This window comes from Serinus canaria, chromosome 15 (genome assembly GCF_022539315.1).
Source record: "Serinus canaria isolate serCan28SL12 chromosome 15, serCan2020, whole genome shotgun sequence".
Lineage (NCBI taxonomy): Eukaryota > Metazoa > Chordata > Aves > Passeriformes > Fringillidae > Serinus > Serinus canaria.
In genome coordinates, this window is record NC_066329.1 from 6,113,802 (window position 1) to 6,185,125 (window position 71,324).

Genomic DNA, 71,324 nt, shown 5'->3' on the forward strand with positions numbered 1-71,324 from the left:
GAGAAACAGAAAAGGTACGGCATTGTTGCAAGCAGCGTTCAAACCGCGACAAGCCTTCAGCTGAGATTTCACCTCCCCTGCAAAGTTTATTTACATTTACACGGGAAGCAGCGAACAAGAAAACGTAATTACATGTAAAAACAACACGCTAAAAAGAGTTTGCAAAACTGTGCACTGAAATCGGGGAGTGTCACAAATGAACTCGCCCTTATCGCAGTGCCCGAGCTCTGGGGACCGGCCGGGCGCTGACACCGGCCCGGGGCCGGCTCCATTTCCCGCCCCTCACCTGACGCCTCTAATGGCGCCGCGCGGCCACGTGACCCGCCGCGCGCCCCACGTGACCCACGGCCGCCGCGCCCCCTCCCCAGCGGCTGCGGTTACCGCAGTCCCCGGCCCCGCCTCCGGCCCCGCCCCCTGCCGCGTGCGGCCCCGCCCCGCGCCGCTCCCTGCGCGCGCGCCCTTGCCCCCCCCTCGTTTCCCCCCCTTCCACCTCCCGGGCCGGGCGGTGCGCGCGCGCGCGGCCGGCGGCGCCTCCTCAGAGCGGCCGCGGCGGGTTCGGCGCTGACGGGGCCGACGGGCCGAGACCGGCGGAGCGGCCGAAGCGGGCGGCGCCTCTTCCTCCCTCCTCCTCCTCCTCTCTCCTCCCTCCCGCATCCTCCTCCTCGCCCCCCTCCTCGCCCGCCTCCGCCCCCCCGCACGCAGGCACCGCGGTTCCCGGCACGGACAACATGGCGGCGGTGTCGGGGGCAGGGGCTGCGGGCGGCTCCGCCAGCGCCGGCGGCCCGGAGATGGTGCGGGGACAAGTGTTCGACGTGGGGCCGCGCTACACCAACCTCTCCTACATCGGCGAGGGGGCCTACGGCATGGTGTGGTGAGTGCGGCCGCCGGGGCAGCGCCCTTGCCCCGGACAACTCCCTCCTCCCTTCCCTCCCTCCTTCCCGCCGCCCTGCCCGGCCGCGGGCCCGGCCCGCCCTTGCCCTCGGGGAGGGGGAGCAGCTCTGTCTCGCCCTCCTCAGCTCTGCCTCCCCCTCTGTGTTCCCGAGGTTGTCTCTCCGGCATCACCTTCTTTCCTCTCCCTCCCTGCACCCCCATCCCTCCGTCGGTGGGTGCAGCTGAGCGTCTCGTTTCGTTTCGCTCCTGCGTTTATTTTCTTTAAATCTTGTGCCTCTGGAGTTGGTCGCTCTCGTTATTTCCTCCGTCTACGTAGTGTAATTGCAGACGTTCAGGAAGGGGGGGAAGGTGGTAAATCCCGCTGGCAGCCTCGCGTCCCTTCCAGTGCCCTGAGAGGGCTCACCTGGCTGCAGCAGCCCGAGGTCGTGGGGGATAAAAAAGGTGAATTTGAGCACCGGAGTTGCTGCCGCTGCCTGACTTTGCTCAGGACGTGCTGGCTGTGCTGCAGAGCTGGCCGGGTTAGTGCCTGCGTTAACGTGTGCAGGTGAAAGTTCTCTTCAGCTGTCCTAGCTCTAAATTCTATTGCATTATAAAGACTTAGTCTGAGTCTCGCTGAAAAGCTATCGTGTATGTTTGCTGTGGGTAACATCGGTCTTCTAGAGCGCCGTGAACGAACTACAAAAACCGTGAACTAACTGGATTAAGAGTGTGAGATGGATTTTTTTAGCAATCTCAGTGGGCTGGGGTGATGCTATGTGATCTGTGTATCTAATGACTGGGTTATTAACCTGCCATGCTCAGTGGCCTTAAGATTTCATATTTTGTCTTCCATTAGTTAAAAAAATCCTGTAGTCCTGAAATGACTTAAGGGATGCAGATGAAAAAGTCTTTTTTGTTGCAGTTTTATCAACTTTCTTGCAACACTGCCTCTGTTTCTTCAGTATGGTTTTTGACCAGAAGTACTAAAAGCGACTTACAGGCTGTGACTTCATGAAAGCTTTATCAGCATTAATTTCTCTCTCTAATGAGGAATCTTTTGTAAAGCAGTGCATTTCTCAGTGAGGACACCTCACAGCCTTCAGCTGTGCGCTACAGATTTTTATAGCTGTAGGTTTTTGCACATAGTCACTGAATTGTGCTGGCCTGTCAGGATGAAGTCATTGTGTGTTTCAGGGAGGGAGCTTTCATCTAGGCCTGAGTTTAGCTGAGAGATGAGCCTCTCTCTTAGAGTTTTGTGTTGTGGCCTTCACTTTTTTTTTTGCTGTGGGAAGAACCTTCAAAATGTGAATCAGAAATCCAGTTTACAGTGTAAAAATATCTTGTTATTGTTTCAGTGTTAGAAATCGCAGCAATATATCTAGTCCAAAACTTGTTGATGTAGCTTCTGGTACAGGCTGTACTTTATTACGGTTATTTTATCATCTGAACCAGGGTAAGGAAATGAGTGCAGATAATCTCAGTAGTGGCTGCACAGGTTTGCACTCACAGTCAGGTTTATGAAGGTCCTGGGGAATAGCATTGCCGAGGTGTGTGCTGGGGACAGTCCAGTTCCCTTCCACGGGTGTTAAACTGTGTGTTTCACGAGCAAAGGGAAAAGCTAAAATGTTTCACCACAGATCAGGGACTGCAAGAAGTAGCACGATGGCAGTTGATGCCCTTTTTTGGCATCTCTGTGCCAGTGAGCAGATACAGGGGAAACGGGGCCGCTTTTGCCCCTCCAATTCATGTGTGGTAAACTTCTACACTGAAGCTGTTTCCACTCCAAATCCAAAAGGTTGGGTTTTATTTGAAAACTTCTTTTGATACTTTGTGTCTGCTGTGAATGTTGTACAAAATCACTATCAAAATTTCCAAATCTCCAATTCAGTTGAAATATGCACTTGGCTCCTGTGTTTTCTGCTATAAAATTATTAACATTAAATGCCACATTATGTATTTTGTGCTCTTGATTATTGCTCTTGTGCCTTGGGTGTGAAATGACAGGGAACAAAGTCTCAGTTTATAGCATGTACATGATCAGGAAAGCGTTGGATGCACTTGCAGCACTGTCACAGCAGCTGTGCCGTGTGCTGGTGACTCGATGAAATGCGATTGCCTATCAATCCCAGCCGTGCAGGCTGTGCACTTCACTGCTCTGTGCTTCGTGTGTTGCTCTGGTTGCTAATGCAGTGAGGATCTGCAGAAGCTTCTCTCTCAGGGGGTGGGGTAGAGGGCAAGCTGTGAGCGTGCAGATGGAGATGTTTCCTGCAACTGCAAAATCCATTTGAATTTGTACACTTTAATAAAGGAAAGCAAAGCAGGCCTGGACGGTTTTGTTTTAGACCCACAGCTAATGTGGAGCTCTTCGGAGATGATGGTTATTTACAAGTGTACTGTGCCATAAGGCTTGTGAAATGGCAAACGAGTGTCATTTGGCTCTTAAAATCCCTCACTCTTTCTTGTTTTTATCCTAATTCTTATGTTTCTCCATTATTGGAGTAGGGATTTGAAAACAATAAAATGCTTTTGATTATATGTGTAAAAGGGCAAATGAAGTATTCTTAGGATAGTGCTGTTATGGTCAGTCTTCCATTTTGATTTTGCAACAGCGAGAATAATGTTTGAGAAATATTGATCACAACATAAAATACCAGTACAGGAAATAGAGGAAGATGTTGGCTGAAGAGACTCTATGTGAATGTTCTCTCATCTGGATTTGAAAACCCTTAAACGCATTTAACTATTTTCCCTAGTGCAGTCATTTTTTTACATAATCAGATTTTGAGTAAAAATAAACTCAGCAGAGCAGTGTATTTACTGCTGTGTTGTGGTTGCACTTTCTCAGCTTCTTAAGCAGAAAAGGCAGGTTATCAGGCCAAAACCCATCCTAATGTCCTCCAGTTCAACTCTGCCAGAATCGTTCAGCCTGTGATACAGGCTTTTGCTTTTTGTTGCAGAGGGTGAAGTGGTAGGAGGTGGATCCCTCTCAGAGCCCCTTTCTAACCCGTTTTTCTTTTGGTCATTCTGCATGTGAAACTAAGGGCTGAGCACAGAGCAAAGTTTGAGCCAAAATCCTCAGCACTTCCTAGGACTGCAGGACATTCTTTGAGCAATTACTTAGTCATACAGTCATGTTTGTTACTCTGACTTAATTTATCCAAATCTATGTAAATGTTGTGTTGTCTTCTTCCTCTCTGCTTTCACTTAAGAATTGTTAGTTCTTTTGAGGGGCATTGGGGTAAAGTTCTTTGAGTGACTTTCCCTTTCATTCAGTGATAGGATGTTATCAACATCAGAGTCAGATGGAACACACTTTTAGACCAGGTCTGAGAGTTTCAGAAACAACAAATTGGGAAAAGTTGTTGGGGTTGTTTCTTTCTCTCCTTATGTGGGCTTGGTTTTATTATTAGTAGTAGTATTGTTTTAAAGTAGCCTGTTAACAAGCTATACTTCAAACACACTGGAACAGCAATAAAAAGATGATAGAGTTGAGCTTTACATTTCCAGCGTGACTTGTTCTTCCTCCAGTTGGTCAGTGGTAATTTGGCAGGGATGATAATTTGATAGTAAAAAACAAATAATCATTTTGGAAAGAAATGGTGAATTGAATGTGATAGGGATGTTCTGATTTTTATCCTAGCTTTTGGAAGCTTTTTTTTGTCATCAAGCTTACATGAATGTGAAATAATATCAGTGCTGCAAATAACTGCTTATAAATCAGCAGTTGAATGCAGATGAGTGCAGTTGGAAGAAAATAATCTGCAAGCTCAAATTTTGGATTTCTTGCTCTGAATTTGCTGTGTTACAAAGAGAGCTTTGTGTTACTGATGTGCTATGAAAGAGTGACATTAGAAGTTTAGGTAGTCAATAGTTAAATGTTAAAGTAATACTGAAAAGAATACTTAAAACATTTGAAGTAGATTCTTTAAAGTTACACTTGTCTCTACTGTTTCATGGAAGTGCCCTACTTTTAGAGCATCAATAATTTAAAATTAGGAGAAACATATTAATAAAGAAACTAAAAACAGAAATAAATCAGAAATAGAACGATCTGCAAGGCATAGATATTGATGTTAAAACATGAAAATTGAATGGAATTGATGGTTGCATAATAGTTTCTTTTGAGTTACATAAAAAGGTGGATTTTGCATCCTCTGTGGGGGTCAACATGGTGGCTGGGATGGGTTGCTCAGTGGCAGTGATCAGAAGGAGCCGTTCATGTTTGTTCTGTTAACTCTTGCCTTGATCCAGAGAGACAGAGAGCCCTTCAGTGATGGAGCCAGTGCCGGGACCCGTGCCCCTGTTTGTCTGTGCTTTTAGGGAGCACAGGTTGGGTCTGGGTGTCCATACCTGGTAATTAACATGTTCTGTCTGTGTGATAAAGACAGCAGGGAGCTGATACAACTTCGCCAACCCGCCCCAGTGCAAGGATCAGAGGAGGGAATTAGGGAGTGTAATTGGCGGCTAGTTATCAGCTTCTTCCCTCTGGGGAGAAGGCAGATGTAAGCACTTCCCTTCAGTCACTCAAGCTTCTAGCACTTACCTAACCTGGCGTGGGAACCCAAAGGAGAAATTAGAGCTGCTTTTCCTGCTCTCCCCGGTGATGGACTGGTGGCCCCCACAAGCTGAGCAGCAGGGATGGGCAGCAGCCACTGGCTCCGTGTCAGAGCTGTCTTCCAGGTTTATGGAAGATAAGAGGTAGCAACTTTAGCTGTCAGCCCAGAGCAATGTGATACTGGCTTAGCTGAAGAGTGCAGCTCATGGACACTTGCATTTTATGAATAAATACACATTTTTCTAGCACAGCATTATCCATCCCATGGGAACAGAGATAACTTAGGGGTTTTCTTAGAAGCGTGCTTTATTAAGGAAATAAGGCATGTGTATATGGCTGCATCTGTCCATCTCCCATACCCGCACATATGATTCTAGTACCTGTTGCCTGCCTTCCATCAAATCTGACCGATGGTAAAAGTCCTAAAGATGGAAAGTTATTCTGCAGGTTTCACAAAAATAGGTATTTTGCTCAAGTGAAGAGAATCCTGTATGCTGCTCCACTGGGGAAGAGATTGTATTGGGTCACATGTGAGAAATCAGACTCCCCAAGGAGATGTGACATGCCCCAGTTCCACAGATAGATTTATAGCTACTCCTGAGACTAGAAATATGTATTTGTAGGAGACCAGGCTCTGTTAGTTCAGTGGCTTCTTGTTCAGGGGTGGGGATCTGCAGCCCAGAGAAGAGTTGGTGCTTTACCAATTGAGTAGGTGTAGAGCTCAGCTTGTGTTGAAAACTAGTACTTCGCCAATATAGAAGGTTTTTTTAATGCCTTCTCTGTTGATGCTTTGTCAGTTTTCAGCTGTGATCTAGAAATGAAAATAACTGATTGATTTGGTATTTAATGAAAATATTTTATGACATCTTGTTATGGAATATTTCCCAGCATAATGTAGGTTGAAAGGGACTTTCTGAGGTCATGTAGTCCAACCTCCTACTCAAAGCAGGGCTGATGTCAAAATTAGACCAAGTTGCTCAACATGTCCACTGAGTATTTCCAAAATCTCCAGGGATGGAGATTCTACAACATCTATGGGCAACTTCTGGTTTTAGTGTTAAACCAATTGTTCAGTGATAGTTTTCCCCTTAAAAACATGAGAGTTTGCCTTGCTGCAACTTGGGACCATCCCCTCTTGTCCTTTGTACTCTTTGAGAAGAATCTGGATCACTTTTCTCAGTGATTCTCCTTTATGTAACTTAAAAGAGCAGTTGGATGTTTTCCACCACTACCCCTTTTCCCCTCCTGGCCTATACAAACCCAGTTTCTTCAATTTTTTTTTCTTTCATGTCACATCTTTCAGCTCCCTATGCATCCTAATGGTTTTCTGCTGGATTTGGTCCAGTACTGGAAGGGAGGAAAACTGGATGCAGAATTCCAGATGTGCCCTCACAGCAGGCATCATTTCCCTTGACCTGCTGGCTGTGCGCATGACACAGCTCAGTCCTTGCTCAGCCTTCATCACTGGGAGCTGGCACTGCTCATGGATGTAGTTGGATGTAGTTCTGATAATTTTGAGAAGTCTTTCACTTAAAGTGAATTATTTTAGGAACTTAATAAATAATATCTGATAAAAAAATCCCAAACCCAGAAACATTTTTATTAAGTGATTTCAATTGTATTTGACTTTGATTTCCAGATGACTCAAATGAAGTGTATGGAGCTATAAATGTATTCAAAAATATAGCTTCTATGTTATTGTGTTGTAAGGGAAATAAAAATAATAGTGTAATAATATGAAATTCAGCAGTATTGTTCATTTCAGGTGATTTATCTGTGTGAAATCTGTGTTCTGTTAACTGGCAGGATGGTTATTAAAGATGCTGGTTCGCTTGTGGATGATTTTCCTTTTCAGAAGAGAGCTTGTTTTCCTTTGCTTTAGTACAACGTTTGGATATGTTTGAGCTATTCTCAAACTCATCTTTTTGCAAGGTGCACAAAAAACCAAATGCAGTTCATTGTCAGCTTTGAGCGGGCAGATTGGTAAGATAATTACAGCTTGTAATAAATGTCACTGATTCAGATGGTGTTATTTGATGGTAAGTCCTTTGGCAGGGTTTCCTGTGCTCCATCGGGGTGCAGGAGTTGGTTTCTGTTTCACCAGCATTCCTGTCTCCACCCGTTTCCGCTGGGGAGAGCCAGTGCAGGGACAGCCTCGGCTCCTCCTCAGCCCCTTCTGCCCCAGCTGCCTCCATGCTGCCTGGGCTTGTGCTGTGCCCCTCCAGCCCAGTGACCTCTTACTGGTGGATTCAGTGCTGGTTTGTGTGTGTATATGTCTTGTAGAAAGGCTGTAGTAGAAATATTTCTGTTAGATTTGGGCAGAATCTTCATGACAGTTCGGTTTTAGCAGAGTTGTGCACATGCTTTTACTGTCCATCTGTTTGTAGTACCCAAAATCACAACCTAAGTTCCCCAAGAGGAAATCTCTTCTCTTGGAAGCCCTTCTTTTGTATTTTAAGAGAATTTTCATAAAATACTGAAATACTCTGTGGTGATTAGGATGCAAATGAGAGTTTTTGTTACATGGTGGAAAGCAATTCGTCTGTGTTGTGGGTATGTTTTAAGTACAAGCAACTTGCAATTAGGCTACAGTTTATAATGTGCAATTACTTCATTTTGCAGTTTTTCTTAACGTTAGCAGCTGCCACTGCAGTACATTACTTCTTGCTTCTTCAGAAGGAAGGCTGATTGCTTCACCAAATATTGCTGATGTGTCCTGAGTAAAATTTCAGGTCATTTGAGCACTCCAAATCAATACTCCCCAAAATGCTTCAGTTTGAAATTTGCCCAATTTTATTGGGATTTGGATGTTGCAAAATATCCCAAATGACATTCAGGTTGACTTTTATATTGGATTTTTTTTTTTAGTGTTTCATAATTCTGAAATAGCTTCCTTTCAGCTACTGGAGCCAACATGTCTTAATGCTGATACCTCCTCTGAACAAACCACCAAGCTGTGAATGTGCTGAGGGTTTACTGTTGGCATGTCTTTTTAGAAACATGGAAAAAACATTCAGAAAATGCCTTGTAATCTTACACAAAGGGAAGTAACTCCTGGTAGCGGTGAGATGCATGCTCAGTGCTAGTGGTTTGGTTGTTTTGGTTTGCAAGTGAAATACTGAACCAACCATGGCAGAGTGGGCAGTAGCTATGACCTTGTTTTCATCAGTGCTTTGGGATAGTTTTCATTTTGCACTGATGTTTTTACATCAGGTTTAGAAAAATCTCTGCTTTTGAGTGTGCATGGATGATTTTGTTCTGTTTTCTGTTGGAACGAAATACTGTGAACTATCTCTTCTGAAGATTTATGTGGTGTGGAATCAATTAAATAAGCTGATTTTAGGAGGAGTATCTGGGATATAAGTCAAATTAGAACCTTAGCAGACAAAAGGCTAAAGCACACTGGAGGATTTGTTAATCCTATCAGCACTCACAGCTCTCTGGTATTGCTCTCCCTTCTCTCTAGGAAAAGGGAAGTGTTTCCTGCACACACTTTTGATTCCCGCTTTCCTGCCTGGGGATGTGGTGGTTGTTTTCCAGGCTCTGGAGTAACAGTAATGATGTTGCAGACCTGTCCTTTGCTGTCCTGGTGGGTTTTTGTTGCCCCTTGAGGAGCCTTAAGCACAGGGGGAGGAGTTGGGCACCTCATCGACTGTGTGGAGGCTGAGCTCTCCTGGGAGGCCCAGATCCCTGAGCTGAGCCTTGCAAGCTGACCTGTGCTGATCTTGGGCTGTGCTGCTGCTGCAGGGGCAGCTTTTCCCTCCATGCCTCTGCTCTGTCACTCCTTACTCCTCTCTTGTGCTGGGCCTGCACAGCTGGAGCATTTGCTGTGTTGGAAAGCTGCTTTAGCTGAAGAGTGACTTCATAAAAAAAAAAAATTGAAAGGTGAGAAGTTGAAATGACGGACACAAAGCCCCATGAGTGCTGGTGCTGACCCTGAAAGGGAATAAGACTATGCAGGTAAAGGCTTCTTTACTGGTCCTGCTTCAACTTGGAGCTGCTTTAGTTCTCTGAACTGACACAAAGAAAGGCACTGCTCCAACCAAAAAAGTGAGAAAGGGCAGGGATGTGAGGCATAAAAGGGAGAGTGAACCCAGCCCCTCCTTGGAATTCACTGAGACCTTAGGTTGTCTCATGTTGCCAAGCTCTTACAATTTTAGCCCAAAATTCATTCCCACAGGAATTTATATACAGAGGAGAAAGATAGTGATATTTAATATTGTGATATTTTATCAAAAGCAATTGGTGCCTTTGGAACGAATTTATTTCACAGATGCCAAGGGGCCTTTAAATGTAGTGAAGTTTGTTAAATTTGGCATCAATGCTATCAAAGGAAATACTGGCAGTGGAGAACCAGTAAACCTCTAAAATAGGGAAGGGAAGTGGGATGGGAAGAAGTAGATAAAGTGAGATGTAAGAGTTTTCTATTTTCTGAAGACTAACTTGAAGTGGCAAAAAACAGAGTAGGCATATGTGGTGGTTTGAAGTCAGTGTTCTACAGCTAAAGGTGTAGAAAGAAAAATATAGATTAGAAGAGATTGAGAGAATTGATTTTTTTTCCAAACAACTAAGATTATTCAAAGCACTATAAAATTAAATAACATCTTTAGCGAAATGATACAGAACCTTGAGTGAAATAGCCAGTGTTAAGGTGTAGTTCTAGAACTGCTGCTCTTCATAGTTCTGTTTAGTAGGTGCTAACAAAAAACAAGTCATCTGGTCTGCCACACCCAGGATTATGAATTGACTGAGCTTCTGGCAAAAGTAATTAATTTAACAGACTCCATTTTGCATGACTGGCTATTCAGTTTCAAAATACTAGGAGTGATCTAAGGAATTATACTATTAAGTAATTATTATGTGCGTAGTAAGTAGCTTAAAATTGAATTTTTTGTAAGGATCCATCAAATATTACTTTTCAAATTCTGAAAAATAAAATTGTGCCTTTTGTAACCTATTAGAGCCTAGAATGGTTTGAGTTGGAAGGGACCTTAAAGATGAAGTAGAGGCAGCCCCCTGCAGGGACACTTTCCACTGGACCAGGTTGCTCCAAGCCCTCTCCAGCCTGGTCTGGAACGCCTCCAGGGATGGGGCATCCCCAGCTGCTCTGGGAAGCCTGTGCCTGTGTCTCACCAGTATTAATTAGATTTATTTGAGCAGATACAGTGAATTAAAAAGAAAGCAAATCTTAGGAAGTTATGAAAGTGCCTTAAGAATTTGTGGTGTGAAGGGCAGAAACCTGTAGTAGATCAGATCTGAGTAAAATCACTTCAGAGTAATTATTCACCTTTGTCATGGGAGGAAGGAGTTGGCGTAATTGTAGCAGGAAGCTTTACTATCAGGATGGATTTGGATTGTTAAAAGGAAGATGACTGAAGCAGTAGGTGGTAGAGGTGAAGGCAGTGCTGTTCCAGTTTGACCCAGTAAGCCTCAGAGGTTAACTAAAAGCACAGTGGAGTCTGCAGCTCCAGTTCAGCTTCAATGGGCACCTTGCAATGGACTTGAGGTACAATAAAGGACACTGAGAAATTATATTTCTTTTCTCCCTTGTTGGTTTTTTACTTGTTTGTTGGTTTTTGAAGAATATAATAGTGAGGTAACTCCATTTTCATGGATTGCTGACTTTCCTACATGGCAGGGGTTAGTCTGTAAAACTAAATGTTTAATGGAGGAAAGTAGAAGTGTATTAAGATGCCCCTGTTTCTGTAGTTTATTTCCTGAATTCTCAGGTGACAAACCTGAGAAATGCTTTGTTATTGAGAACCTCTTCTAGAGACAGCTGAGAAATCAAAATGAAACTGTGACATGGGTTGTCTTTTTATAAATAGGTTTCTTGAAACACAGCAAATGTATCCCAATATAAGTAGGCACTTGTTCCTTCTAAAACCAGGTGCTGATTTTGTAAATTAGTCTTAATAAAAAAGTCTAATGAATAATACACTTGTCTTCAAAATATTATGAATAAATGGAGGAAAGTAACAAATATTTCTAGTAAACGTAGGTGTTTACAGTTGGCTGCAAAAAATACATTCAACAGTGTAAAAATGACACATTACTCAGTGTCCTCGAATAATCTTTGACTATTTTTATCCTTTTTCCAGTCTTTTCTCTGTATTAAAAAGTCATACACTGTAGCTGCTCTCTGTGGTTTAATAATGTAGAAGAAGAAAGTAATTCTGAAGAATCTGGAAGGGTTAACATCTGATTATTAAAAAAACAGCTCCAAACAAAAGACCAAAACCCTCTGCAAATCTGCATTTCTGCAAACCATCTTCGTCATCCCCAAAAGTTGTAGCGAACAGTCTGTTAGAGTGGTTGTTACTGTTTCATAATATTGCATTATTTTATTTACAGGAGTCTTAAAAATAAGTTTAAGCTATTTGCATTGTAACTTGATAAATGTCAGCATGTTGTGGAAATGTCCGTGATTGAGCTAAATGTAGACTGAATGAAAAGAATAAAGATCTCCTAGATCAGCTTGCTTGCTGGGAATTATTTTTGCCTTTCCTATTCTGTGAGTAAGCCGAATTACCCAATATTTCACAAAGATTCTTATCTCTGGATATGCCCTTGGAATCATGTTTCCACAGCAACACAAAGCTACTGATTAAAAAAATCCCTTTTAAACTTTAAATCAATCTTTTATTTAGAGTTGTAATTAGGATGTTTGCCGGTGGCATTGTGTATTTCGTGTGTGTTTGCTGAGAGCAGCCTGTAAGACAGCCACGAGGTGAATAATCCTCGAAATGTTGGAAGAACATCCCGTGGTGGGGGAAGCCTGCAGGCAGCGTGGCAGAGGAGCAGGCAGTTGTTTTTCAGCGTGAAGGACCAGCCCCGTGTGGGATGCAGGGACTGCCAGGAGCTGGCTCCTTTCCTGCCGGCAGCTGCGGCGTGCTCTCACTTGTTCCAGTTCTGCCCCAAATGAGACATGCGAGGAATAGGAATGGGTGGAAGAACATGCAGCAGGCATTGTGGGCAGAAGAGGCTGAGCTTTGGCACTGGGCCACACGTGCCTGGAGAAAGCTTCCCTTGCCCAGAGTTCATGGGAGAGGGGCGCCTGCCCGAGGCCGCCCGAGCAGGCAGCGCTGTGGGCTCAGAGCTGCGGTGCCTTTCTGGTCACTGCTCTTGGAAGCAGCCCCGCCCTGCACTTCTGGTTAAAAAGGAAGTTGGTACTAGAGAGTAGAAGGATAAAAACTGGTTTTAAAAGTTATGTGGTCCAAATTCTTGGATTTTAAATACTCATTTGTTTATTTTGTGCAGCTGCGCCTAACGTTTTTCTTAGTCAAAACTTTGTTATGTATTTACAAGATAATCAAAATCGGGAACGATAAACTCTGCTGCTGGGGCTTGTATTGATTTTCACACAATGTTGCAAAAGTATCAAAATAACGGTGCCATTGCAGATTGTCACAGTTTAGTAACCACGGCTTGAAATAGGAATAATGTTGTGGCTACAACAGTTGGGCAGTTGCAAAATCTATATTTAAATTTATCACATTACAGATGAATAGCACTCACAGCTCAATGGTTGCTGCTTCAGCTTGTGAGGCTGCACATGATTGGGGTGGAAATAAATCCTCCCTTATGAATATTTAAAGTGTCGGTGTCTAGATTCATCATAATGGGACTGCTCTGTGGGTGATGATCAGTACATGTGCTTAACGATTAGAAACTAAGAGCAACAAACTGGCACCCTAAGAGTTCTTAATATGGGAACTGTTATTCCCACTTTACAGATTTTTATCTTCTCTGGAAAAAAGTCAAGATATTAGAAAGTTCCTGACTTCAGAAGATGTCCCAGTTAACTGCTTCATTGCAAATATAACCAGCTGTTGTGAGGTTTAGTAGAAGCTGACAGCCCAGACAAATAGGTTACACTGTGCACACTGGGACAGCACTGCTAGAATGCAAATAATCTAAATTTAGAATGCACTGGGAGGTGGATGGGATGTGCTGTGGAGCTGATCCTGGTCGGACTGCAGGGGGAGCACGGGTGATCAGGAGCTGCAAATGAGATCAGTAATTGCAGCTGCGGCTGCAACCCGCAGAGATGAGCCGTGCATGGGCTGCAGGGAGATGCACCAGGGCCTGCATTTGCTCCTTCAGAGTGGTTTTGTTTGCAGCTACTGGAATGCACACTATGAGCAGCATATTTCTTCCACAGAGTTCTGGGGAGGAGTGTGTAAATCTGCTGCTGGTGGCAGGCAATGAACGGCTGGATGGGGGGAAAGCTTGGGACGTAGTTCAGTCTGCCTTACAAAGGACCCAGTTCTGTGAGTTTAAGGGGTTCCTGCACAGTCAGTTATTTCCATAGGGCTTCATAGGCCACGTAGGGGTCTGGTTGTAGCCTGACTCTACAATGCCACTAAAGTTCGGTCTAATGTGTAGCTTTTACACTTTCCTATAGCACGTGTCAAATCGAGAAAGCATTTTTAAAGGGTCACAGAGTTTACTTAAGCAATATGTGCTTTAAGGGCTGTGGCTGAGAATGTGAAATAGTGTTAACCAGATAATACAGATTCTCAATGTACCTGCATTATGCATGACATTTAAAATATTATGCACCAGCAAGTGTACATGACTGCTTGTATGATTAGCTTCTTGCTCATAGAAGTTGAGATAATCCCTTGGATGCTTAATCAAGTTACAGGAAGGCTTATATTTCAAAAAGTGTGACATCAGAAATAAATCCAGTGTCCCTTTTAATGTTTCAACTAGACAATATTTCAGTTTTCCTCCCCTCAGCTGAGGCAATGGAAGCTTAGCTGTGCTAGTGATGACTGTATGGAGAAGGTACCCCGGAGAGGAAACTGATTGCATCTTTATTCCAAATATGCAGCTTTTTTCCTCAGTGAACCCAATGTATTTTAGTTGAACCATCAGAAAGCAAAATTAGCCATCCTTTTCTAAATGACAGCATAAACCTTTTGCTAAGAAATGCTTAGGACTGTAGGCAAAACAGCTACCGGAGAAGAAATCTTGATATGTTTAATTGATGAATTCATGTTCATTTAATCTGTAGAAGGAAAGGGAACATATTTTCCATCAATAAGCAACCCTTGCAAAGCAATAACTGATTTATCAAATATTTTAAGAGACTGGAAGCTTTTATATAAGCAGCATGAATGGGTAAATATTGGCATTTTGCCTTTTTGTACTCTGCATAGCTGCTGCTGTCCAGTCCTTTGAAAGGAAGTAAGATTCTGCATTGTGGCAGAAAAAATGCTCACGTCAGTACAGAGGAGGAGGCAGGAGGTTTGTTTATAATGATGAAATGGCCCATAGGATTCTTTCATTTCTTTCCCAAATCCAGGTTGTTCATGCTTCAGAGTTATTTCTGGTTTTGTTTTCTGCTTGTGACAGACCTCACTGGTCTATTGTAAACACCACAGGTGATGAGCTAAGAAAATTACTGGAGCCCAAGTGCCCTTGGAGGGGATGCCAAGTTCCACTTACAGCACTTGGTTATTATCTATTTTGGGACTGAGGAACTGCTAATGTGTTATCTATACATATGCAGCAGCAACAGTTGTAATGAATGCTTGCTCAGCATGTGGCATTTCAAAGCTCCCCCGTGGAGCATTTGAGTTCAGTGTTTTTAGAGGCAAATAAGTGGTGTTGTCTGTGGGTGCTGGCCAGGGGATGCAGGCAGGTCAAAGGAGTTGAATGGGAAAACCGTGCAAAAAGGATGTTACAGGATGTTACAGTTACACATGTATGTGCTGTATGAAGATCTTCCTTATGACCCTAACTGACTGAATTGAATCATGAAAGAAATGAAAGAAATTTTAAACAGTTTTGCATCCAGTGATGACAGTACCATCTCAAAAACCTTGTTGCACCGTATTTCTGCTTAGTTGTCAAAGAGCCTTGATGTGGCCAGGCATTTAAATTCCTCTAAGTTCTCCTTTCTAATTGGATTTTTGCATGTTATTCTGCTTTACCTGGTCACCAGGTACCTGGGCATCTCAGCAGAGTAAGGCAAATTAAAAGTGTGGGAATGGAGTTCTGAGCTCCTGGAAAGAGTCATGTAAATGTAGGAGGCAGTGAGTTCCTTACCATGGGTCACAGTCACTGTGATCCTCATTGTGCTGCTGTCTGCTTCCACTCCATGTGTGTACCTGGATACAGCTTTCTTTCCTCAAACTCTTGTTACCTTTGGAGTTGAACTTGGCAAGGTGTTGTCACAAGTTCTCCATCCCTTTTGTTCTTCCATGTCAGTTGTGGAGGTGCTGACAGTGTAGATTGATGGAAGCACGAAAGATTGTGTCAACTGCTATTACTTGTGGGAGCTGGACACAGGATGTGGTATTCTGCTGCTTAAGAGGTGATTTCTGAAGGTTTTTCTGCACCCCAAAGTGAATGGGTTAACTCTAGATGAACTTTCTCAAAATTCTGATGATTGCAGCATATAGAAAACACCTCAGACTTGGTTGTTGCACAGGCTGATAAAGAGGACAGATACCTTTCTCTTTGTTCAGGACCCATGAATCAGAGACTCCAGGTCAGCTGGGAAAGCCAATGGTTGTGGAGACCCAAATAGGCTGGTGAAAGAACAACAGTGTTTTGTCAGCTCACCAAACTAAAAGATGTGTCACTGCCACCTCTCCCCATGTGATAAAAATAAATGAAACAAAATGCACCCCACCCCGTATTAAATGAATTCACATTCTTTCTTTCTGAATTGAATGAATTTAATGTTCCTTGTAATTGATGTTATTGATTCTCTTCTAGTTCTGCTTATGATAACGTCAACAAAGTCCGAGTTGCTATAAAGAAAATCAGTCCTTTTGAGCACCAGACATACTGCCAGAGAACTCTGAGAGAGATCAAGATCCTGCTGCGCTTCAGGCATGAGAATATTATTGGAATAAATGACATTATCAGAGCTCCAACTATTGAACAGATGAAAGATGTGTATCCTTTCAAAGTGTTATTTGGCATCATTAGCAATGGTTGCCTCCTCTCTTTTGATTGTTTCTTCCCCTTCATCCTCTTTCTTCCTAAATGTTAATAAAAGTTGGTTTCTATTATTGTAAATCAAAAGGGAAGTTAATAGTATTTGATCAGTTTATAGTTTTGATGTAGATGAGCACTGTTTTAATTCTTTCTTTTCCAGGAAAAGAGAATAATTTCTATCTTCCAAGGCAAAGAACTCAACATTGTAGAGAAAATTTAGTTTAGTCATATAATTCTAAAACTATATTTGCTCTTAGTAGAGCTGCTGTTACAACTGGTTGCTTTGATGAGAAAGTAAAATGGCCAGACTGCTATAATTGTCTCAAATTTTCTTGAATTAAGGGGGAAGAAAATTTTACTGAACTCATTCCTGTCAAAGCAAAAAAAGAAACCAAAAAAAGCCCCTTCTTTTAATTTTCATTGCAATCTTAATTAAAAAAATAATCTGAACTAGTATATTGGCTTTTAACTTTGGTAAGAGCAGTTCTGTTGTGTTCAATGTAGCATGATAAATATAGAGAGAGTAGAGAAGAACAGTTGAATTTTTAAAGTGGGGAGATGGTAGAGAAAATTGATCAGAAATGATGAGATCTTCTACATTCCTGCTTTTATGCAATTGCAAACAAGTATCTTGGAAGCTTATTACTCATTAATCAAAAAACCACCCTTTGTTTCTTGGCAAGCAGGATAGGAATCAGATGAAATTAAGATTCCGTAAAAGTCAAGCTCTACTATGAAGAAATAGAGGTTTATGATGATTAATTTGAGAGGATCACATGCTGGTGCCTCTTTATTCTATAAAGGGCTGCATCATGTAACTGGATTGATTGGATTCCAAACTTCTAAAGCAAGAATCAGCTACACGATGTCATAATTGTCATCAAACAGAAAAATAAGAGAGAAGAGATGTTCTAGAAGTTTCCTTGGGTACTGTATGTTGATATCTGACATGACACCAAGTTTTTTTGCTGCCTTACATCTAATACCCCACAGATACATTGTGCAAGATCTTATGGAGACTGATCTTTACAAGCTCCTAAAGACTCAACACCTCAGCAATGATCACATTTGTTACTTCCTTTACCAGATTCTGAGAGGGTTAAAATATATCCACTCAGCCAATGTGCTTCACCGTGACCTCAAACCTTCCAATCTGCTGCTTAACACCACATGTGATCTCAAGGTGAGCTGAAATTTCTTACAGATTTTCCTGACGTGGTTTTCGTAAATGAGCTGCTGTAGCCATGAATGTGGGGTTTTTACTGGGTATTGTGATTTTTGTCCAGGAAAGATTGCCAAAACATTATTTGGTTTGATAAAATAATTATCAAGATTTGAGTTACTAAGAATCCGTTAGACTGCTGTAATGAGTGCATCACTGTTTCCATCTGGAGGCTGACTTGGAAACAGCCTCTTTGAAAGCTGGGTGAAAATACTGATCTTAAGCCGCATCATGTTTACCTCAAAAGTAAACTCAGAACTGTGTATGTTTCAAGATTTGGTTTTTCTGTTTACACTGCTAATGTTTTGTTGTTGGAAAAGGACTTCATATTAGTGGGCAGCTAAAGAGGCATGTGAGATTCGGTGCTGATTAAATGCATGGCAATTACTTAGGGAGGGAATGTTCCTAATTTGCATTTCCAGTGATCAGCTCTGTACTCGTTAATACTAGAGAAGGATGAGCTTAGAGCTGTTATGATTCTTGGAAAATGTCAGCTCAATGCTTAGTGGCATTCAGTAAAGCAAACCAAGTGTGAAGAAATAGAACAGAAATAGAGAATAAAACAGAAAACATGCCATTCTGTACCTTTCAGTTGGTTTTGAGTCTGTGATCATAGTTATTACACTTCTGCCAGTGATATGAGGGGAGCAGGATTTCAAAGTACTGCTCTCCATAACACAAAGAGCTATTTAGCCTGGGTCTCCTCTGCTGGGAGATACTGCATGAGGAAGAGAGGAATCCTGTAGAATTTGCCAGCATTGATAACGTTATCAGTGGCAAAGGGACAGTGACTGGGGAGCAGCTGTGTTCACTGTCTGTACCTATGGAAAAGGATGGCAGTGAGGAAAGGAGCAGGTGAAGTTTACTTGCAGCAGTGTTAAGCTGTGGAATTTGGTATCATAGAGCACCCTAGATAGTGCAGTTTTTAAAAAAACACCAAGCAAGTTAGCAGGAAAAAACCCTCATTGAGTGCTCCCTGTGGTTTAGAGTCGCACAGTGGCAGATCCATGGAAGATGAGAGAGGCATTGGAATTTGTTTGCCTTTTCACTGTATATATAAATACAATGTATATATTTCATGTATTTGCTGCTGGCCACTGATGGAGTGGAACTGCTGAGTTTACAGTGCTTGATCCCAGGTGGTACAACTGTGTTTGTTGAATACTGTCTTGCTCCTAATTACCCTTTGATTTTTAGTGTAGCTCTAACTTTCTCAATAAACAAACCACAAAATAAAAATACCCTCTTCAAAGTGTGAACCAGTTGTGGGCTGTACAGGTTTGTCACAATTCCAAGAGTGTCACACAATGCTTTGCTGTTCCTATGCTGGTCCATTCTAAAGACTGGCTCCATGCTCAATTCTGTCTATATAGTGAAAACTCACAATTAATAAAACAACCAAGAATTGTTACCTGCTGAGGCAGGCATGAAAGGAAGGTGATGAGAGAGGGATTTTTTGGAAGGAAAGCTGCAAGTTAGTGTTTGTTTCAGGATTTTACTTCTTACTCAGGAGCTGCAACTGTTTGAACCACCATCTGATCAGTAGCAATTAAACTTAATTTCTCTGTTTCCTTTTATACAAATACAGAGGCACAGGCTATTCAACAATACAACTGCAGATATTTCAGTATATTAGTGGTACTGTTGGTGTCATTTCATTTGCTTAGTAAATGGTTGCATGTACATGATCCTCCTAAATCTTCCCATCTGCTTGATAACTTCATCCAATTTTAAGCCATTTCTGTTTAAAAAACCCTGATACTGATAGCAAGAACATTGTTTACAAGAAGTGGAAGCTAAATATATAGCTTAGGATGCTGGTTTTATTTATTTTTTTTTAATTTATTTAGCCGGGAAGTGATTTCTTCTGTCTCAGTAGCATCTGTTCTGTTTCTCCAAGGCATGAAGTACTGACTGATTACCTGGGTCTTTCATTATGTAGTTTTTTATTCTGTGCTATGACTTAGTCAAAATGCCAAGAATATTTGCCTGTTATTATATTGATCTCAGATTATTTATTTTATTTTTGTTATTGTTTTCATTCATGTGGAGAAGCCTAAAAAGCAGCTCCTGGTGCTTTGCCTGCTATGCATCATCATTTGTACAGGCACAGTGGCCCCACAGCCCCTCCAGCAGTGCAGCTGCTCTCTGGGTGTCCCTTGGGCAGGGTGAGAAGGGTCTGCCCTCCCCAGCTACAGCCAGGGCTGTGCCTGTCCCTAACCCGGGGCTGCAGGCAGAGCCCTGGATCTCCAGCGTCCCTTTCACTCTGTGCTATCACTCCTGGCAGCTCTGCAGCCAAAACCTCTTCCTTGCAGCTTCAACCTTGAAGTCTTTCTCACTAATGGTGTTTCTGCTTTTCTGCTTAACCTGTTTCTGCTCCAGTCAGCAGGGGCTTTTTGTCATTTTAATGAGTTCTGGTTGTCATTATTCTTCCTTTCCATCCCATGAGCATTTTTCTACTTGAGTTGAGAGATTTAGAGACATCTTCTGTAATTCAGTTCTTGCTTTTCACTGTGGACCAGTGTCTTTTTTCTTTTGTTTTAATAGTGACAAACCCTAGTGCTTTGCTTTTGTGTAATGCTGAAATTCTGCACAAGTCTCTTTGCCTATAATCTTATCTAGCTTTTTCGAGGTTAGGAGGAAGAGATTACAACAGTTTTGCCTGCTGCATAATTATTTTCTGGAGTCTCTAAGCTGTCCTCTACAGTTTCTTAGTTTCTGTTTTTAGAGGAGGCTCTTCTGATTACTTGTACCGAGTCTCTTTATGTAAGCTAATTGCACACAAGGCAGCTGCTCTGTTCTTGTAGCCTGGGAGAGCCTTGCCATGCTTTTGAAAGGTTCTTTTTGGGGTTGTATTCTAAGGATTCGGTGAGCTGGGTTTATTTTTTTAATATGTAGCTAAAGTAATGGCATGCAGCTTGGCTTATGGCATTCATCTTTGCCTTTTCTTCAGACCCTCTGTGTAACAGCCAGCTGCTGAGTCTTGTCTTTCAGATACAGCTTTTAGTCAGGTGAAGTATTTCTTCCCTAACTGCTCTATCAGTTATTTTACTGACAGGGTGTCCCTACAGGAAAGTTTAGAAATATCTGCTAGGGCAAAGTGAAGTTTCTGTGGTTTTGGTAGGATTTATCATTAGTGACTTTATTGACTGCAGCCTATTTTCACTTCACATTTTCAATATAATCACTGTACACAATTAACTATCTAAGAGTAAATATTATAAAACAAATGTAGCAGAGGAAACTCCCACTGTTTGCCACTCCTACATTTGATGCTTAGTTTTCCTAAAAGTCTATATTCTTTCATGGAAATATACTTTGTGGGGCATTCATAACCTGGTATTTTTGGGGAGCAACAGAAGCTTGGGAATGTGTCTAATGTGCCACTCAACAACCTTGCCATTGACCTTTGGGACAGTAAGAAAGGAGCAGCTGCTCTGCTCTACAGCAGTCTGTCTTCACATTTTCAGTTTTCTTAATTTCTCTCTAGACACTAAATAGCTCTGAAAGCCATTGAGCCTCCTTACCAGAGCATAACTAAAACCACCTTTTTCTTTTTGCTGAACTCACTAGTCTAAATTGGTGTTTGTTTTTCTTTTCATAGTTAATAAAACAGTTGATAAAACTGTTTTCCTTATAAGGTGTTGAGAAATACTTTCTTGCTTGTGTTTTGTTTTTGGAGGGTTTTTTTTTTTGTCTTTTAGGCTTATGCTTCCTTCAACAGCCCATAATCTCTCCAGCCTACCATTATCTCATTATTGGATAGGTTGTTTCATATGCAAAAATGCAGTTATGATGATAGCATTTGTAAGATAGGGTGTTGAACTTGGTTACAAATGTGTTGGTTGCTAATTAGGTTTTCTCGAAGTCTTATTGCTATTCTTTTTGTTTTCTGGTGAGTTTCTGAGAGGTTGGAGCAGTGCATCTTTGCCTGTTTGGCAAAGGTGCTGTAAGCAAGCCTGTAGTGGAACATAAATTGTGAACTGTTTCTTATTTTTACTTATTCTTACTGGCCCCTGAATGGCAGTTGGATATTCTTTGTAATTGATCCAAACCATTTTTCTTCACCATTGTGTAATAACTTTTCTAAAAGCATAGGTTGCCGTCTCTGCATTTGTAGGTGTTGCATCATTGATTGAGGAATGGTGAATCAGTAATGTTGGAGTGTTGGAAATGTGTGTCTAATGTGCCTTTTTTCCCCTGTTTACTTCTCTAAAACCAGATTTGTGACTTTGGATTGGCTCGCGTTGCAGATCCCGATCATGATCACACAGGATTCCTGACAGAGTATGTGGCCACACGTTGGTACAGGGCTCCTGAAATCATGCTGAATTCTAAGGTAAGGGCCACAGTGAGCTGCTGGGGTGCTGCTGTTGCTGCTTATTCCCTTGTGAGTTCCAACTGTGCTTGGAACAGCAAGCCCTTCTGTGTTTTTAGGATCAGAACGCACGCACAGTCTTAGGGAGAAGTGGACAGGGTTTCCAGTAGAGCTACTGGCTTGAAATAAGTTGTGATTCCAGAATCAGTTACTGGGTACTAGAACTGAGAAATCACGTGCTCGACTTCCACACCTCCAGTTCCTTGCAAGTCACGAGACTGCTTCCATCACCTGCTGTGCCACTGAGCAGGACAGGCGTGGTAGGAATGAGCATTCCGCTGCTGCCTCCATCAAGGCTGCAAATGTTGCCTTAATGTCATCTTGACATCTTAATTTAGGTTTAGAATGTGTAATGAGGGTGAATCTGATTCTGAATGAAGGCATGTGATCCTTCTTATGTGTCAGTCTTAATTGCATTCCCATAGTCTTCGTGAAATCATTCCTTTGGGTTTTATATATTTGGAATTACTGTTGTGTTCTGTGGCTGTTTTAAGGTGCATCCAATCCTTGTGTGGGTGTTCTTCAGAATCCCTGTGTTCAGTCCCACAGCCAGACACTTGTTAGCAAAACACCTGGGTGACACCTGGAGCTGTATTTTGTATTCTGGGACAGCCGTTGTTCCTGTGTAGGATTTACAGCTTTTCCAGTTGGTAGATTTGTTTTGGTGTGTCAGTAGCGTGCTCAAGCACTTTGTATTTTAAACGCACATCTTGTATTTTAAATCCTCACCAAGGCCACAGCACTGAGCTATCCACTTCCACTTATCAAAGGCTTTCACAACAAATCTATTTTGTGTTTGTAAGAGGTGGTCAGGTTAAAAATTCCTGGCTTCATGTGTGATTTCTTTTATAACTCTGGTGCCTTGAGCACAAATGGTGAAAGGATGACCTCATGAGGAGCTGGTGCCCAGGGGAGGGGCAGTGGCAGCAGGCCAGGCACAGTGGGGCTCTGTCACTGACAGGTGTCACTGCTGTGCCTTTTCCTGTGGATGGCAGGGGTTGCCCATACACATGGATATCCCACTGTCTGTTCCATTCCTGTTATACCCCAGTGACTGCTGTGGTCTCCTCCCAGCTTCTTCACCTCTTCCTGCCTGTTGTGTTGTACAGAGCAGCCAACCAGCAGCCATTGATTTGGCCATTTCCCCCTTTGCCAAAGGCCTGGTCCTGGAGTGCTGCTTAGAACCCTCAGGGACAGCTGCTTTCACACGTGTTCAGCACTCTCTCAGGGGCTGTGCAATTCAGAATACCTGGTTTCCAAAATGTTTTAGTTTAAATTGGTTATAAAATTAGGGAATCTCAACAATTTGCAGTTGGTAACAGATTTAGTTAAACTTTAAAAATCATTTTTGAAAACTGTCTCTTGAAGACTTCAGTTCTTGCTACCCCTTCAAAGTAGTGTTTTGATATATGGTTCTTAATTATTTCATTTGTACAGAAAAACCAAACAGCAGGAGCAAGCACGATTCATCTAAAAAAGAAAAAGATGATTTGTATGCACTTTCACAGCTTACTAAAGTAACATGTTGCTGCTCTTATACAAAAATTTGACAAAAATGTGTTTCTGCTTCACTTGCAGGGTTACACCAAGTCTATTGACATCTGGTCAGTGGGCTGCATTCTGGCAGAGATGCTCTCCAACAGACCCATCTTCCCAGGAAAACACTACCTTGACCAACTTAACCATATCCTTGGTAAGCTTTATGGGAAAGCAGCATTTCCACATCCATCTGTCTCTCTCCATTGTTTCTGGCAGCTGGGCTGGTCTTTCTCCAGTGGGTCACTGTGTAGGGTGTGGATCTGCAGGGTGTCTGCTGTCCCCTCTCCTTATTTTTGCAGCAATTGCTACAGGTAATCATTGTTTTGGGGACAACTAGAGGATACTTAGCAATTTATTTACTACATCAGCAGATATATTTTTAAAATAAAATTTAAAAAATATCTATTATTAGGTCCAGGTCAAGTTTTTTAAAATTTCTTTTCCCACCACTTACTGGGATCTTTCTAAGAGATTACAGATCATTAGAAAACTCAGATCCATTTATTTATTTAACCAATGGTTTTTAGTAAAAGTTTCTAAAAACTACTCAGGTATTCTCTATCCTTAAAACATTTGGTCTGAAATCTCCTTCCCAGCAGTTTTAATACTGAGTTTTAGCAGATATGATACAGCTGTGTTAATGTGATTTTCATAGAATGCACTATTGTTTGTGTTTATATTTTTTAGGTATACTTGGATCCCCTTCCCAAGAAGATTTGAATTGTATAATAAATTTAAAGGCCAGAAACTACTTGCTTTCTCTACCACACAAAAATAAGGTACCATGGAACAGGCTGTTTCCAAATGCTGACCCCAAAGGTATTTTATACTCTATTACATTGTATCAAAGTAATGGCAGGATGGGAGTTTCTATAACCTAAGAATTTATCTTTATATTGGAAAGAGAACATGCAGGTGCCTTAAAATTGCACTGTAAATCTAATATCAAATCATAAACCAGCACAAAGCCCTCACACTAGTTTATCTTTTTAATGCAATTCTAGTAACTCTAAGATTACCTGTTTTGGAGTTTGGTCTTTAACTGACATGTGAAATCCAAACTCTTGTCACGGTCCTTGGAAGCACAGTACATTATTCAAGTGCTGATCATCAGCACTGGATTTTGACACTGGCATCAAACAAGTCTTGAACTCTGTTTCTAACATCAGGTAGGAGGCAGCTTTCTGCTGCTGCCCTGGATAGAGTTTTGCAGACTGTGCATCAGCTGTAGGTTAAACAGGGTCTTGTCAGTGGGTGGGATCCTTAGGTATCATGAAAGCTTAAAATGTAAGGGTTAAAAAATTCAGTTAGGATGTGTGGAGCAAAAGTTATAAAAGCAAGCAATATAATTATTGTTAACCTTTCTTAATAAGGCTTTAGTAAAGGGTAAATATGGGTTTGCTAGATAGCTATCAATTTACCTTTTATACTCAACTTTGTACAGTTTAAGGGTGGTTGTGTTCACAGTACAGTGCTCTTTTACCTGCTGTAGCACAATTCGTAAGTCACTTCTTTTTTAACTGATATGATAATTTAGTCTTAGTGGAGATGATCAGGTACTGAATTACCATGGAAAAGCTGATTTCTGCAGATGGAACTGTATGGAGCTGATTATCCCTGTCATCGAGGAAAACAGCAGCGATTAATTCTGCTTTTATAGCAGTGCACAGCAATGTGAGAATCCTCCCTGTGGGCTTTGACAGCTCAGATGGCAGCAGTGCTGGTACCTCAGCTAAGGGGGAATGTGCCGTTTGGTGCAGCCCCTTGGCAGTGACACCCCAAGGGCAGCTGTGCCAGGGCACTTTCAGGAGCTGGCTGTCCCTCAGGGCAGGGACAGCGCTGTGCCAGCCTGGGGCTGAGCGCGGGAGCTGCCGGCGCTGAGGGAACCACAGCAAAGCAGTGATGGTTCCAGTGCAGGTCTGAGACTTTTGGAGCTGTCCTCGAGTGCAGGTGGGTCTCTTGTGCAGTGCTGGGTGCTGCAGAGACCCAGAGGAGCTCGCTGCAGTGGCAGGGTGATGGTGATGGTGCATCCTCCCTCCGCAGGCTGCGCCATGATCTGAGGTCACAGGTATGCTCCTCATCCTGGTGCAAAGCTGCAGCTGCTGCACTGCATCAAGAAGCCTCTGTTAAAATTCTGGTTCATAAATGATGTGGTGAGGAAAAGAAATGTGATGAAATTTAAGATACTGCAGATATCTTAGGCCTTCTTGCTCCTGTAATTAGTTTTTTCTCTTCTTGGAAAAGGGAAATGTGTGACAGGCACAGTAGCTGACCAGCTGCAGTAGCACTGATTTGTGATGTCTGTCCAGAGTTTCACCAGACCTCACTCTGTCTTACTGGATCTTTAGGTTCTTTATGGATTCTTTGCGAGTTGTCTTCAACAGATTTTGCCTGAATCTCATGAATATAAATGTATTTGTATCTTCTCTGGAGAGTATCTTCTGTGCTGCTGGTTGTGCCAGAATATTTCACTGTGATGATCTAGAACTCCTAATGACTTCTGGATGATATTTTCATCTGCAAACAGCCAAGTTCTCTTTTCAGAATAAGAACTTATTCATAATTATTTATTTCAGAAAAGCTCCATCTTAGTTTGGATTCTGGCACAGAAATCCAAAGCATTTTACTGAGAAGAAAAAGTCTCTTCTATTAAATTTCTGTTGTAGTTCAAGCCAGATTGTACTGTAGGATTCAGTGTTTCTTGCCTTGCCATCCATTCTGGGGCTGAAGGACTTGGCAGGGTAACACCTCTGCTGGAGCGGTGGTGCCCAGGGCAGCTGTAGCCCAGGAATGCTGAGAGAGGGGCAAGCACAGCCACTGTGCCTAGGTTACAGCTCTCAGCTACAGCAGGGCAGCTCCAGGGGTGCACTGCCATTAGCACAGACCTTGGGTTGGGGGTATTGTCTGGGTAAGGTCAAGGTGTGTGACACTTTTTTTGGAGTGTGTATTAAATCCTTGCTCACTTTTTTTCCTCTTAGCACTTGATTTGTTGGATAAAATGTTGACCTTTAATCCTCACAAGCGGATTGAAGTGGAGCAAGCTTTAGCCCATCCATATCTGGAGCAGTATTATGATCCAAGTGATGAGGTAAAGACATTGTTAAAATGTAAACATTGATAAAGTGATCCAGCTGATTATTTTCTACTTTAGTTCAAGGGTAGTATTTCTACTGCACTAATGAAGTTGAAGAACAAATTGCATCAATTTACCAAAATTTGTATTTCTCACTTTAGTACAACACTTAGGAGATGTCACACTAAATAGATACTAAGGTGTCCTCCCTCTCCAGAAAATGGAGATTCTCAGCTCATGCGAGGCCTGGTTTTATAATGTCTGAGGTAAAGGAGGAGAATAACTGAGTTTGCCATCAGATTATGGTTTACAAATCTGAATCAGAACTGGCTGTAGTTTATGTACAATTCTGAGGAGATTTCTGACTCATTTTTGTGAAGAAATAGGGGAGGAGGAAGTAACCTAGTTTTCCTTAAGGGCCACATATGTTTATTCCAATAAATAAAAATGTTTCAGATAATTTTTTTCTTTGAGTAGATACTGAGTTATGAGCCTCGAATAAATATTTCAACTTGTAGTTTGGATTTCACTAGCTACTTACTGTGCTTGATGGAAAATTTGAGGAACCAATTCATAAAGCACACATAGGACTAACAGGGAGTTCTGCCTTGAAGACTGCTCAGTGTTAGATATTTTTGTGAAGGACATTTTCAGACTTTTTCCCCATCCATAGAAGGACTGCATGAAATTGAACTGCATGGTGACATTGAAGTAATCATATTTCTTTGTGTTATTAAGCCTGTAGCTGAAGCACCCTTCAAGTTTGATATGGAGTTGGATGACTTGCCGAAGGAAAAGCTGAAAGAATTGATTTTTGAGGAAACTGCAAGATTCCAGCCAGGATACCGATCTTAAACCGTGCATAGGTAAAGTCACAGCAATAGGGGACACTCGGGCAGGGGGGACATTGGAGACTTTGGTGCTGCTGGTGAAATGTAGGACTTGCCTTTCCCAGTAACTCCCTGTCCAAGGATCTGACTTCAGTCCTGTCCTGTTTTTGAGGAAAGTTTCTGTTTGCCCACAGCATTGAAGTGTCCACACAGAATCCAGACAACTGTCTGAGGTGTTTGCCTTACTTGTAGGTTGCATTTAGGGAACAAGAATTGCATTTCAATAGTGCTGCTTAGGCTAAAGGCAATGATAACACTTTGAAATGCAAATTTTATATAAAAAAACATTTTAGGGGGCAGTGTTCTTCATATTTTACAGATACATAATTTTGTCATATGGCTTCAAATGCTTTTAAAAAAACCTCCTCCTAAATGTAATGTACAAAGGAGAAATCTCTTAAATTATTTTAAAGGAAAAAACCCCCACACAACGAAACTTCAGCAGGAATTATCTTTAGTTTTACGTAGCTCCCAAATAGTGTGAGTAAATAAGAATAGGTATTTAAATATTAGTAAATTAATTATGGTTAATCTTCCTAGTATTTTGAAGGTCTGAAAGTTTAAATTTAAGATTAAATGTACTGATGTTCACTGACTGCCTTTTTTTTTTTAAATCGGTGAACTTAAGTGGTCTTCCTGTACCACAAGGCTTGCAAGTCTCAGGCGTTTCATACCAAACTGCGCAAACACTGCCTTGATTGGAGTACCTGTGAAACTTCTGTGATACTGAGAGGGGAAAGTATCAAAGTTTTATGAGTGGAAAGGAAAAACAAGCCAAAGGCAACAGGCTGCCCTGGGTTTCCTGGTTTGTGCACTCTGTGCTTTCCTCCCTCAGAGCAGCATTCTGCAATCACTGCTTTGTGTGGGCAGTTCCAGCAGGAAGGTGAAGTTTTGAGCCAGGGCACTTCCTTGCTGCCAGAAATCCACAGCTCTGCTGGCAGTGTGCAGGAGCTTTGTGGCTTTGCTGTAAGCAATAATTTTTCTGCACTAAAAATGTGATTTCAGTTTCTACATTGCATGTATCCCCAGGTTTTCATTTAATGATGAACAGGAAAGAAAAAGAAAAGAAAGTGGGGAAAGCTTGTAAAAGTACAGTTTTTACTTTAGTAGGGTAACAGCTGTTGCCACTGGCTTGAATATTTAGATGTATAGAAGCTCACAAATGAACAAATTTCAATTTTTACAAGTACTGCATTTTGCTTATTGAAGCTTGCTAGGTGATATTGGAACTGTTGTAATAATTGAAAGGTAGGGAAATCTGAGGTTCCCACACTGGTTCTGTTAGTTGGCATTGTTAAAAGAGCAGACCTGGGACACAGTAACTGACTGGTGTTCGTGTTCCACCCATGTTTTCTGTGTGAGAGCACAGCTGTGCATGTGCACATGGTGGAAGAAAGTTACAGAAATCTTTAGGAACAAAATGAAGCCTGTTCCTAATAGGGTGTAGTCTCAAGGAAGGACAGCGAGTGGTTACTGATGTGGTAAATCATAGTTCGTGATCTCTTGCTTGCCTCATTGCTCAGACCATGCTTACCTAGGTTGTATTAGGGATTAAGGGATAAAAGGATTAGGGATAAAGATATCAGTGATCTGTTGCTAGCAGAAATTTCTGGTTTGATAAAAATGTTACCTTCGGGTGCTATTATGCAGAGTTGATTTGGCCAGCACAACACTGAAATTGAAATATTGCACTTAGCTTGGTGAGGATATGCTGGTCATTTGTCCGAGTCATTTGTGGTTAGGATTGCCAGCTATGCCACAGCACAACAGTTTAAACATAGCTGCTTGACATCCTAGTGAGGGCCGGTCCCCAGGAGTTGGCTTCAAATGCACAGTAACAGTGTTCTGCTGTGCATTCGTGTTCTCCTGCACACCCCACCCTGTGCTTGATCAGCCAGTTCTTCTCACTGGGCTCTTTCTCAAGATTCAAAGTGTCCCCTGAGCTGTGGGTTTTGGAATTGAGAAGCAATATGAAAATAACAGATTTTTGGTTCAGACAAACAATGTACTTCATTGATTAGTTATGTTTAATCTTCCTAATCTTTTGAAGAACTAATAGTTTAAAAATGGAATGCCCTGAGATCCACTGTCTCTGAATTCTTTTTTAACATGTGTAAATCCTGCTGGCTCTGGCTGATGGTAAACACAGTGTGCACAGAGCACAGAATTAGGAAAGGGCTTGTTTTAAAAGGTGATGTTAAACTTCCTTCACTGAAATATGTCTCTGCTCTCTTGTAGGACAAGGACTTAAAGGACTGGGCATGCTCAAATGTTGCTGTTCCTCTTCCCAGTTCTTTATTGTTGGTCATGTCTTGTGGCCTCTCTCAGCTTATCCACTAACTCCTTTGAGCCATTCAGGAGGGCGGTTCCTGGTAGTTTTGGCTTTTCATGCTTTCAATGAATCTTTTAAGCCTGAAGAATTGTAATTGACACTCCTATGCGTAATGCCCATTGTTGACCTGTTGCAGTACTGTACTGTACGTGCACCTACTGCTGCCCGTGTTTTAACTGCTTGCTTTCTGGTTTGAAAGATGCAGTGGTTCCTTTCACTCCTGGATCGATGTCCAAGAAGATAATTCATTAACCTGTAAGACGTTTACACCATGAACTGTTTTTCTGACTTTACTGAAGTCGCTGGCATTTTTTTTTAGAAAAGCTACTATTCAGGGCACTTTAAGTCAGTGACATCCCAGATTTTTTTGCACGTCCTTTTTAAATAGAAGTGGTTGGTTAGCATCCGGCAGAGTGTACCATTATGCTATGGATTGCAGCATAAGTTGTGTTCATGTTAATCTTGCTTATGCACTTGTTTGGGTGTCCTGTGCTGTACATACAGGTATTCTATCTAGTGTAAGAGCCACATAGGAGCCCAACTTAACTGAATTCATCTAAGAAACATTTTTCCATGTATTGACAAAATTGGAACCTTTTTTTCCCTGCTTTTCCTGAGAGAGATCATTTAAAGTTTACCCACGTTGGAGGCATAGTTCTCCCAAAGTTCCTACCATGCAGTAGTGTTTGTATGGCCTGTGCAAAGGCAAGGTGGCAGCTGCAGCTGCTCTTTGCTCCCTGCGTGCTGGAAGGGTTAACGCAGACCACGATGGCATCGTGACCCCATGGCCAGTGCTTTCCTGGGCAAGGCAGCCGTATCTGGTGGCAAGCAAGAAATCAGAATATGATGTTAATTAACTCAGTCTACATCCTGCATACCAATGAAATGCTTCAAATGAGGATTGATAGTTTTGACATTTGAATCTAATCACTGACATTCAGATTCTTGCAGAGAGGAACACTGCATCTTCAAATGAGAAAGTTTGATTTTACTTTTGCTCCTACAGCATGTCAGCATCTCAAGTTCATTTCTTGCAACCTACACTATGGTGATTTGTAATCAAGCCTCCATGAGCTCGTGACATGAAGTACTGTTCTGTTGTCAAGTACTATCAAACTTTTCTGATAATGCTGAGTTAGGACAACCAAACAAAGCTAGCACTAAATAACATTTAAAATTGTATACCTTTTAATGATCTTTTCAAGTATTTGTTACTGAAATTGTATAATGTGGAGTTTACTAGGTGTTATGTTCCAGTGCAGTGCCTCCTTTTCTTTCCCCACTGCTCTCTGTGGTGAGAAATTTGCCTTGTTTAAAATAATTACTGTGCCCTCGCATGACTGTTAAAGCTTTCTGTGCAAAGATGATTGTCTAAGTGCCACATGCCTATGATTGAGAAAAAAAAATAATCTATTGTTACCTCTGAGTTGTGTTCAACTGAAATGCTATTCAACAAATAACTTAGGAAAAATAGTTCTATTTTTAGCTTTTCATATCTCTGCTGTCTTTTTCTCATTTTATTTTGGCAGCAGTGAAGAATGGATTGTATAAAGACTGCTTGCTAATATGAACAAAATGCACTTGTAATTCCTGGAAATAAATTTAAATCTTATATCTTCACATTAACATTAAGAATTAGTTTTTGGTTTCCTCTTGGGTAATGTCTTTGAATGGAAATCAGGTTCAATTGCTACTGTAGTACATAAGGATGCTGGCTGGTTAATAACTCCAGGCTTCCTCATACCATTTAGTCTGCTCTTCAGAGAAATCTAGAAAGCCATTAACTTAGACTCCAGTAGATAAGGGTGCTTACAAGATTCCATTTCAATTTTTTTTTTCCTATAGTTTAAGTGTCAATCTGCCAAAACTAATTTTTAATAAGCAAGGGTTCATCATTAAAGGGCATTTTCTATTAGGAAGTTCCTGTGGTATATAAATCTCTGATGTGGGGAACAAATTCGGAGCATTGTCAGGACACTGCACAAGTGATCATGGAATCATGGTATGGAACCTATGCTAAAAACATTTCTGTAGAAGAAATATGCACTTGACTGTTGATACCAGTGTAGAAATTTCTCTTGACCTTTCTACACATCTTTACCAAAATGCTTTTCTCACTCAGTTTTGAAAAGTTGAAATAGTTCTAGAATCTCTGCTACTTGCATGATCATCATCACAACAGGAGTCATTTTTGGCATGGTTGGAAAGATGACTGTTAACTGAAATTAGTTTGTAACACCTCGGTTTTAATTTATTAAGGAAGAACTTTGGCAGCTTACTTCACCCTTTTCTTTCCCAATTCTTTTCTTTTAATACTGTCTTTAATTTGGGATGTTTGAGGAGGTGTAGACTTACCCTTGCATCCTGTCTCTCTGAGTGAGAAGCTGAGGATTTGCTTTACCTAATGTCTGGTGCTTTTGGGCTTTCTTCCTTAGCTACTTTTGCTGACTCCAATTGGCGTCCATCAGGATCCATAACCACATTCATCAATCTTTTACTGAATTCAGTAAACATTGTTGGGTTGAATTTGTTGATGCGTCAAATGCTGAAGCATGAGGTTTTTCTTTGGTCAGATTTTAAAAATAGCTTAAAGAAGGTGCCTCTAACAACACTGTGTTAGGTCAGTTATTTCATCATTTTACATTGGGTTCTTTTCTTTATGCAGTTTTTATATTTTAGAGCGGAGAACAGCAACTCTTAATCGAAGTAGCATGCATATTTCATGGTAAAGATGCTTTGGGAATAAGGAATGTAAACAGTTCACTGTCAAAAACATTCCAACCTTACAGCTGAAGAAAAATATGCAAACACAAAATTCTCATGGATACTTTGGCAAACAAGCCTCTGACTCTGCTGTCCTGCCTGTGGCCAGACTCTTCCTCACCCCTGTGACACCAGAGCTGGGCCGTGTGCGCCGGGAGCTTCCGGGAGTGGCAGTGGGGACAGAACTCGGCAGTGGCCAAACAAAACCTAAGGAGCTGAGCAGGGCTTTCCTTGCAGAATGAGAGAAAGAAAAACCTGTTGTTGCTGCCCACTGTAATATGCTACAATATATATATTTATACCATGTCAAAGTTGTTTGCTGAGCAACTGTACTATAGATTTAAACTTTATTAATATATATTTGCTTATGTTAGTGTAGTTTATATAGTCCTTGGTTATTGATAAATTTATTGTGTTGTTACAGCACAGTGATATGGTATAAATATAGGTCTATACATACACACCATATACTTATGAATTTGGTCCCTTGCATAGTACTTTTATATTTGTACAGCAATGTCTTCAAGCAATCCCAGATTTTAGGGGAAATATTTTTGTAAATGCAGTGGTTTAAAGAAAAAAGTCCAAACAATCCTTTTACTAAGTTTTAAATACATTTGTGGTTCAAAATGGTTTAGTTAACAATTGAAATCAAGACACTAAATTAGTGAAAAGTGCACATTAGTAAAGTGAAGCTTACAGTGGTTTTTGTAGCATGTGCTGTGATCAAACCAAGTGACACATCGGCAGAAATGTAAAAGTTGGACTACATGTGTAAATCTAGAACAAATTTCTAAAGGTTGCAGCTGGTTTACTTACTATTGTTGCCTTTTCTCGTGTTGTATCCGTGTAGAGCACTCTTAAAATACTCAAACTGCTTTGTCTTTGCTTTGTACTGTTGGTGCCTTCTTAGTCATGTACCCCACAAGTCCTGCATAGCTAATTTAGTTAATGGTAAGTTAAAAATAAAAAAGCAAAGGAAGATTTTATAAAAAATAAATAAATCATTTTCTGTATGTTCTTATTCATTGTAACAATTAAACATTTATATTGTGACAGATTTGTGATTTGGTTAATCTGTATAGATCAATTGTAAGTAGCAAAGGTTTATATTTCGTCTTATTCTTTTGATGTTGTAAACGTTTGTGATTTTCTTTTTTAAATCAGGTAACTTAATGTTCTGTTTTGTTTTTGGCATCTGAATCTTGTAAAAACAAATGCAAAGAAAATCATTAAATTGTGTCCCTGTATTACCAAACCAGCATAGTTCCTTGCATATCTAGAATGACTGGGACTTTGCTTTGACCTGAGCTGGTCCATTGGCCAATCCAAAACTGCCCCTCCTTGGCCTGCAGGCAAGAGCTGTACCTGCTCAAGGTGTGTGTCCCCCTGTGTAACTGTACCAACTTGGAATTAAATTAGGGAAGCCATCCCAAAAAAAAAAAAAAACCAAAAAAAAAAACCCACAAGCTTTCTTTATAGACAGGCAGAATGTTTTATCTTTGGTGTGAGAAAATTATGAAATCTTGACCTGCTGAGTGATGCAAATTAATGTCAGTGTTACCTGACATTAATTTTGTTACAGGCTTTTCTGACATTCTTTTTATGGATATTCATATTGCACTGTTCCCATGAAATCTTGAACATTTGTACTTGTGTAATCCTTAGAAACCAAACATTTTGATTTCAGTACAAAAAGGTTCTTGTCCGACCAGGGATTTGAAATATGGGGTTTCTGGGAGCAGTACAAGTAAGTTCATATCACTGTCATGGACTTTTAACTCTTCAAAGAGTTGAACTCTTAAAAGGTATAGCTGGATGATGGCAGCTAAAAACTTCTCTAATATGAAAAGGCAAAAAATGTGACCTGAAACTAAAGAAAGCTTAACCATATCTGGCAGGTGTGTAATAGCTCTGAGATTGGCTTGTAAAAATTCATCTCTCATTCCCCTCCTTGGCTTTCACTGCAGAGTACAGATTCCACCCACCCCCCTCCAAGAATAATACAGAATTTCATTTTCACCATGTTTCTGTGTGTTCTTAACACTTTTGTTGGATGTGGCTGTTCCCCTGGCAGAAGGTGTGTTCACTGTAGCATGGACTTCAGGAAGGGACTTCAAGGTACAAGTGCACAGCTGATTGACTCCAGGAAGATTTTGACAAATAACTGATTTGACTTAACATTGTTGTGATCCTTGTTTCAGTGGGATTAGTTTGAAATACCACACAAATTTCCTGTGTTTGAGCAGAAGTGGCTCTAAGCTCTCCATCTGTAAGCTTCAGGTGTAGTGGGCACTCCTGAGCTGTTGGGCACATGGGTTGGGGTGGTGGTTCGAGTGAGCACCCCCAGGTGCTGGGGAGATGCTACACTCAAATACCAGGAAGGCAGGCAAGGAGCTGCTTTTGAGGACAAACCGTGTTTATTGGAAGAGATTAATGTAGGTCTGATGGCATCCAACTGTGTAGAACTGACCCAGGAGTCTGCAGACCAGAGATAATTCTGTGTTGTGCATGTTTCATCTTTAGTTATTCTTTCTACTAAATTGCATATATGTAACACTGAAAAGTTTAAAAAATAAAAAACACTTGAGGAATGTACAAGACTCCCAAACATCATCGCATCAACCTATGCCGGGTCTGTTGGTGGTTACCTTGCTCTTCTCAGCACACAAGTCCAGGTAGCTTCAGAAGGAGTTCTAGAGCCTCAACTCTGCTTCCAAAGGCAATTTCAGTGTGTCTGCTGAACACCACGCTGGGGTCAGGGGTGGTCACATCCCTGGCAGGAAGGCAGCCCTGCTCACGTGCTATTTGTGTGAAGCCTGATCTTGGGATTTGGATGTGAGAACTGTTCTGTAAGCCCTCTGTCTTTTCCCTATAATTTTTAAATTACACTGACAACTTTCCTTCAAATGTTTTCTAAAACTCTGCCCTGATTTCAGTACATCTTGCTATTGGCAATTTACTTTGTGTTTAAACTGAGTCTAAACAAGTTCCACTTGTTACCAAAAAAATCTTTATTCTATAGGATTTGTAAGCGTTCTGATGGTAAACAGCAGATTATTGATCCTGTTAAATTGTTGTACCTTGTGAATACTGAAAACTTCCTGCAAGTTCCCTGAAGCTGCCTCTTTTTTTCCTCTCAACATGCACACACACACAGCCCATTTTTCCTGAAGTTCCTTCTCTTTTCAGCTGATTAATTAGTGTGGTAGAGAAATGTGTGATCCTTCTAGCTTAGTACAGAGGTAGCTTGTGTTTGTATGTGAAGGCTGAAGAGACTTAAAGTCTTCCATTCCTGATTTCCCTGAAAAGAGCAAGAAATGCCTTGCTGGGGTCTCGGGTTTGCAGTGTTTCTCACCTAAAAAGACACTAATAAAAATACTTTCATGTCTCTTGCCAGTCTGTGAGTTTGTGTGCACTCAGCTGTTGGCTGCTGCCTGCAGCACTGCTCCTCTCTGTCTCCTTGCCTTGCTGCTTTGCACTGGGCTGACCTTTGATCTGAGTTCCTCTTCCAGTGACACTGCTCTTCCTCAGTGGTTTACACTTTCCATGTTGGGATCTTTCTCCAAAGCCCCTTGTGTGCTCTGGCTTGATGACTTCACTGCTTTGTTCTTACTTTTCCTTACCTTGCATGCTTGTAGATTTCTGCAGTCTCACAGCTCTGCTTTTATTTGCTTCTTTCATTTTTTTACCTCTGTACAGCTGAGCCGAGGACACAGTTGTGCTTCACGGGGCTGGGCCTGGGTACAGCAGCAGACCTAGAGCCCTGGCTCAGCCGCTGGCTCTGGGGAGAAAACCGAGGTGGTGCAGGGCAGCTCCAGTCCTGGGCCAGCCCTGCGATGGCAGCAGCAAGCGGTGCAGGGATCTCTTATTCCACCTTGCGGGTTTAATTCTGACCTTGAACACACAACTTAGAAATAATGGAATATGTTAATCTATCTGTGATGTGTGATCTATGTCTGAAAATTCAGGCTTTTTTAGCAAAAAAAAAAAAAAAAAAAAAAATCCAAAGCTGTAAGAGAATGCCATAGAATTTTTTAAAATTTGCTATTACTAAAAGACTTGAGATGCACCTTTTAGGAGGGTAGTTTGTTTATTTGTTTTTCTTGGTTTGTTGTTTTGTGGGTTTTTTGTAACATCCAAGACTAAATGGCTTGCTGTGAACATCTTTTTCTGCCTTAAAATTGCAAATGCAAAAATGCTGAATATTCAGAATTTTGGCTTGAGACTCACTGAACTGATACTGCAAGAGAGCTGGAAGGTTGTTTTAGTCGAGCTTTTTTCTCCTAGGTCACCTTTAATTTTGATATCTAGTACTGAAAAGGAAATTTGGACTAAAAATCCTTTCTTTGTTCCTGGAAGTGTTAAAACTCACAGATATTCCAACTTAAAGTTGAGGCACCACAGACTCAAGAGTTCAAACTTTAGACTTTCTAATGCATTCTGTGTTTTAGAAAATTTTTTGTTCATTTTTGTACACATACATACCTTTGCAGGCTTTCTGAGTAGGTTTGCACAGGTGTGGAGGGGACACAAACTTGCAGGCCGGTTTTCCCACTCAGAAATATTTCAGTGGGTGTTGTGGCTGTCACTGTAGCTCTGTGTTTTGATTCTGTTTGTCTCCATGCAGTATAAGCACAGCACTCCAGACAAAAGTGGGGATTGAAAACAACCATTTCTTAATCATTCTGTTGTAGCTAAATGTAATATAAATTTGGATTTGAGGATATGCTTGGTATTTTGGAGGAACTGTGTTAAGCTGTTTTTACAGCTGACTTGGTGACATTTCTGTAAGTAAAATATGCTGTTGTTCCAGCATGGCAAAGGTCTGCATAATTCATGTGCTCAACTTAATCACTGGTTTTCTTCTTGTGACAATAAATGGCATTGTACCAAAAGCAATATATCCTGTGTGTAGTTACTAGTGGAAATAATTATTACTGTGCAGCTTGTATTTTCATTGTCTTTGCAGCCACTAGCATGGATTGTGTGCACTGACAGTCACTCCAGGCTATTAAAGACGTCTGGGGGAAAACCAGGTCCTGGATAACACTTGTTTGCTTTCTGGAAGCTGTTGCTGTACTTTGAAGCAGAAAAGGGTTGCACCTGATGCTGCATTAAGCTTATTTTCTTCTGAGTCTTGTCATCAGAATACATCTGAGTCTAGAGAGCTTCTCCAGATTTGCTCCTCCACATTGTTCCTCTTGAGAAAGGCCCAGGCTCAACACCAGCATCATTAGAGCTAATGATGATAAGAGAGCAGAAGGGCTTTTTTTCTCTGCTTGATTCTGGGATTCTGCTAAACTGTACTCAGCTTTAGAGCACAGCACTGTAAAAAGACTTGTGGAATGCTGCAACTGGCTTTGCTCACCAACTCCTTAAGACCAGATAAGACCTCACAGGCAATATGCAATGCTTGGGAACTCTCTAGTCATAAGTTTTGTTCCCTCCTGCCCCCAGTAGCAATTCTGCACTACTGGTTCTGCAAGTAAACCAGCCCTGGATAACTCCGTCCAAAGGGAAGCTTTGGGTTTAATTTCTAGATGCTCAAAAGGGCAAGATATTAAGATAGTTTTCTCCCTATCACTTGCATTTGACTGCTAGTGTAGTACTTATTATACTAAATTGTCACTGTGCAAAAAATTTCATACTGTAGAAATAAGAGGGCTGAAGAGCTTGTTCTTCTCAACATATATTCCTTCTCGCATTCTAGGTGTGTAGAAAAATCCTTACTTTCAGTTATAGCTAAAAAGCCTTTCTGCATTCGCTTGTGCACATTTTTCTCTGCTGCCTCCTACTCTACTGAGATGTGACTTACTTTACTGCTAATGGTGTTATAACAACTGTAGTACTACAGGTGTCATGGTAACTTGTAAATAAAATTACTGGAAACGCACAGTCAAGTTATTTGTGGTGCTGCTCTGTACACGTGTGACACTGCCTTAGCTGCCAGTCCTCATGCACTTCCCTGGAGGATCACTTGGGGATTAGAAAGGCTGAGCCTGTGCTTTGTATGAGGAACCTTTTGCTGACCAGCCTCCACAGCAATCTGGTCCTATTAACAAGTTCCAGGCAACTCTAGCATTGACAGCAATTGTTCCTAAGCAGGAACATTGCCACATTATTTGCCAGCTGACAGCAAATCAACCCTTCTGTCAGACTGCTAGTGGAGCAATAATACCATTTAATATAAATACCTCTAACCATTTGTATAACGGGAGAGCACAGGGTTATTTACAGTGGGAAGCTGATGAGGAAGCTGTTGCTGCAGCGTTGTGTCCTTGGAGCCTGGTGCTCTATTTCCCATCCAAGGAGAGAGGGGCGGAAGAGTGGAAGAGGTCTGACCTGTGTGGAGAACACAAAGTGCTGTGCTTTAGTTCACAATCCAGATGTGTTGCTCTGCTGCGCTCTCTGCAAGTGTGGTGGCCGGCAGGGGAGCAGCAGAGGCAGCCCGGCTGGGCTGGAGCAGAGGGACAGCAGGAATGCTGGGAGATGTGCTCAGCAGCAGTGCTCCCTCTCCTAGAAATCGGTCCCGAGGAGGTGGAATGAAGGCCAGGTGTGAAGCCCTTCAGAACAATTTGCCCTCATGAATGCATGTGTCCATGTGTTGTGGAAGGCATGTCATCAGGCAGTGCAGCAGCAGGTAAAATTTAAGGGGTTTCATGTCTTTTCTTTGGGGGTTGAATATGAAATACTTTTAGGAAATATTCTAATGGCTGGATTTTCTTCAGTGCTGAAGAGAGAAGCAGCTTGTAGTTCCCAGCTACCTGAGGCTCCAATTAGCTGTCTTTGTGTATGCAGGGAAAAACTCGCTTTTTGGAGTTGACAACAATTCTGCTTCCCAACTTTTAATTGCTTCTGTAGTTTTTCACTGTTTTCTTCCCTTTAAACCTCCTGCCCTGCAACTGTTACATACGGTCCTTGGGAGCCTGAATCTTTCAAAGGTATTTAAATTAATTAAGAGGCAAATACCACATGGAAACATTTATCTAGAAACAATTTCACTTAACAGTTTCTCAGAGCGGGAACTTGTGGTCTTTTACCACAAGGGGTAATAGAGTTTATTTACAACAAGCATATTAAACAAAGCACTTAGCTCGAAGAATAAATACAAATACAATCCTCCTCAGAATAAAATGCCATGTCTGTAATAGCTACTGAATTAAATCTCGGGGAAAAAAGGAACTAGGAAGCAAAAATATCTTCAAATCAATGCACTTGAATGAATGAAATTTGTGTGTGCAACAGGCGTTGTCTGAAGGTGGTGATTATAATTCAGGTGGGTTTGGTGGGTAGAGAGGTGGGCAGCACAATGAAACCCGTGGCATTTCTTGTATAAATATTGCTATCTGCAAATTGCCACACTCCTCATCAAACAAAGGTAGCAATTAATTAAGCAGGTGAGTCTATTTCAGCTCTTAAGGTGCTCATTTCAGGATATTCAGGAATTGTCTTGGCATTCAGTGGTACTGAGAATGAATTCATGATGACATGTTGATGTTCAATTACTGAAATTTTGCATGTGTATATTTTGGTTTTACGTGAATGTATGAATCATTGGAATATTTGGTAATTTTCACTCTGAAAAGAAGTGATTGCCTTTCAGTGATCTGTCTTACTCCTGCTTGCTTGGAGCAGGGGTTGTGAAGCCCTGGAATAAAATAATCTTCAGGTAAACTAGTAAAAATTAAAAACTCTTCCTATTGCCTGTTTAGGAATAATAAATACACCTCTAAACCCTTTGCACCTACTCAGGCAGTGAAGAGCTAACTAATTTCTGAAAAGCTTGAGGGACACAGCTCTTCCTATGAGCAAAATTCCTATACCCTGCTGGAGAACTACACCATGGGCTGCCACCTTCCAGGGCTTGCTAATCAGCAGCTGCTACGATACTGCTGGGTGGATTTTCCAATGCCATGTTGATTTTCTTAAACCAGCCCCAAAGCTGGATTCACCCAGTAGCCAGTACTCCCTCAGGAAGTAATGGGCACTGCCAGAGGTGTCCTGTCTGGTATCTTCTTGCAATGATTTTGTTTCCATTTGTTGTCTTGTGCAATAATTTATTTTCTTGTTGTTTTACTCTTCTCTTTAGTCCTACACTTTAAAGGCTGTGCTGAGATCAGATGAATGCATGGCCTTCCTGGCTAACAGGCAGTCCATCTCAAGGACTTTCTGTAATTCAGTGCCATTAGATGTAGCTGTTGTCAAATGTAGCCAAGCTCCTGAAGGCAACCATAGAAAAATCCTGTTGGAAGGAACCTCTGAAGGTCACCCAGCCCAACACCTACTGACAATGCAGATGTGGTGACCTGGACACCTCTGGGCTGCATGGGGCTGAAGAGGACCTGCTCAAGGGAGGGGAGAAGTAGATCTTCAGTTCATACTTGCCAGTACCTTATACAGCTAAATTTTGCCTTTTTAAGAAATACAGATTTTGCCTTTTTAAGAAATACAGTGATCAAGACAGGTTTAGGCATGGAATTTATCCTTTAATCACTTTCACCCCTACTTCAGTCACGTTGGGTGTAGGGTATAAAGGAGGCTACTCCTCACATCTTTTTTTATGTTTTGACTGGAAGACATCGGCAGAGAAGGATGATCCCCGTTTGTATAGAGCAGGTGCAAAGGCTGAGCCCCTCCTTGCTGCACAAGCTGCCCTTCCTGGCACTCCCACAGTTTGTGCTGTTCCTGCTCCCAGGCTGAGCTTTCAGTCTTGTACCACCTTGCACGTTTTGGATTTTTCACGTACTTTCTACAAATCAAACCCCATTTTGTGTAATATTTGCTATTCATTTTGTCTGTGGGTCAAATTTTTCGGCCATGGTGATCTAATCTCCAGAAAGCAAAAAAGACAGAGACAAAACCGGCCCTAGAAATGACATAATGACACTTTTTATTCAGCCTCACAGTAGAAACCTTGCCTCTGTTAAAAGCTTTGAAGGAAATGAGACAGCGTAACCGTGGCTCAGAGCTCTGTGCTGCAAAGCGTTCCTGCCTAGCCCGGTCCTGCAGAGCTGTCGGGATGGTCATGGCTGTGCTCGTGCCATCTGCTGGGGGAAAGCTGCCATGAACTGCGTTATACACATAAAAACCCTGCTGACGGCACTCAACTGCGATCATTAAACAGCAGAATTTATAATAATACCCAAACTGTCTAGAAAAACATCAGATAAGTCTTCTAGATTTAGAGCTGCAGTGTTTGTCAAAGGCTAACCTATGACAAGGTACAACATAAACATATCTCTGAAACTGTAAATTAATAATTTCTATTTTTATTTGGTAGGTTGTTTGGGGGTTCTTTTTGTTTGGGGTTTGGTGGTTTAGTTGTATTATTTTAAAGCAGTCTGAGTCTCACAGTGGCTGTACAGTATGACTGGTCAAGGCAGTAGAAATGAGGATTTAAAGACATTTTTTTTTTTGCCTGGGACTGATTTGATCATTCTTCCCTTTTTTTACCCGTTTCTGGTGTGGGTCCAAGCAATTCCAACCACCTACAAAAAGATAGCACACCACCGTGCTAGGGAATGAAGCACAGAAGCAAGGTGAGGCACTGGGAACTTAATATGAATATTAATGCTTATGATTATGATAGTTATGATTGTCAAACTTTGTACAATCTGTTCTTCTCATCTCTGTTCCCATCCACCCATTCCATACATACTGGCAGAAATATCAAAAGAACAATTCAAGACAGAGGACAGAGAGAACAGTATTATAGCTTGTAACATGAAAAACTAACTTCACCAGCCTGTGGGTGTGTTTTATACCCCCAGCTAAGATGACACATTTCTCTCTTGTAACAATACCCAAGGGGTTGCAGAATCTTGTTTGTAGCAGCAGCAAAGCGTCTTACAGGAAGTTTCTGGATAGTGATGCTCAGGGGATTTTGCTGGTTGCAATAGCTTTTCTGTCAACTTCCATGCCCTGCTTTGCACCCTGCTCACACCGTTAATGCTGTCTGCTCTGCTCTATAATTCTTTAGCTCACACAAGAGCAAGTATCAGTTTCTTGATCAAATGTGAGTTATGTTGACTTGTGCTTGTGCGCTCCTGCCAGAGCAGCTGGGTTGGTTGTGTCCTGTGCCCCCTGAGCCATCCAGAGGTCTCAGGTGACTTTTTTTTAGAACCTAAAAGTTTAAGATACCCCAAGCACAGGACAAAGGCACCTGAGACAGTTCCTTTGCATGGCACGCCAACATCAGCGCTACTTTTCTGGAATAGATGGATGTAGAGAAGGATGTTGAAGATGTAATCCCCAGCTGGTGCAGGTAAGATCCATCTGAGCACTGGCCTCTCTAGAGCTTAGATACCAGCTGAGATGGCATTTTGCATTTCACCCCTCTGTAACCAGACAACAACCTTCTAACCTGGCACACTCCAGAATGTGAAGCAGCAGCATTACCTCTGCCTTTATTTTAAGTAATTGTTGTTACATTCTGTGACACATGCCCGGTAACTTTTATGTGCAGTGCTGGATGCTGCTGTCTCACGCAGATGTAAGAGAGCCTTTTATGGCTTCCTCCCACCCTTGTTCCAGTCATTTCAAACACTGATCATGCTGTGGCTGCAGCAGCCTGGCCAGCCCATTCCTCTCCTGTGCTGCCTCCCTGGGCCACAAGCTGCAGCACTGCCTATGCCAGGCTCAGCAAACATTCTGACAGACATGCGAGTACCGGAACAGAGCAGAGAGAGCATTCAGCAGCTGTGTGGCACAACAGAGCACAGCAAGTATGTCCTGTGTGCAAAGGGCATCCTGACCAAATGACACACTTAATGCAAAGATTTTTTTCTTGGTACAAATTCTAGTAAGGAATCCTTCACATAAAACTGTAGTGCAGCTCTGAGTGGATTTGCTTTATGCAACTGGTATGATGTGCAGCAGAGAGAGTGAGACTTTGGCACTATTAACTCACTGTGGCAGTCTTGCAAATCTGCACTTATTTTCAGATTTCTGAGCATGTCTGCAGGGAATAAAAAATGGAATTTTAGATATAGAATGTTTTCCAGATTGGCAGCTACATTATGTGCCAGCAGCTCTCTGGCCACAAAGAGCAATGCACAACTTTCCCAGGCATTGTCCTGGGAAAGGCTGTGAGAAGCTCAGAGAAAAGAATGATAAACAATTCTTAACTTCACTTGCTGCACCTGTTGTTGTGAACATGTGGAATGTTTTATGGATATTTGTTTACCAAAGGGTTTCCTTTATTGGCCAATGGTGATGGTGTTTAAATTGAAGGACCAATGCGGTTCACCACTGGTGACTTACAGTGACTGCAAAGGGGATGGGTTTCTTAATAAGCATAGTATAATAAAGAGATTGATCAGCCTTCTGAGAATCATGGAGTCAATGCTAATTATTACCCAGCTGGGGGCCTTCAGTGACAGCATTACAAGGTAAAGCTGCTTTGTCACTCAAGCTTGGATAACGTGGATGCTCTGTATGACATAGCAAGAGAGACTTTTCTTGCCATGCATATTTTGCTGGGGCTTGTGACTCCTTGGAAACAGGCACTTTCTTTGTTTTCACATCGTGTGGATCAGGGGATGTGTCTTTCCTAGTAACACTGCCAAAATATGGGTGCAGCCAGTCTTAGCCTGCCTGGTACCCAGTAACCAGCCCTCTACCAGGCTCTGCAATTGTAATTTGTATTCTCTTGATCTCTGCAATTTTGCAACTGTGGCAATATCTTTAGAGATGAATTCCATTTCTACTGTGAAAGAAGCTCTATCCTGTTAGAAGATCTATCCTGTAACACACAAGCTGATACACAACAGAACAGAACATCCAGCATGCCCTGGCAGCTCACTGCCTTCCTGCTGCCAACACTGAAGGTGCTAAAAGTGAGCTATTTACTTTTCTGCAGTCTGAAGAAAACACCTAGTTGTGCTATACACCAAAACATGAACTTACATAACTGGGACATGAAGCAGGCACTAGCTGAGCCCTGTGGTCAGTGAGCCAGGGTACTGGCAGCCTTGTGTAATTCCTGCTGTGTGTTTTGTCCTTTCCTATGCTCAGTTCATGGTTTGGGTGGTTGAGCAGTCAAATCGAAGCATTTACTGAACACAGTTCAGGGATGGCAGGAAAAGGTTAATTGAAAGGTATCTGCTTTTTTCTTTCATTCAAATGCTAACATTTTGTTTAATGACAACCCCTTGAAAAATATTTGTTTTAGAAAAAAAGAATGCTGCCAAAATAAACTACACTGATCTGTGTTTATGTTTTGGTAGAAACTCGAGGCCACTCTTGAAGGTAAATGGCGAATTGCTTTACTGGCCACAGCAAGTTAATAATGAACAGCAACATTAGTGCAGGTTGGAATCAAAAAGTGAAGCTGGTATTTGCTTGTTCTCCCCCTGCCTGGCTGAGGTTCCTCTGACAGTAAGCAAGAGAATGTAACCAAACACAAAGTGATTGACATTGCTACACAGGGAACTGGGCAATGCTTGCTTCGGCCAATCTTGTCTTCAACCTGTGTCCCTATTTCTCTATTATCAGAAAAATTTGAGCCATTTTTCCTAAAAGTTATAAAGGAAGTTCACACACTTATTTATCAATATTTATATAAGAATGATGGCAAGAAGGGTCAGCCTGTTATAAAGAATCAGTGCAGGTTCAGCCACAAGATGGAGCCACCTCAGTACCAGGCACACCTTCCCAGTGGGACAAAGTGTAAGGCTGTTTTTTCTCTAAATCCTTCAGCAGTTTGAATAGGATTGGTCACTTCTCAGTTACTGAGATAGCCTTAGAGAAAATAGAAATCCATTGCAGAAAACAAAAATCAGAAATATCTAGTATTTATGGTACAGAAATCATATACAGCTTGTTCTAACCTACAAATGAAATGTACAGGTAATCTGATCACAAAACATAACAATCAGTGATGCTTTTTCTTGAGTCTAAATAAAACTAGTCTTTAGACTCGGTTGCATTCTCCAGGGGTTTATGGAATTAAATGACCTAAGGGAAAAAAAGAAGGAAAGATTAAGAGAAGGGAAAAAATACAGGGTGGCAAATAAGGCCTTTGAGTTAATCTTTCGGAATCAGGCGTATCAATACAAATAATAAATCAGCAGAGGCAGCTCTAGCAATTGCCACAGTGAATTTAAAAACCCCAGTGTGAAGAGCAGGAACACAGGGGTTGCTTTGTATCTTCTCCTTCCAGCAATTTTTGTAGACACTTTTTAGATAAGTTACTAAAAAGAATATGTGTCAAGTGTCAAGTTACAGTGTAACCCTGTGCTCTGATAGTCACAGATCATCTGTTTTTTCTTGTTATTACTGCTCTTCAGTCTCCTTCTCATTCAGTTTCAAAGTTACACTAGCTTCATATGAATTACAATAAAAGCTTTTATTTTTGTCCTTCTCAGAAATTTTCCCTGGCCAACATTAGTCTTTACTTTGTATATTTATCTCAACATTGCAAAAAGAATCAGCTCTTTAGTATCTGTCTTCATATAATTCCAGAGAATAATTTGATGCCCTGTTGCATTTTGCCCTGAAAACAATAGGCTGGCTATCACAGGAAGTCAGTTCTAATCAAAATTGGTTCCAATTTAATTTTTCCTAGAGTATTGCTTTGCTATGGAAATCTGTAATTCACCTCTGAAACAAAATGAAATTCACCTTCTGTGAAAAACTCCAGGTGACCTGCTGGTCATTCCTCATAGCAGATGCCTTTTGAATGTGACCAAGCTTTTAATTTGTATTGTATGTCTAGTCTGATTCACAAGAAAACACAAGTTGAAAAGATTTTTACCATCAATTAACTAACTTTGGGTTTGCTTTCCCCTTATAATAAAATATTCCTGGTTCTGAAATTGGAACAACAATTCTGAAATGCCTTTGGGGATCCCAATAATGAATCAGTTGAACTGGCAATTAATTGCACAGATAGATTTGTTCATCTGAACAGGAAAAGGACAGTCCCCTGCTTGAATCCACTGCTGGAATCCACAGCTCAAGAAATCATTTGATACCTTGGAAAAGGATCTGATAAGAGATATAGAAACAACCTAGAAACTGCAAAATGTGGTTTATCAAATGCTATTACTTTAAGGGATGCTCTCATGCCTATAGTGAGTCCTACAGTCTCCTCCATCTTACAGAGACAGAGGAAACAGCAGCTGAAAGGTAAAATCAAATACATTCAAGGGAGAAATAAGATATCTATATATCTGTCAATGAGAGTAATTAATGACTGGAACAAGGCATTAACAATTTGTGGAGACAGGATGTTCTGAGGCCTGTTTTCCTAAGGGATGTTCTGGTTTAAATGACAATATCACCAGTCACATGGCTCTGTCCCACGGTGAGTTGTAGCACATGATTACAATAATCTTCTGGCTCTATTTATCTGTGAAATGACTGAATATGCTTGTGCTGGATGCCCTAATCTGGGCAGGATAGAAAATGAAGATGGAAATATAAATCTGGATTTTAAGATGAGAAACACATCTCTTAGAAGAAAGGGAAAAAAAAGGAAACTGAACAATCCCAACACAGAAAAAGCTTGAATCCTTGCCTCTAGTCAACTGTTCTGCCTATACAGGCAAGCATTTGCAGAATGTGTTTCTACAAAACACATATCAACAGAAATTTAATCGCTGCTTTTCTATGGCTCACAAAACACAAATTTAACTTCCCAGATAAGAAACAGCTGGCCAATAGTCAGCCAGGGATCTGATAGCTGCATGAAATATATGACAATCCTACATTAGGGTAGAGTTTTTAACATGTATGAATACATTGAAAAGCTTACGTAGTTCTCTTTATTCTACTACCTTTTCCTTTTCCCTCAAAAAAACACACCTTCTACTTTCTCTTCTGCTAAATACAGACAATCCCTGCTAGCATCTGATTTTGGGATTTAAATGCTATGGTACTCATCAAGTGCAATTAGTTTCTACGTGTTGTTGTGCTGGTTTACTGTGTTGCCACTCCTGTTTGCATGCTAAATATTCCACTGTACTGTGTAATTTACTTACCAGGAGTGAACAGCTGCAAAACTGATGATGCTGTTTCCAGTCTCCTGGTTAAATGCAGTCTGCTCCTTGTCTACAATCTCAATGTTTCATGCTGGAGGCAGAGCCTCCAGCCCTCTCTGCATTCAGAATCACACAGCCACTGTCAGGGAGGGGTTAGAACAGTTCTGTCTTTTATGTCTCTGGAGATGCTCTAGACATCACCCCTTGCAAAGGAGCCTGAGATAGCTTAAAAGAACTTCTGCTTATTTTTCACAGATAAGGGGAAGTTACAGAACTAACAGACAGGATCTGTGAATCCTGCTGTTCCAGATGTTGTAATTGATTGTGCCAGATATAAACACAAATGGAACAGTCACAGATTCTCCCATTAGAAAAACAATGTTGTAAGTTTTAAAGAGACACACAGGTATTTACACACTGCAATTGTCTGTTCTTCTTGAGTCTCTTGACCAACTTTCACAAAGCCAACAAGCAAAGCCATAAAGAAATGGAGACACAACCAGGTTTCCCCACTTACACAGCATGGTCACAGTCCCTGAAGTTGCCTCTGCTTTTGAGGACAGACAAAACTTCATCTCTCCACAGCTTGGTTAGTACAAAAAACACATTTCAACAATAAATACAGCTGTCACTTGTTCTTATGATCACCATTTTCATTACTGTGCTTATAGCATGATGATTCTTTTGTGGGCCTTATATTTTTGTTTAAAGACTAAAAGAAGTATAAACCAAAACTCAACTTACTGTTATCATGTAGAGAAAGGTCTAGATATTCTACTGAAAGTTGATATTAAATAATTTAAAAAACAAATTCAGGGGGAAAAGATCATAAAATTTAACCTAGCTACTAAAGCATGCTGATGCTTGAAGGGCATGTGTGCTGGCTAATTCCCTGATGAACGTCTCTACTCCAGGTAGGACACTTGTATATCTGTCAGTCTGAATATTAGAAAAGTTTAATTAGCATCTGGTTTTGCTATTTCAAAAGTCACACAAGAGATAAAGTAGATCTTCCACAGTGATGGTGGGCATTAACAGAGCAATTCAGATTTTGCAGATGACAAATTGCCCTCCAGTGGTGTGTATTTCAGCCCACTGATAGACAGAACATATATTCTCCTAATTTAGGTATCTGGAGCGCTGGGTGATTCTGACTTTTTTACCCGCAACATCCATTTATATGTATATGAGCAGGCGTCTACATCACATAAAAATCATGATACGGATTTGTTTGATTCATAGCCCCCAAAGAAATTCCTTTGCTTATTCTCCACTTGATGAAAGCTTGAGACATCAAAGTATTTCAGGACAGCTGATCACATCGCTTTGGAGTCCCTGATCCACTGGAGATGCAGCTTCTCTGCATCTTTTCAGGACTTGCAGATTTTGTGTTGGCATAAGTGGTGCAATTTAATAGTTGTACTGATTTCAGAAAGCATCCCAAATGAAAGGAATTTATTTGTTCACCTAAAATACCTCCCCTACACAGGCAGTTCCAGACAAGTAACTAAAATACACTGTGACAAATACCAGTGTAACATGTCCTAGCAACAAGCTGGTATACAATTAATGCATAATGTTGTATTTTCATATTATATAATAAGAAGTTTCATATTAATTTTGTCAGTTATTTCTACATTACACTATTTAGACCAGTTGCTGCCATGTCACAAGGAAAAAGATGCATTTTTCTTTTCCATGGAGAACTTTGGAAAACACAACGTTACAAACCTGAGTAACTGAGAACACAAGATCAGATTCTTTTGGATTTTTTTACTAAGCATGCATTTAATGGCAAGCATATAGGAAAGTAGTTAAATTACTTTTTTTAAATAGTAATTCCTTCTTTCAGTGGTTTTCTTTCAGCTAACACAGAGGATCCAATGTTTGAAATTCTAAGACCAATTGATTTTTAAATTTGGTTAAAGCCTCCAAACTTTTGAGACTGAACATATCCTAAAGAAGCAAAGGAAGTAATGATGCAAACATTGAGATGCATCACTACTTCCTTCATTTCTTTCACGCTTTTTATTTCACTGTCTCAGCCCCTGGCTACATGCAGTGACCTCAAATGCATTGTGCTGTATTGCAGGTTCATTCGTACAAGCAACCTTAACCTGCTACCACTGACTACATCCTTGACATGTCTTTATCTTCAAAAAAAAAAAAAAAAAAAAAAGAGAAAAGGATGAAAGGATGGTATCTAACAGTGCAGCTTGTGTATTTGTTACTAGGGAAACAAACAGCGAAGAGAAAGAAACCCTCAGTGTCCTTGTCATTTGGATCTTTCAGTGGAGAAGCGGAGCTTGTGTTAAAACAATGGAAACACTGTTCAGCTTTCAGGATCCTTTGCTGTCCTTGCTGAATGACAGACACTTCTTTCTCCCCCTTGTCCATCTTGTCATCTCCAAAAAGGAGAGTCATTTCTACATTCTGTACTGGATTGCTGGTAGTTTTTTATTCATCATGTAAACTTTGATCCCCAATTCTGTGCAACCTGGTCAGTTCCTAACACCTAAACCAAGATTGCAGCAGGTCTCTTGAGGTAAAGAGAAGAGAGAACCCTGATGTTGTGTTCATGGCTGTAGAAAAGCAGACACAGAAGCACGACCAGAGCCAGGTTTGACTTTGAGTTTGTACTGAATCAGAGTTCAGACTCACTCAGGACTCCAGAGAGCGTGAGGGGCATGGCAGCATTTTCTGCACTCCAGCTCAAGGAGCCGTGCAGCGTTGAAGGCCGGTGCAAGGGTGACATTGTGACATCACTGCCCCTAGGCCCGAGGCTGTGTGAAGCTCTGCCACCAGCCCAGGGAAGCAGGAAGATGCCAGGCCGTGTAAGTCATGACTGCCACCGCTGGTTTCAGCCAGACCAGACGTGTCAGTCACAGCTTAGCTGGACTGACACTTCCCTGCGTGGGCCGGGAGGACGATTCAAAGATCAACACTGCTTGTACCGTGAGTTTCTGCTCATTGCTAAATGTGCACTGTATCAGATTCCATGTAATTTCTCTATAAACTATGCTGCATCCTTGCTTCTTTTTCTGTTCCAATTATTATCTTGTTCATCTTTAGCTTTTGCCTCATCTAACTCATCTTGTGGGAACTGGATTAGGAAGCTGGATTTGGTGCACTCTGAAGTGTAGCTAAGTAAATCCAAGGGATTATCACCTTTCTCCTGTTTTTACAAGACTACAGCTACCAGCACCAGAGCTAGAGAGATGATGGAAAAATTGCAATAAAAGCCCTACTGGAAATACTCTCCTAGATTTTTGTGTCCCGCTGTTTCAACATACCATATTTCTTCTTTACTCTGGAAGCATGGCTTTTTTGTTCCAGACTGGCTGTTAATTTGCCATTAAGAAGGAAGAAGGGTATGACAAAACACCTGAATTATATTATAATAAAAATATCAACATTTGAATTACATTTAAAAATGGATAGGCAGAATAAAATCAGCTAGCACATGGTTTATTGATCATAGCCACTAGCTGAACTGTAATGGATTCCCTCTCTCTAGTATTCCACAAAGTACCAAAGGCCCTTGGGTAAAGAAAACAAACCACTTGGTAAGGATTATGGAAAAAATAAAAATATGTCAGGACTGACAAGAAAAGGAAGTGGCAAATGTGTTATTGAAGGTGTGTGTTAGTAGCATGACAGCAGAGCCCTGCCTGCGGGTACAGTGTAAATGATAACTTCGTCACAGGCTCCAGCAGTTCGTGTCCCTACACTCTGTCCGTGAAAATAAGAAGGGTACAGCCAAAATAAACCAGGGGATGGCTTTTATGGACTTTTTAAAGAAAAACACGATCATTGCCAACAGACCTCAAATACTTGGGAAACTACTCGTATGTAAGTTGTGTTTTGGCTCCCTAATGTTGAAAATTGTTCTTTTAGGCCATAAAACCTGTGTATTTTTTGTCTATAAGCAATAAGCTTTCTCCAAACTCTCTCTCTGGAATCAAGTGCTCCAACCGATCCTCTTTGTCTTTCAGCCTCTAAGTGGCCTTTTTTTCCTTAATGTTTTTTCTACAGCACTTAAGTTTTACCAGACCAGTGCCACCTCCCAGGGTTTTACTAACTCCTGCAGAAACGCGGAGGACAAACGCTTTCTGGTCTGAAAACGCACTCTGAGCAATCCGACATAATCGATTGCAGCACTTTCACCCCGGCGATGAAACCGTAAACCGAGGCGGCTGCTTCGGCAGGGTTTTATTACCTGGTGTTCGCTCCATTCCCGCTCCCGTCCCGCCGCTTCTCCCCTCAGGGCCGGGCCCGCCTCAGCCCTCAGCGAGCGCGCGCCGCCCGTTTCTCGCCTCGCGCCGCCGCGCGCCCGACCCCGCCGCGAGCGGGGCTGAAGGGGAGGGGGGCGCTCGCGGCACGCGCCCAGCGGCACGCGCCCAGCGACACGCGCGCTCCCCCACAGGCCCCCCCAGCCCCGCCGCGCGCACAACGGCCGGCGGGGGGCGGGGCAAACGGGGGGCGGAGCCAACGCCCCCAACACACCTCCTCGCCCGCGCTCTGGCCCTGACCCCGCCCCGAGCCCGTTCCCTCCTCCACAAAGCCGGGGGCGACGGAGAGGAGGGGCGCGCGCCACTTCTGCCCGCCCTCCCCAAGAGGGGCGGGGCTGGGCGCGGGGGGCGCGCGCGCGCGGGTGCGAGGGCGCGCGGCGATTGGCTGGCGGCAGGGGGGGGAGCGCGTTTAACGGCCGCTGCGCCCCCGGGCCGGGGCAAAGCAAAACAAAGGCGGCGGCGGGAGCGGTAGCCCGGGCGGAGCGCACGGCACGGGCACGGCACGATGCCTCGGCCGCCCCTCGGCCCTCAGCGCGGCACACGCGCGCCCGGCCCCCGTCTATGACCCCCCCACACGGTGGCTGTCGCCGAAACGGTACCTTCGAGGCGAGGGAAGCCGTCGTATTCCACCCCCCTCCCTTGATCCCCCCTCTTTGTTTTTCGGTGAAGGCCCGGCGCGGAGCTCTCGCTGCCCGCCGCGCAAGGACCGGGGGTCCCGCCTTCCCTCCTACCCGTGGCCCCTAAAGGAGAGGGGCCCGGGCACTGCTCGGAGCCCGGGCTGGGAGCGGAGTCGGCGCAGCGGTGAGTACCGAGCGGGTGAGAAGCGGCCCCTCTTCACTGTGCTAGGATGTTTTTTTTTTTTTTTTTTTTTGGAGCGGGGGGAGTGGGTGGGGGGGGTATAAGCGGAAGGCGGCTGCGAGAGGAGCCCCGTGCTGCGCCCCGGCCGGGGGGGGCCGCCGTCTCCCGTGTGCGCGAGGCCGCCGAGGCAACTTTGCTGGCGGGAGGAGGCTCGGGCGCTATTTATAGCGCCTGGAAATGACGGCAGCGCTGTCTACCCGCAGCCTTCTCGGTGCGGGGCGGGTAAGGGTGGTTTACATAATTGAGGGGGGGTGCGAAGCTGAGCTCGGCGCGCCGAGAGCCGGTGGGGTCTCCCCGCACTCTCGCCCGCGGTGCGCGAGGCCGGGAGCCGTGGGGTTCTGCACGGAGCTGGCGGCCGGAACAGCGCGCGGCCGTGTTCGGGTGGCCGCGCGGCCGTGCCTGTGGCCAGAGGGGGGAACGAGCCGCTATCCTGTTGGAATCGCTGCCGGGGGTTGGGGGGACAAAAAAGGCCACGGCGTCACCCGCCGCGGCAGCTTCGTGCTCCGGCGTGAGAGAGGAAACGGTTTTAAAGGCGCTCGGCCAGCGGCTCCCTCCCGCCGGGGGAGAGGGGTGTCAGCCGGTAACTTTCTCCGCGCTTATTTTCTCCTGTTATTTCCTGGTATGTAAAGGTGCAAATAAGGCTCCTATGGTTCAGCCTTTAACTTGGAGGTTTTTCCCTGCTGGAGTAAGCTCACTGCAGGTTACTGACAGTGCGTGCACAGGCTGTGTCCGGCTTTTTGCAGCCGCTCAAAGACTCTTTGAGCGTATTTCTTGTCGCTCCTTACTTAGAGCCCCGCAGGAACGACGGAGAGACCGACTCCTGACCCAGCTCCTCCCGTGCAACGCGCGGGATCCCCACGCGCGGCGGGCAGCCGCTCTTTCCCCGGCGGCGCGGGGCCCGTGCGGGGCCGCCTCCCCCCGCCACGCTCATCGGGGTGTTTGTTTACACATCCGGGACCCGCGCGGGGCGGAGCCGCCCCGCCCCATTGGCCGCCCCGCGCCCCGCCCCGGTGACGTCACGGGCGGCGGGACGGGGCCGCTCTTCGCCCCCAGCCCGGGGGGCTTCGGCGTTCGGGGCGGCCGTGCTGGGGCTGCCCCGGGAGGAGGGCGGAGATCGCCGTGCCCGGCTCCTGCGGCCGGGACAGCCCCTGGGCGCTGCGCTGGTAGGTACGAACACAAGCAGAGCTTCAGGAGCCACACCTGTCTTTGCGCAGGACCAAAGCACGGACTGTGCCGCGGCCAAAGAACGAGAGGGGAATAGTTGGTTCGGGTTTTTGCTCTGTTCTGTGCGGAATAATGAGCAGCAGCCCGAGGAACTGCTCGGAACTATGAGAGGGAAGTGATACTGTGTTTATTCACCATTGTTAGAGCGAGCTAGGAAATGGTTTGTTTTGAATTGTGCCTGTAAAGGCACAACAAGTCTGTGGTTCCTACGGTGTGAATCAGAGTCATCTTTTCGAAGAGAACAATATCAAATACAGTTTTGTTAAATCGACCTTGGAATTATTTTAATTTCTGTAGCTGAAGAATCTGGTACATTGAATCTGGAAGAGTCCAGATTGCCTTTAGAATTGTTTAAAAACAGTTCTAGGAATGCATTGAAGAAAAATATTTTCCTTTTCTGCATCACACGCAGTATTGCTAAGGTTAGAAAAGATCTCTAAGATAATTGAGTTCAATTATTAACCGAGGACTGCCAAGGGCACCACTAAGCCACATCCCCAAGTGCCACATTTACACCTACTGAACTTCTGCAAGGATTAAACTCTTGTTTCAATTACTGGCTTTAATTGAAGCCAGAGTCAAAACATCTTAGCATGTGGTGCCTTTCATTCTGAAACCCTGTTTTGTTCTGTTTTTGTCTATTTCTGCTAACTTAAATAGGATCTGTATCTTACACTGAGTTCAAACAGGGAATTTAACAGAAACCTCATGTTCTTAGTTCACTTTTCTTGTATATCTTACTTGTAATAAATGTGATTTCATATATAACTGTTCCACAAGAGCAAACTGTTTTCTGCAAATAATGTAATTATTCTTCCCTGTGTAGTTGTAATAAGTTATCTTGGGGACACTAAGTATATAATTAAATTGCTATTAATATTTGAGTCCTGCTCTTCATGCCAAATGAATTCATATTTTGAATGTGTAAATGTATCCTCTATCAGGTGTTTGCCCAGTCATTCTCATGTGTAGATCCGTGCTTTAGATGACAGCTTGTTCCCATTGCTGCTTAATTTTTTTGGTTTGCCTATGGTATGTTACATGTCTTGTTTGTGGCTTATCTCTGCCTTTGCAATTCTTTGTGTAAGAAATTTTCTTCTAGCAAATCCTTCAGTAGTTTGAGTTTTCTCCTGCTGAGGATTTAAAAAAATCTAAACTGAAACTCGTTTGAGTTTTGCTGTGGTTGTCATGTGTTAGGCCTGCTGTACAGATTACTTTCTCAAGGCTTCTTTTGAAGCAGTGACTGCTTCCTATAAACAGACTTTAATTTATGTGGCTTTCACTATCTGCTCTAGCTGTGTTACCGGTATCCTACTGCTAGAAGAGTGGTTAGTGCTGCCCTGCACACAGTTTACAACTGTGATAAGTCATTTGCGTGCTCTTAGCTGGATCAGCAGACTGTAAATTCTTTATATTGTCTCATTTCTGTTTGTGCTATTGACCTAATCAGGCAGTCATCTGACAGCTGATGACATAAGTTGACTGTGCAGTGTTTGGAGCACTCATTAGTGTGGTGCATACAGAGCCTGGGAGATGCTGGCCTCTACAGACCAGGAGATGTTATCAGTGCTCAGCATCTGTTTGGTTTTCAGACAAACTAAAAAGGTTTGCTTTTCAGCACAGCAGAAGGCTCTGGCATGCTCTGACATGTAGGGTCTCTGAAATGCACTCTGAGGATGTTGGGTGTTCTCTGTGCAGAATTTAGCTTCAGAATCAGATTGTGCGTTTGGTAGCTTCCATTAAGGCTATTCTGGTACAGTGAGGAAGTACCTAATTAGCTTTGATCAGAACACCAGTCAAGAAGGTCTTTACCTAAAGGCATAATTCTGCAGAGTTTGAAAGAGTAGACAGGGATCCCTGAACAGGGTGGCAGGTCTTACTTGGTGTTTGACTCAGAAATAGATGTGATCCTGCAAGATTTTTGCTGAAAACCAAAGTGCAAATATATAAAATATATTGACTGTTGGACAGAACGAGTGTTTTCTAAGATTGCTTTCCCTGTTGCTCACTGTATTGGAACTGACCACTAGAACTTCAAAGACAATGAACTTCCTCTCATTCCCTACCTTTTTAGTGTGAATTTCTGCATGGATGTCTAGAAGAGTACACCTGGTATAACGTAGAAGGTGCTTGTGATCAGTGGAGAACTGTTTGAATCTCGTCCCTCATTAGAAGTGTGATGGAGTAGAAGCCATTAGTGGAACAGAACTGCTTTTTGCTGTGTTGAATGGAACTTGAACTGTGCAGTTCCTTAGAAAAAGGGGCCTGTAGTGCAGCCAGGCTTCAGTTATTTGCTCCAAATAATGCTTTGCTTTATGGCTGGACTTGTTGAATAACAAGTTAACTCTGGTCTTGTTGTAAGCTGCTAATTGTTCTGCTCTTTTCATCTACAGGTTGTGACTGTTTCTCTTCTGTCATTTGTGTGGAAAGTGCCACACACACTCCAGAACAACAACGGCTTTTGCTTGCATATTCCAGTGTTTCTTTTGTCAGCGAGTTCAGCAAAGTTGTAATTCTTCAAGTGCCAGCCCTGAGCTGAGTGAGGAGCCACCAGCAGAGATGGTAAAAATGACAAAATCAAAAACGTTCCAGGCTTACCTGCCAAACTGTCATCGAACCTACAGCTGCATCCACTGCAGAGCCCATCTCGCCAATCACGATGAATTGATCTCCAAGGCAAGTGGTTTCTTTAGAGACCTCGTGAATTATTTCTTAACCAAAATGGTTGTCACTGTGACACCACTGCCAGTAGATAAGGGATGCAAATTGGTGCATACTTCAGAGTATCTCCCTGGGTTCACTCTTGGGTCATACATGTTGTGGGCTAAGAACTGGATATATTCTGGAAACTTCTGAATGTGACATAAAGGTTGATCTAATATATTGCCCACGTTACCAACCTGTGTCTGCTGTCAGGTGGGTGCTGTTTGTGAGCTGTTGTATCTGAACAGCCTGCTAAGGAAAACTATCAGAAGAAAGCATGGATCTCTGGGTAGGGAAATTATTCAGGTTATGGCTATTCCAGATAGAGATTTCTTTTGACTCTGTTGGACTGAAGGTCACCAAACTGTCTGTTTCCAGGGTGTCCCACTTGTGTTATGGAATCCTTAAACACACTTTTGCTGTCTGCCAGCTCCTAAGGAACATGATTAGCCAGAGGTGTTCAAAAGAGTTGGGCTGTCTGAGCTTAGAGAATAGGTGAAACCTTGAAACAGGCTAGGCCTGCCCTTCTTCCCTGTTGCTAGAAGACTTGTAATATATGAAATATGTAGGAAAGCTTGAAGTTTGGGATAAATACTTGACAGACTGGTTTATTCTTTGCTTCATACAAACTCCTGATTAAATTACTCTTTGTCATGGAGAAAACACTTCAGTTGCTTTTCAAACTTTTTAATACAAAATGTTCTCTATAAGACTGTTTTGTCAAATAAAGTTAGTTATAAAGGGTTTGACACTAAAAGTTCTCTGTTGCTCCTGTCTGTTTGTGTGTTCAGCAGCACTCAGGTGATGCTGCTCTTCAGTGCTGAAGAGAGGGGAGGGCTTGAAAATGCTGCTACTTCTAATTTAGGTTTTCTTTGGGTGAGGAGAAAGCCCTTGGATAAGCAAGCAGGTATGCTCTCAGGCAATAATGGGCTTTCCACATACAATTTTTTTCCTTTTACTTGAATTTATTTTTTTTTCATGTTGATTTCAGAATTTGAGTATGAGGCTTTTTTGGCACTACTGGATTCTATATTACAGGGACTCAGAGTTTCACTATTCCCTTCATGTTCTGGGCAAAAAATACTGGGAGGGGTTAATCTTTCCTGAACTTCAGGTTGTAGATACTTACAAGAAAAAAGAAACTCTTTTGCTGTGTCTCTTAGCATGTATTAACTCATTGAGAAAATGCAATCCAAGCACATACTTAATAGGAAGCTCTTCTTTTTGTGGACTTAGATTTTTGCATGCCAACTAAGCTGCCACAGTTGCTACATGAGCCAGTTTTCTCCAAGGACTTGGGAATTTTGGTCAGCAGAATACTTCAAATATGTTAAGCAAATCATGTGTTCATTTTACAGCTTCATAAATAATTTCAAATGTTAATAATCAAATTTTCAATTCAAAGAAAAAATAGAGGACTCTTCAAAAATCTGTAATAAATACAAAGAATTACTTTTAAGTTGTTTCTAATGGTGTTGGGAAGGGTATTTAGAGGTGGATTCTGCTTGATTTCTGGCTTCCTTAATTTTTGATGAAGACACTTCACAAAAATATTTGTACTTGCAGGTTGACCATATGCTTATTTGACAGCTGATTCATATTTTGTCAATTTAAGATTTCTTCACCGTATTTTATTGTCTAAATCTGTATGGTAAAAGAGAAATGCATTTAAATGTGTGGTATATTTTTGTATGCTTTTAAAATAAAAAGAACATTTGTCATCTCTTGTACTTGTACTTGGGACATAGTTTTGGAAAACCCATCTTCATTAGGCTGAAGCTTTACATAATCCAACATGGGAAAAGTTCTTCTGATGGGAACAACTGCAAAGCAATAGATAGACTTGGATCATTAAAAATAAGTACAGCTGGCCCTGGGGAGGGTGGGGAGTACAAATAAAATTCGATTTTTTTTTTTTTCTGAACTTCTCCTAAAGTGCCTTCATTGAGGCACATGACATGCCATGAACTTAGTGAGAGAGATGGTTTTTTGACATATCTAGAATCCTAGTTACTGTAACTTTTCAGATGCAGGAAAAAAATCCCAAACAAACATAAACCAACCTGAAGTGTAGGAAACTGATTCTATACCATGCAAAATTAACAAAGAATAGTGTGGTTTGGATTTATTGATGGAGTAGAGACAGACTGTTCAACCTGACTTCCCCCCACTGCCTTACCTGGAAGGCCTAGTTCAAAGCCAAAGCTCTGTGTTACATCTTCTAAATGTAATTTTTGGTTGTAGATTCTCACTTTATTCCAAATGCTTCCTGTACCATCTCATGGCACAACCCTCAGGTTCTCTGCAGCAGATAAAGGCAAATAGTATTTACTTAATGCCTGGCTGTAGCTGCTTCTCTGAGGGCTGTCCCTCACCCCATCTTTTCTGGGAACATGGTGGTTGTTTTTTCCTCATGTGTGGTCAGGGAAAATGAACCAAAATGCATGGTGCACTTCTAATTTAAAGCAGCTCCAGCTGGCTTTCTAATGTGCTTTGAGGTATAAGAATTTATTATACCTGACACTGTAGTGGTTTTTGACTTGAAGATGAAAAGATAAAGCTATGCTGTGAACTGAGTGGTGTTTCTCTTATACGTTGGTTTGTCATGAAAAAGCAAAAAGTGCTGCATATTTCTGTCAATCATCCCTTTGATTCTGATCCTAGGAGTCCCTGACTTCAATTCAGATTTGCAATTCTTCTGCTTTTGAGAACTGTTAATGCCAATTGTCTGACAAGTATGGCAGCATACACGAATCACCTTTTCATTTTATTTCTGTTCTGTTTGAGCAGCAGGATCTCTTTCTTGCCCTGGAATGAATCACAAAGCTCTCTTTTTCTTGTGCCCTTGCTGGTGATAAAATGGCAACCAAGAGTCTTGGCAATGGCTTAGAAATAAGAACACAGGTTAATGAGACAGGACAAAAATGTGTTACCTGCTCAAGTGAATTCAGTTGTGGTTTTAGCTTTCTCTGCAGCTGTGAAAGGACTGTGTGCTGCCCGGTATTGAAATCAACATGATGTTAGTGGTTGGAACATACATTTCTGGAGGCTTTCACTCTATAATAACCTTGTTTTATGCAGCTGGGAATGAGCCTGGGGAAGGGGAAGGTGTGGGAAGAGGACTGGTTGAGATTAAGAGCCCCAAACTGGGAGGTCATTGGTGGTAGAGATAATGACAAACATTACTCTGTACAGCTGGACACATGCACACATGTATGAAGAGTTGCCATAGTCATTTATAACTCCCAGCTTATCTGGGGGTAAGCATTGATTTGAAGGATACCCAGGAAGAGAACTAATAAACTGCAGGTGACTTTTAACTGAAGTGGAAGTTTGAGGAGGTGTCAGGTGCACCTTAGAGGTGATTGATTTGTGTTGCTAACAGGTCTGTGAGTGCTGGATGTTCTTTGGTGAAGACTTCAGAGTCTGTCAGGATATTAAAGTATTTTTTAAATGCTATGAGAAGGAATAAACCAATCAGCACTGCAGTGGGGTATGTTCACAAGATGGGGAAGAACTTATGGCTTTTAAAAATTTTTTTAAGAGGCAAATATTTTTAGAATCTTATCCTGCCATGGCTGTAAGCACAGAAGAGAAGTAAACTATAAGGAGACAACCACAGGTCTTCAAGAAGAGTAAGGCAAGGAGCTGATGCCATAAGAAGCACTTAGTGGATTTAAAATTGATACTTGATGGATTTAAGATGTTCAAACAGCACATAAAAAGTGACCAAACAGTGTATGTTGCTAATAATAATTTTAAAAATCCAAACATAATTTTGAGAGAACTTCTACAAGACTTCTTGAAGCACAGGGGAGGTTGCCACTTGTGTGGCCTAAATAAAATGTTGTATATTTGCTGCCTTGGAGCAATTCTAGAATAAATTTTGTGGAAGGCCTGACTGAAGGAGCTTTCTCTTGATTTGTTATGTAATAGTAGGAAATGTGCAGTGATTATTGAGAGTAGTTAATTTTATAGGAGACAAATGTTACTTGAAGAGCATAAGTTCCAAAGCACTTGAAAGTGGCTTGTACCTGCTAAGTTCCAATAATGCTTTAGAAATTTAGGTATGATCCAACAAATTACAAAAAAATACAAATACTTAATAGAATCTTAGAATCTGGTTGATATTCTGCAAAGGATAATGTTTTGTTACTCAAGGTTGACCTGCTTGAAAGACTGTTGAAGCATCTTACAGTGTGCCTTAATTCTGGGAATGGAGAGGATTTGGATTACTTTGTATAGATGTCTGTATAAATACTGTCACTTTCTTCTGTCTCATTCATTGCCAAGCATATCTGACCAGAGGGGAAAAAAGTCATGTGAAGTCACAGACGAGACTAGATGGGTCAATATTTTCAAGAATCAGTTCTGCATAAAGGTATATACATCTATATGTAACTGAGTGCATTGGGAAATCCTTGTGCCTTGTGAGTGAAAGAATGATCTTGGTGGTTAAGTTTAGTTCTCCAAGGCATTTAGTATGATTGCTCTTCTATTATTGATGAGAAGGAAGAGTCTAAATAGATGCTAGAACATTTTTACCCTTGTTTAGCAATCTGTGGTTTTGTCCTCCACTGTTTAACTGATGAGATCAAGAGGAATTTTTTTAAAGGGTTTATTGTCTTTAAGTAAATATGCTGTGCTTAGCTTGGTTCAATTAGTAATCCTCCTTTGCTTATGATATAATGAGTATTTAGAAAGATAGATGGGCCTGTTTTATGGATGTTTGAGGGCCCTTTTTGTTCCCTCACTAATTTCATCAATATTCTGGTGATAATTTTTTTTCTCCAAGAGGCTTCTAGTTTTTTGGGTTCATTTTTTTCTTCTGGGGGAAGAACCTAGTTTTTGAAAGAGAAGCAGTCTTTGAAAAACATCCAAGAATAGATTTGAAGGCTTAAAGGAGTTGGAAAGTGCAAGGGAAGTGTTCTACTCTGTGTATTTTGACATAATTATTTCTGAAGTCCATTCAAGAAGCTTCATAGGTCAAGATAACTTGTCCTGCTGTACAAAGTCTTCACTTTGGGGAAATACCATTTGCCAGGTTTGCAGTCATGCAGTTTTTTGGGTAGAATTTTTTAAGGCTATTCTCTACAAATTGAACTTTGTAACTTGCTTTATCAAATTCAGTAAATACTTGAATGGAAATGAACTTAAAAAAAATTGTATTTATTATGGAGTCTTCTAGAAGTTGCCTAGGAAGCAGCTGGGCAGCAGCATCTCTGGTGGTCTGCATTATCAAGGAGTTGGATGTGAGGGAAACATCAGCTGGAACAAATGTGGGGGTTTTCCCCTGAGAATTTTTTTTGTCTGTACCTTATGTTAAACTCAGTTTTCTGAATTTATGTTGCAAGTCTTGAAGTGAGAGAATATCCTTACGCTCTCTGATGTATCTTGCTGAGGAGATAATTTCACACATCAGAGCACTTGTGTTTCTGGTTTACTTTAAGAATGCTGCCCTTAACAAGTACAATTTTCTGTATTTCCCAAATTTGCTTATTTGGTCAGAGAATTGATTCAGTTTGATCTATCTTAGCTTGTAAAGGGAACTCCAGCAAGTGAAAGGAAATTAAACCAGATGAAAACCTATGGACTTCTTTCATTTTCCTTCTTTAATATTTTATTTCTGTGTTTGGAGTAGCTTGCAGACACTGGTGATGCCCCTGTGGCTTGCTCAGAACAATGCCTGCCTTGCCCCCAGTCCATGCTAGGATGGCAGTTTCCCTGAGTATTTGCTGTAGAGCATGATCTCTAGCCATGCAATCTAATCCCATCTCTGGGGAATAATTGATGGCATAAGCTTTTCAGTAGCATCCCTTCCCCCACCCATGCCTTCAGCTGTGCCTCAGGGCAGTAAATACATGTTCTGCTTGACTGCTATTTCCTCTCCTCCTGGGTAAAACAGCTACTCCTGGTGTTAGAGCTAAGGGTGGGTTTAACTTACAAGCACAGATCATACCTAATTCTGCATGTGTGCACAAGTGAAACATGTATAAAGCTTCTTTCCTACATCATGTATCAGTGGCACAGGTCTGTCAGAAGACTTGAAAAGATCCTAGTTCCAAACTGTTCTTGCAGTGACTTCACAGTAGTTTGTAGGCACACTTGGACATTATTGCTGAGAGTATTAGATGTTCTGGATACTTTCAGCTGTGCTGAAACAAGAAAACATGATAGATCTTACACATCCTTCTCTATAAATGGGTAGCTGGTCAAAGATACAGATTTTCTGAGGAATAATTTAACTCATAAATCAATACAGTATTATTAATTGAGGACCATGAAAAAGCAGCCTTATAGCAAGTTTAAAGTTCAACTGCAGTTATTAGTGGAACTGATAAATTTCCCACCTTCTAAGTGAAAATCCTGGTTGCTCTGAGTCATTATTGATGAGAGTTGGTCACACTTGCCACTCTCTTCTAATTCCTTTCTACTGGGTAAGATATTTAGGACTCAGTTTGAATAGAATGTTCTGCTTTAGTTTTGATTCATGTATAATGCTCGTGATCTTGGGAGTGCTGAACAAATGTTGCAGAGTTAAAGTTTGTGTTTGCATAGGTGATGTTTATTCTATTGAAAAGTGGTTTGTCTTGAGACTGGTTTGAACAGTTGTGCCTGTTAGTCCTTGACACTGCCATTTAAAGTACTTTCTTTCATTTTCTTGGAGGAGTTGACACACAAGGTGTTCAACCTGTCAGTCCCTTAAAATTCCTATCAGTATAACTGAACCATACAGTGCAGAGTATGAGAAACCTAGTGCTGGTAAAAACAAATGTTCAGTATTAATTTTTTTTCCTGGTTATGCAAAATACTCTGTTTATAGCCAAGTTACAAGCTTAGCAAGCAGCTCAAGCACCAACTGAGTTGTCCTCTTTTCATTTCTAGTAGTGGGATGCATCAGAAAGTAGAACTCTGATAATAAATCTTTCTTACATCATTAAGAGAATGCATCTGTGACTGATGTATACCTTTTTGTGATGTTTGAATACAGTTCTGGGGAAAAAATGGCAGCTGTTCATGTAAATAAGAAACTGACTGCCAAGTGCTGACAAGAGATTGATAATAATAATTAAAAGGCATAGGAGTTTAAAGATGGATGTCCTTGAAGTGCTTTTATTGCAGTGTATAGGAGTTCTGCATGGCTGGACTGCACACCACTCAATGCTCAGTGAAACACAGATGGTGTGGCTGGGCACTGGTTTTAAAGGGAAGTCTGAGTTGCCTGGACCCACGTTCTGTGTTCCAGAATGCAGTTGCTGCAGGTTCCTGACGAGTTACCTGAGTGATGTAAACATGGAGGAACTTGCTCTTTGCAGCTGGGCTAGGAAACAAGTGTTCTGTGGCATGTAAATACAATCCTTAGCCTCTAAACACGAGGGTAGGGAAGAAAAGATGGTATCAAATGCATCAGTCATACTCTGGGAATGGGAAGCAAGGCTGGAATGGAGGAGCTTTTCACAGTGAGATGTTTGTGAACACTCTTTTTAAAATCACTGTCACAGGAAAAGATTCTGTGTTGCTTCTCCCTCCGCTCTACCTTGATAATCCTAAAAATTAGAAGGTAATGGCCATTTCTGAGGGAAAATAAGCCTAGGAGAGTACAGTATATCTAGGGCAACAAAGCAAAGGGTGCAGGAAAAGTCAAGTCATCTTTAAAAATATATTAGGAAAAGAAAAACAACTGAAGCAGAGCTTTCCAACCGGTGGTTTATATTTCATTTGGCTTGAATTTTTTTCAGCTTATGAAACAAGAGAAGGGAATAGCTGCTTTTTGTGCTATTCCTGGCATCCTGTTACTGCCCTCTGCCTAATTTTGAAAAATCCAGGGTCAAAGGAGAGCTTTTAGTAGGTGATACTAAGTCAAGACTAAACATAAACTTGGCAGAAATAATTGCATAAGATCGTTCAGAAGATCTCCTGACTCTTGTTTTTTTCTGGAGTCCTTTTTTTTTCTTCCCCAGCCTGCTGGGGAACTTCAGGTATGGCATATAAGTAGTTTAAAAATGAGTGTATAGGACCAGACAAAAAAAAAACCCAACCAACTACATAAATTTATATGTGATTGGTGTGTGTAATTACATATAAATAGAGAAACTAGCACATGATAATAGAGAGTATTTCTTGGTGCTGTTTGAAAAAGGATTTGTGAATTCTAATTTACAACATGGAATTTTTAAAGCAAGGGGAAATGCCTTCAACTTTTTTAATTTAAAGAATTTTTACAGTAGTTTAACCAAATATCACGGTCATCATGGCTTTGGAAGTTCTTTTTAATAATTTCAGGTGTGAAACAAGGAAGTTCTAGTTTTACGTTTACTTCTTACTGAATAAGAGGATTTTGGAAGTATTTCCTTTACCTTTTCTTCAATTTTGCAGTTGCACAAGTGTAGTTTTCTCTAAAATCATGTGTTGTTTACCCAGGCTAGTTACTCATTTGTTAATGGGCATTTTTGAAGAGATTTTGTTTTCACCTGCAGTAAGCATTCTCTGTTTGTTACTGGCTGTAGTCTAGAGAGTCCTGGTTATTCTGTAGGAACTGCAGAGTATAGGTCTGCACTGCTCTGTCAGTTTTGTGATGTGTGGTTAAGTACCTCAGGAGTATTGAACTAGTGGTGGGGGTTTTGTTTGTTTGTCTTAAAGGCAGCTGTAAGGATAAATTACTTTCTGACAGAACTGTTCAGGCTGTTCTCAACTAAGTCTCCCCCTTTCAGGGTCAGTCCTGCCTGAAGTTTCAGCTTTCACTGTCCTGCACAGCCTATCTGGTTTTCCTTGCCTGGTGAAAAATAAGACTTGTAGTTCTGGCTGGTGGAGACAGTGCTTTTTCTTTTGTCTTTGCTAAAGGCAGAACCTCCTTAGAATCACTGAGGGTGGAAAAGACCTGTAAGGTCATAAAGTCCAACCACAAATCCATCAGTGACAAGTCTACCACTAAGCCATGTCCCCACGTGCCACCTCTGTGTCTATGGTGACTTCACCCCTGCCCTTCTGGTGAAGAAATGTTTCCTGGTACCCAACCTAAACCTCCCGTGGTGTGACCTGAGGCCATTTCCTCTGGTCTTGTCACTTATTAGGTGGGAGAGGAGACTGATCCCACCTTGCTACAACCTTCCTTCAAGTATTTGTGGAGAACATTAATATGTTCTCTCAATACTTCTTTTACATGGTTGCTAAAATAATAAAATATTAGTATTAACTATTAGGTAGAATAGCTAATACTAATTAACTATTAGTATTAACTATTCTATTAACTATTAGGTAGAATTTTTCATGTTAAAGATTTTATAAGTGTGTAAGTATGTAACTACTCTGGCACTATTGCTACCTGGAGTAGTCCAGAGTCAGGGATTTCTTTAAACATTCTTTATTGCAGTATATAATCCGGTTAGTGTTGATCAAAAAGGGTTAATTTATATCCATTTTCCTTTTACAAGGTGGGGGGATTTTTTTGCACACTATTCTGAGTAATTAAAACACAACAATTATTGCTGTTGTGGTGCTAGTTGGTAGAGTGGCAAAATACCTATTTTAGTGTCCAATGACTTGTAATGATATAACTAAATACATGTCAGGAGAAGAATCCATTGCAGAAAGGACCTTCTTCCCTTGGTTTCATGCCTGATGTTACTAAAACCATGCACAAGTATTCAGGTTGATATTTTCCTTCCAAAAACCTTCCATGTTTATCTTGCAGGCTTCTGAAAAGTTGGTCTGTGATGTTCAACACTAGAACCACAGGGATTCTTAAAAACAATTGAACTTTCTCTGCATCATAGATAAAGTAGTTAATTTTCTTTGAAAGTAGGTTAGAGAATGAAAAGGCTCAAAGAAAAAAGAAATTAAGACAGTTTACAGATTTTTTTTTAAATGGAATTCAGTATGGAAGAGAGAAGAAAGGAAAGCTCAGTTCTAGTGTGATCCTGTTTGGATGGGAAATAATGGCTGTGTCTAAATTACCAAGTAATTCAATGCAGAAGGAGTCAGATGAAAGCAGTGGTGTGTCTGACACAGGTTTGGAATGTTTTACCCGTGGCTGGCTCTGTCTGCTCACAAATTCTCCCAGGATGTCTGCAGCTCATATCCTGAGCACAGGTTTGGGTCTGTGTCTGCATTAACATTGTTGAGTGCATGGAAGAACTGCTGGGTTAGTTGGTTCAGAAGGATCAAGGGTGCAGTTCCCAGGCACTGAAACTGCTCCACAAGCCAAACCAGCCCTCAGTGAGTGTGGCTAATTAGGGGTTTTAATTCAAAACTGTGCTACTGCTCTGAACTAAAACATTATTTAGATCCAGCCAGGAAAGCCCAAGTGCCATTGTTTGTCCTTTGTTTATCAGGAACGTGAGAGATTGGAAAGCAAATGCCTGTGGTCAGGCCTTTGATGGTAACAGTTGTCTTACTAAAAGGAAGCTGAGCTTATCTTTGAATTATAAACTGATCAGATGCATTTCCTGAGAACAGTATGCTGGTTTTATGCTTGGTTCAGAATTTCACTGCTCTTATATCAACTGATGCAATGAAATTGAAATAAATAATCTTTTGGGGAAGACAGAGGAGATGGGAGTAATTCCCTTTGAGTTAAAAGCAGATTTTTTCAATTAGCTTGAAGGATGTCTAGGAAAATGAGAATTGATGTCTTGCAGAGGGGTAGGAAAAAACTATGTTTTGCTTGCATTATGGATGCTGAATTTTGAGCAATAGCACTTGACAAAGTAAAATAAAATCATTATTAAAAATCTAATGTAGATGAAAACTTGTCTGACTAGACTTTCCTATAAAGAACTAGTATAGAGTAGTTAATCTGAAATAGTTTATATCTGTGTTATCATTATATGTTTACTTACATACCCTTCTGGAACTATTTTTTTGTTTGGTGGGGCTTGTGTTTTTTAACATGTGCATTTTTTTTTTTTCTAATGCAGTCCTTCCAGGGAAGCCAGGGACGAGCCTACCTCTTCAATTCTGTGTAAGTATGTGCTTATGGTTCTGCACACCACCTGCAGAGTGTAACTTTGTGCTTCCCAAAGGGAAAACAGTAGGATTGACATAGCTGTACTTTGCCCTGTTCTTTTTAATGCTGGCTTTACTCACCAGCAGTAGTTATTAAAGAGCCACTGGGCTGATTCTGAAGCATTCCTTTGCATATATATGAGTTTATCTTATATTTTAAGTAAATCTGCTAAGAGCAGAAAGATTAGGGGAGTGTGTTAATGTGAAATTCCTTTTGTCTATGTAATGGCAGCTGTCTCGAGAGGAGCTGCCATTCTGAGATACTCCAGAAGTCACAAGATATTGAGTGACTGTAAATTTTCTTCAGACAACTCTACTGTGGTCTAAAGAATTTCCCAGTCTGACACTGGGATACATTTACAGGTTAAAGTTTCAGTAAACCTGGTACATCTTTAATGACCTTGAATATTGCAAATGTGCTAGAGGCAAAAGGTCTCTGTGATCTTATCAAGGCTAATATTTGCAATCTTAGGCATGTCCTTCCCTTGATAGGAGGCTCTTTGCATTTGTTAATGGGTGTATTTTAAGTTTTTTACATGCAGGATTGCATTTTTGTCTTTATTTTTCAGCAGATTTTTTGTGTTGCAGCATTTTGAAAAGATACAGTTGAGTGTCCTGGTCTATTTTTGACCAGGATAATGGAACTGTAACTGCAAAGGATTTGATTGCAGATCCTTGAAATTCTTTTAATATGTAGTCCTTCAGTGGTGACTTAGGATTTCTGCTATAATTCTAATAGGAAGAATCTGGTACTGCAGCAGCAAAAATGGCAAAATTTTGCTCCTATTTAAAACTGTCTAAAAGCTTGGTTTAGTCTTGCCTCATGTTTTCTGCACATACTCATTTGTGGAAAAACTGGCTTGATGCAGTACTTCAAGGGATGTTTTGTTTTGAAATTGCTGTTTGTTCATCAGAGCTTAGTCTGCTGATCTGTAGCAAAGAAATATTTATGAGGCTTTTTTCTTGCTGCTATTTTGGAGCTGGTTCTAAATTCAGCTGTTGGTGCTGATTCACTGGTACAGACTTCCATTAGAGAGGTCTCAAACAGTTTTTGAAGTAAAGCCTGAAACTGTAGAAGTGTCCAGTTACTGTGTAGTGTTCTGTTCTCTGGAAGTTTAACTATTTAGCTTATCTTCGTTGCTGGCAATAAGTGAGTATCACCAACAGTGACACCACAGCCACTTAAAAACAAAAAACAAACCCCTTTTTTCTTCCTGTCCTTCTGCTCAGTGTAACAGAGGAAGTTACTTCTGCAGTATTGAATAACTTAGACATTTTTTTAAACTACTTTTTGTCTGCTGAAGAAAAGCTGGGGAACAGTAAGAAAAGAGACACACTCATCTGTGAACATAATTTCTCTGTTTTTTCAGGGTAAATGTGGGCTGTGGTCCAGCAGAGGAGAGAGTTCTTCTGACAGGTTTACATGCTGTAGCAGATATCTATTGTGAAAACTGTAAAACCACTCTTGGATGGAAATATGTAAGTAATATACTTAAATCCTCAATAAATGTTTGCATGTTGAAGCACAGATATTTGAGTAGCCACTGAGTAGCACCTTTGCTGATAGTTTATGTGAGTTAGCTCTGGTGCTTTACCTGTGCACTTGCAGCTGTGTTGCAAGTTTGTGGTTTTGAAAATCTTAGATTCTGGGTAGGATTTTCACTGATTCAGTGTAGTTTCAGATGTTAGAAGTTTTTCTAATGCATTTCCTGTGATGATGAATATAAAGGAGAGCTTTTGAAGAGGTTTGCATTCCCTATTTTCATTACTTCTGGGAATAAATAAATAACACGTATAACATGCCATTTCCTAACCTTCACTTTAAAAAACATTAAAATTCCCTAAGCAGAGAGAGAACACGATCAGTTCTACAGCAAGATCTGTGCAGATCTGCTGATTCCACTTAGGAGAAGTTTGCTTCTGTTTCTTTCTCAGTGTGTTTTGACATCTCTTTTTTCCCCTCCCTCCCCTTACTCAGTATAACCAGTATGGGTTGTTAACAGTAATGACTCCTGGTTTGTATTTTTACTGTAAGTTTGATGTTTAAAACACTTAATTTCCTGAACTTAATTCAGTGTTGTCCTGATTTTTTTATTTTTTTCCTTTCCAGGAACATGCTTTTGAGAGCAGTCAGAAATACAAAGAAGGAAAATTTATCATTGAACTTGCCCACATGATAAAAGACAATGGCTGGGAGTGAACCACAACCTTTTTCCTTCTGTTTGGACTATATTCTGTGGAACAGGCTTTACAAAGACTAATGCAAAGTAAAGGAAGAGCTTGGCTAGAGTGGCCCTGAGAATATCACTGAACTCTGGAACCTCACAAATGAGTAGTGTAGTGTAAGTGGCTATTTCAGGCCATGTTTGCCTTTTCTCCTTGTGTAAGTTCCCTCTTTTTGTACGTGTATTATTGTGTGAACAGTTGTTTTGGAACATTTTGGATGACCTTTTTCTAAACTCTCTCTGACTAAAGAAACAGTTCACTAATTGAAAACAGATTTTACTGGTTAGCATCTCTCTCTGACCTATGCCTTTAATGCTACTTCTGCTGTGCATGCTTCTTGCCTAAACACCTACACTCCAGTCCTGTAGAAGTTCTGTCCCTGAGCAGTCTGAAAGAACGTATAGGATGGGGTGCTTTTTTATATGTAGCAATTTCTGATGTGTTTGGCAGTGAAGAGGATGCAGTATTGTAGTTATTAATTTCTTCTTTCAAATTGAGTGTACCACAACCTATGTACATCTTGTAGGTGAATTGGTTAAAGGTACAGTGCTCACTTCAAAAAAGATTTCAATTGCACTGACTGAAGTTAGCAGGTCTCAAGTTGTTAGGAAAGGTTATGCCAGAGGCTTGGTATCTTAAATGAAATAACATAGAAAGATTTTAAATCAATAATGCTATAGAATATGTTCCTTTAAGACCAACATATTTCCTAAGGAGTTTGCTGGATAAAAAAATTTATAAAACTATAGCTTGCAAGATTAAAAAGACAGAAAAATATATGCATCTTCTATTTTGAAAAAAAAAATTAGTTGGTATATTAGGAAAAAACAAAGTTTTGGTACTGTACCTTTGCCAGTAACAGGGACTTGTGCATCAGTGAAGTTTTATGGCTGGTTCCATGTAACTGTATAGTCCTAATGCACTGGACAAAGAGGTTGATGTCAAGAAAACTTGTTGAAGTCTTCTGCTTCTGCTACATTTGAACAAAAATATTTATTTTTGTGAGAAATGGCCAGAGCCTATGACACGAAAATTAATATAGTACCTGTAGGAAAAGGAGGAGTAATAAGAGGGAAGGGAAGTTTGACTTGTTTTTTCATAAAATAAAATAGTAAGATAGTTTTTAAAATTTGGGGGTGGGGAAAGGGTTTCCCGGTTTGCTGGCTAAATCATCCCCAAGTATCTTTTTATAATAAAAATTTATATGAAACTCACCTTCTCTTTTGTTCTCATGCTGTTTCTTTAATGGAATCAGTTAATGAGAGAAACTTCTGGAAAGTATATGCACAATATGAGCTGTTGGTATCTGTGTATGCAAACTGAGCAACTGTGAAAGAAACGCTCTACATAAATTTGCTAACTTAATTTTCAAATTAAACAGTCTCTACAGACTTTTTGTATGTTAATCCTTTTACTGCTTGAGGACAAACTGTTTGAAAAAAAAAAACC

The 71,324-nt window shown here is 41.4% G+C and overlaps 2 protein-coding genes across 7 annotated transcripts in view; both read left to right on the forward strand.

The window, feature by feature from the left end:
- Window positions 1–509: 509 nt before the first annotated feature.
- On the forward strand, window positions 510–33,641 carry MAPK1 (mitogen-activated protein kinase 1). 2 transcript variants are annotated; one of them, XM_018916539.3, is made up of 9 exons: window positions 510–871; window positions 16,160–16,342; window positions 17,378–17,567; window positions 21,829–21,945; window positions 23,563–23,677; window positions 24,211–24,342; window positions 26,502–26,611; window positions 27,335–27,462; window positions 32,608–33,641. In XM_018916539.3, exons 1-8 carry the CDS (start codon window positions 729–731, stop codon window positions 27,449–27,451), a joined length of 1,107 nt encoding a protein of 368 aa, XP_018772084.2. In that variant the 5' UTR covers window positions 510–728; the 3' UTR covers window positions 27,452–27,462; window positions 32,608–33,641. The 2 variants fall into 2 exon arrangements, with proteins under 2 accessions (XP_018772084.2, XP_009090586.2); XM_009092338.4 differs by lacking the exon at window positions 32,608–33,641 and adding an exon at window positions 29,725–31,444.
- An 18,684-nt stretch (window positions 33,642–52,325) lies between these two features.
- The window catches only part of YPEL1 (yippee like 1), a 21,845-nt gene continuing 2,846 nt past the window's right edge, over window positions 52,326–71,324 (forward strand). Inside the window, exons 1-5 of one of the 5 annotated variants that reach the window (XM_050980676.1) lie at window positions 52,326–52,676; window positions 56,336–56,618; window positions 67,562–67,605; window positions 69,020–69,128; window positions 69,760–71,324. The exon at window positions 69,760–71,324 is cut by the window's right edge and continues 2,846 nt beyond it. In XM_050980676.1, coding sequence (XP_050836633.1) covers window positions 56,502–56,618; window positions 67,562–67,605; window positions 69,020–69,128; window positions 69,760–69,849 — 360 coding nt within the window. In that variant the 5' untranslated portion in view covers window positions 52,326–52,676; window positions 56,336–56,501 and the 3' untranslated portion in view covers window positions 69,850–71,324. The other 4 variants (XM_030233195.2, XM_018916540.3, XM_050980674.1 and 1 more) reach the window with 4 other exon arrangements.

Coding starts and splice junctions, on each gene's coding strand:
- MAPK1 (XM_018916539.3), top strand. CDS start 729: ATGGCGGCGGTGTCGGGGGCAGGGGCTGCGGGCGGCTCCGCCAGCGCC. Junction 16,343..17,377: donor ATTGAACAGATGAAAGATGT/GTATCCTTTCAA, acceptor AATACCCCACAG/ATACATTGTGCAAGATCTTA. Junction 21,946..23,562: donor AAATCATGCTGAATTCTAAG/GTAAGGGCCACA, acceptor CTTCACTTGCAG/GGTTACACCAAGTCTATTGA.